Source organism: Podarcis raffonei, chromosome Z, assembly GCF_027172205.1.
Source record: "Podarcis raffonei isolate rPodRaf1 chromosome Z, rPodRaf1.pri, whole genome shotgun sequence".
Lineage (NCBI taxonomy): Eukaryota > Metazoa > Chordata > Lepidosauria > Squamata > Lacertidae > Podarcis > Podarcis raffonei.
The window spans coordinates 12,850,738-12,911,685 of record NC_070621.1 but is presented as its reverse complement, the minus strand read 5'-3'; the positions used below and the strand labels follow the sequence as shown (position 1 = coordinate 12,911,685).

The window sequence follows — 60,948 nt, the reverse complement described above, 5'->3', positions numbered from 1 at the left end:
GGGTTGCTGCTCTTGCTGCCCACAAAGGCACTCTCAGTACTCGGAAGTTCATTGCTAGAACAGAAGGATATAAAATGAAATAAACAAATTACTTTACTTTCCCTCAGAAACTTGTTTCATATTTTCCTCCTTTGCTTTTACATGCAGTTGAGCCAGGAACAGCTGAACAAACTTTACCTGAGACCTTTTCATTGCAGCAGCATAAACAGTTGTCCATTTAAAACTTAGGTGTGTGTGTGGGAAACAGAACATAACTTCACAACTAACCAGTATATTGAACATTCCCACCTTCAAACTAGCTTTACAAATATATCCTCAGTTATTAACCTAAAAATACAACACTAAACATGTTTACTTAGAACCAAGTCCCACTTGAGTTCAGTGGGATTCACCTCTAGGTAAGGGTACAGAATTGCAGCCTTAAAAATTTACATGGCCTGCCAGGCAGAACTATGAAAGCCATGTGTGACTAAAAGGGGAAAGGGAGCCTATTTTTGATGCTATCTCCATTATCACCTCAATATCACCAGACCCAGTCTGGAGCTCCTATCCTTGGAGCATGGTACCAACTCTCCCATCATTCATAAACCTCGTGGGTTCATGCTTCTTGCCGCAGCCACATTGTTAGTGGCCTCCCAAGGGAAGTTGCTAGTGAAAGTATGGGACATTGCACTGTCAGAACATCTAAGTGGAGAGTCCTTAACTGTTCATTAAAAAGATATTCTTTATTTGACATGGTTTTTCTCCTATGTTAATCAAACAGCCCACTAAACCCCCTGTTTTATGGATAAACATGTGGAGAGACTTTATTGTGAACTGAATTGACTCACCCCCTTTTAAAAATGTGCGATAGTTGAATACTGTATTGTATTCTCAGTTGCTTTCAGGTTTTCCTCCTCAGTGTACAGTGGTACCTTGGTACTCAAATGGCTTGGCTCCTGAACAAATTGGCTCCCGAACGCTGCAAACCTGGAAGTGAATGTTCTGGTTTGTGAACGTTTTTCGAAAGCCGAACGTCTGACACGGCTTCCGCTGCTTCTACTTGAGTGCAGGAAGCTCCTGCAGCCATTTGGAATCCACGCCTTGGTTTTCGAATGGTTTCAGGGGTCGAACACTCCTGGAACGGATTAAGTTCGAGAACCAAGGTACCACTGTATCTTTTTTTAAAAAAATTCTGTATGCATTTGTATTCTCTCTCTCTCTCTCTCTCTGTCCAGGAAGAGCTTAAATTATCCAGTCGAATTCAGTGGACTTTAATTTGACTGTATTCCACCCTATTATCGCATCCTGTTTTTAAGTGGTTTTTCTGCTTTCATTCTTACTCTAACCATACGGAAATGTACAGAATCCTGAGCTTGAAACTGCAGGCCTGGGAAAATATTTTCAGGTTCCTTTGCATGGTGTCAGAAGAAAATATTTAGACATCTTCTTTGCTGGAAGATGGATATCTGTTTTCTTGAGTTCTGCTAGCAAAGAATCTAGATGCCCAGGTTTTTCTTGGCCCTGCATAGTGGACACTAGCATCTTACTGTGATTATGCTGTCTATTGATGGTATGTTTTTGTTGCTGTTTTATGGGTTATTGTTTGGCAGTTGAAGTTGTATACAATTAAGTTCTACTCACAGTAGATGCATTGAAATTAATATACCTACATTAGTTTATCAGTATATTAATTTCAGTGGGTCTTCTCTAAGTAGATCCAACATCAGAATCGTAGAGTTGGAATGGACCATGAGGGTAATCTTATTCAGCTCTCCACAGTGCAGGAATCTTTGCCCATTGTGGGGCTAGAACCCACAGCCCTGAGATTTAGAGTCTCATGCTTTACCAACTGAGTGATTATTATTAGTATACTGGATGCAACCTGGTTTTTGTGTGTGTGTTCCATGCTTTGCTTTACAACTTGGTAAGTCACTTGGAGATACTTTATATGTCAATATACTACTAATACCAGAACATAAGAAGAATCTGCTGGAGCAGGCCAGTGGCCTATCCAGTGCAGCATCCTGTTTTCACAGTGGCTCAACAGATTCCTGTGGGAAACCTGCAAGTTGCACTTCAGTGCAGCATCCTTCTGCTCACCCAGTAACTGGTATTCAGAGTCATGATAGTGGAGGTAGAACATAGCCATCATGGCTAATCCTCTTTTAAAGGATTAATCATACTATCCCTGCTCAGGATTCTGACTGCATTAGCCAGACATCCTCTGCACTTTAGTACTGGACAATTACAAGTGGCTCTGTATAGAAATAGTAAACCTTGCCAATGGGCAGATTGCCAACAGGGCTAATGGAGGGGGAAATGGGGTTCATAGGAGCCAGCATCAAAGTTCAAGGTGAACTATTCAGATTGGGTGCCTGTGAGATTCTGTCCAGCCCTGACAACCACACTGCAAAAGCAAGCCCACTGACCTTCATCAATCTGGGGGTTTATAAATGTCAGTTCATCCATGTATCTTACCCTTGCAAATAAGTCTGCACAATTTAATAGTCAGCCTGCTACCATATACCTGTATTAGTCATTGGTACATGTTTACAGTATAAAAGCACCAACTCCATTCCTGTTTGCCAGTGTTTTCCTTACCTTGTTTTTCTCATGGCAGTTCCTTGATGCTGCAGGTAGCCAGATGGCCACCTGATTTTTAAGCCTAATATATTTAACAGGCTAGTATTTTGGTAGTGCTGGTTTAATAAGGAAGCTGTCTTTTACTCAGAGAGGTGACTGCTTTGGCTAGGACCCAATCCCAAATTAATCTTTTTAAAAAACATGTTTAAAGTGTTTTTAGTTACTATGGATATTAAGCTTATCCAACAAAGTTCTAATGAACCTAAATCAGTCCTGTCCATTGACTTCAGTGGATCAGTTCTGAGTAGAACTAACATGGAATAGCACCGTAAGAAGTAGAGGCTATTTTTCATTTCAGCTGTAACACAGGAGTAGGTGATTGTTTCAGGTTCATCTTTTTTATTATTATTTATAAAGATATTTATTAAAGTTTTCCGAATTAATACAATAAGAAAAAAATGATTCAAAAAGAAAAAAGAAAAGAAAAACAAAAATACCAAAAAATAGAAAAATACAAAAATGTTAAAAACACATAAAGTTCACAATAGTTATTTTTCATTGACATATTTCCCCGACCTCCTCATACCTCCCCTTTTTGTATTCCAGTTCGATTATTGGTTCAGCAAATCCTTATCAAAATTTCTTAGCCTAATTCCACACCCTTTTTTTATTTATTTTCCCTATCCCTCATAACATTACAGCTGCAAACCACTTAGATTCTATCTGACAGCAATCTAACACTCATTAATTTTACAATATTTCTGTAAATAGTCCTTGAATTTCTTCCAATCTTCTTCCGCCGACTCTTCTCCCTGGTCACGGATTCTGCCAGTCATTTCTGCCAATCCCATGTAGTCGATCATCTTCAACTGCCATTCTTCCAGAGTGGGTAAGTCCTGCGTCTTCCAATACTTTGCAATAAGTATTCTTGCTGCTGTTGTAGCATACATAAAGAAAGTTCTATCCTTCTTTAGCACCTGTTGGCCGACTATGCCCAGAAGAAAGGCCTCTGGTTTCTTCAGGAAGGTATATTTAAATACCTTTTTCAGTTCATTATAAATCATTTCCCAGAAAGCCTTAATCCTTGGGCACGTCCACCAAAGGTGAAAGAATGTACCTTCATTTTCTTTACATTTCCAGCATTTATTGTCGGGCAAATGATAAATTTTTGCCAGCTGTATATCATTTTCATAATATTCTCTCTTAAGGCATTACATGCCGTAAATTTCGTGCCTGTGGTCCACAACTGTTCCCAGCCAGCAAACATAATGTTATGTCCTACATCTTGTGCCCATTTAATCATAGCAGTTTTAACCGTCTCATCCTGAGTATTCCATTTCAGCAGCAAGTTAAACATTTTTGACAAAATCTTAGTTTTAGGTTCTAACAATTCTGTTTCCAATTTTGATTTTTCCACCTGGAAGCCGATTTTCTTATCCAAATTATATGCCTCCATTATCTGATAATAGTGAAGCCAATCTCGCACTTTGTTCTTTAATTTCTCAAAACTCTGCAATTTCAATCTATGTCCTTCTTGTTCCAGAATTTCCCAATATTTCGGCCATTTGGCCTCCATATTGAGTTTTTTCTGTGCTTTCGCTTCCATTGGTGACAACCACCTTGGGGTTTTATTTTCCAATCCAAAATCTTTGGGGTTTTATTTTCCAATCCAATTTATTTTCTAATCCAGACATTAAACAATGCTCTCCTGACCATATGGTTTTTAAATGCTTTATGTGCTTTAACCTTGTCATACCACAAATATGCATGCCACCCAAAGACGTTGTTAAAACCTTCTAAATCCAAAATGTCTGTATTCTCAAGAAGCAGCCAGTCTTTCAGCCAGCAAAATGCTGCTGATTCATAATAAAGTTTAAAGTCTGGCAGGGCAAATCCACCCCTTTCCTTTGCATCCGTTAATATCTTAAATTTTATTCTAGGCTTCTTGCCCTGCCAGACAAATCTAGAGATATCTTTCTGCCACTTCTTGAAACAGTCCATCTTGTCCACGATTTGCAATGTTTGAAACAAAAACAACATTCTAGGCAATACATTCATCTTTATAGCTGCAATTCAGCCCAGCAAGGAAAGCTTCAAATTTGACCAAATTTCCAAATCTTTTTTCACTTCCGTCCAACATTTTTCATAGTTATCTTTAAACAAGTTCCCATTTTTAGCTCTCATGTTAATCCCCAAGTATTTCACTTTCTTAACCACAGTCAAACCTGTTTCATTCTGGAACCTTTCTCTTTCAATCAATGTTAAATTTTTCTCTAACACCTTGGTTTTTGCCTTGTTCAATCTAAATCCTGCCACCTGACCGAACTCTTGAATTAGTTCCAAAACCCTTTGAGTACTAGATTCTGGCTCCTGTAATGTTAAAACTAAGTCATCTGCAAATGCTCTCAATTTGTACTGTTTGGCTCCGACCTGTATACCTTTAACCAACCGGTCCCTTCTAATCATATTCAGCAGGACCTCTAGGACAGATATAAAAAGCAATGGGGAAATTGGGCATCCCTGTCGTGTCCCTTTTTCAATCTTGAATTCTTCCATAACCACATTATTTACAATTAATTTGGCCTTTTGTTCAGAATATATTGCACCTATACCATTCTCAAAACCTTGACCCACCCCCATACCCTGTAGGTTCTTTTTCATAAAACTCCAAGAGATGTTGTCAAAAGCTTTCTTCACATCCACAAATATCAGAACTGCTTCAGTGTTTATATTCACTTCTAACTTTTCCAAAATGTCAATTATGTTCCTCAAATTGTCCGATAGATGTCTTCCCGGAAGAAAGCCCGCTTTCTTCCTCCATCAACACTTTTTTCAGTCTTCAGAAATCTCCTCCATCAACACTTTTTTCAGTCTCTTAGCCAAAATGTCAGCAAAAATTTTGTAATCCACATTTAATAAGGATATGGGACGGTAGTTCTTAAGTTGAGTCTTTTCAGTCTCTGTTTTCGGTATTAGTGTAATATAGGCCTCTTTCCACGACTCTGGTGCCCTTTTCCCTCCCAAAATTTCATTGCAGACTTCCTTCAGAGGTTGTAATAACCACTCTTTCAATACTAGTGTTTCAGGTTCGTCTTAAATATATTTTGATATAGACAGATTAGTATTGACACTGCTTTGTCTTGGTCTGCTTTGTATTTGATGTGACCATTTCTGCATTGGTAAGTAAATCTTATACAGTATTGACTGCTATGGCCATGTTAACACAAAGCAGAAGGCTTTCCAGGAGTTGGGGGAACATAGCTTTTGGAGGGTTTTCTTAAGGGTAAAGGGGTGGGAGGAAGAGTAATAATTATAACAGCCTGCTGGATCAGGCCAGTGACCTGTCTAGTCCAGCATCCTGTTCTCAAGTGGCAATGAGTTGCAAGCAGGACCCAATTATAAGAGCACTCTCCCTTCCTGTGGTTTCTAGAAAATGGGATTCGGAAGCATTTTTGTCTAAGCCTTTATCTGTCACAGTTCTGAAAATTCACTCCCTCTATGGAGGGACCAATAAATTAGAACCCTAGAATGGGGTGATAGAGAGAATCAAGTTTGATTGGGTGGGCATTACCAAGGGCAGAGCAGAGTTAGCCTCTCCTCTATAGTGTGCCTTATTGGACCCTTTAGTTTATCATATGTAAGGGAGTAGCTGCCATTCATTCCCTCAGTGAAGCACTGAGCTTTGAAGACACTTGCGCCTCCCCCCCCCCTCAGGATAGGAGGTTTAGCCCTCACTACCAGCTTTTTTTCTTCCAAGTCCTGCAGTATATACCTTTATTCCTCATCCCTGACTGTAGCCAAGTTTTAAATGCATTTGCCCATATCCTCCCTACCTATATTCTCCCACCCCACTCCTTCTTTCCCCATTGTCCCCTTATAAGATGGGACTGTATTTTTTTGCCTATGAAAGTTTGTAAGGTACCATATATGTAGGTGACACTGAATATATTATAAGTAATAAGCACCCTCTCTTTCCACATGCCCACCTGTCACAATAATGGCTGGATTTTTTTTGCTGAAATTTTTATATCAATTAGCACAGGCTTTTAAAAGCAGCTCCTCTTGGAGTGCAGGATCAACCAAGTCCTGTGTGGGCTGCTCCATTGTATGTCCAGCATGCCTCATACAGCCTAGGCTCTAGAGGCTGAGAAAGCCTGGCAGGCTTGAATTATCTCATTTAGCTCTCTTTTTTAGTGATATTTGATCTGTAAATGCAGAAAAGCCCTTTCCCTCCTCTTTTGATGTCATTTTGTACCAAGCTGTCAAAGTGGATAGATTTTGAGTGCTTTTGAGGTATCACCAGTGCTGTATTGTTCTCTGTTTTCAACATTTGCCAAGCTCCACATTTCTTTGGTTTTGTCATATTGCAAGGAGGGCATCTCCTGATTTTTTTTAAAAAATCCTTCGTCCATTGGTGTTTGGGGCCAGTTTGAGTTTGGTGAGATACTTGCAGTTCCAATACTCATGTGACCTTTCTGATGTGGTGAGGAAGGCTCATGTCTTTGACTATTTTAAATCCAGAATCTGTACTTGCGTGTTTAAGGTGATAACTGGAGTGGAATATCAGAACTGGTACTTGGGAGCTTATTGGAATCCATGTGCCTAAATGCCAGTGGCTGCTGACGTTCTATAGTTTCTTATGTCTGCATAGAATTTAAACTGTTGATTATAGTGAATCCAAAATAGTTCTGCTGGTTCATATCTTCTTGCATGAGCAGCTGTGATGCCCCTGCAAAACCAGCATTACAATGTGCAGTAAAATGTATAAATAAATGCTTGAAGTTATTCATAGCTGCTTCAGTGGTTTTCTACTGGAAGTGGGACATAAATCTTAATAAATCTGTGCCAAGAGTTCAGTCCCAGTGGAATGTTAGCTTAGCTGTTGCAGAGTGACTTTCTTAAAGTGACCCCACATGTGGAAAACACATCAGAATGGCAGGCTCAAATTATTACTATTTTTTTACCAGGATGATACTGCGAATGAGATCCTAGGTTCCTAATAGATGACAGCCTTAGGGCTTATCCCCAAGAGAAATACAATCTGTAATAATTTTTTGGTAACTTACTGTGAATCTGTGCCAAAGGTAGCCAAAGTGATACCTTCTAGATATTGTTGGACTACAACTCTTATCATCCTGGTCCATTGGCCAGTGCTTTTTTTGAGGCTGTACACACCGGTACGCCATACCACCACCTATTTTTTCCTTGCCTGCTGCCGCCGCTTTTTTCATGGCAGCAAGCACAACCTCCTGGAAGTGCTTTGGCGCAGTCCTTTAATGATTGCCCATAGCATCTTCCAAGCAGGTGCTTGCCGATCGTAAAAAGGTTGCGGCAGACCCCAAGGTTTGACGTGACCCTTTTACAATTGTCAAGCGCCTTCCTGGAAGATGCTTTGGTGATCATAAAAGGGCCACACCGGGAGGCTGTGCCTGCTGCTGTGGAAAATGGTGGCCACAACAGGCAAGGGTGCAATTGGGAGAGGTGGGGGTGGGTGCGAGCAGGCAAACAGCAGTGGTATGGGATAGAAATAAAGCACTGCCATTGGATATGCTTGGTTTGCAACAAGATCTATAGGGCAGGGGTCAGCAAACTTTTTCAGCAGGGGGCCGATCCACTGTCCCTCGCACCTTGTGGGGGGCCACACTATATTTTGGAGGAAAAAAATGAACAAATTCCTATGCCCCAGAAATAACCCAGAGATGCATTTTAAATAAAAGGGGACATTCTACTCGTGTAAAAACACGCTGATTCCGGACCATCTGCAGGCCGGATTTAGAAGGCGATTGGGCCGGATGTGCCCCCCGGGCCTTAGTTTGCCTTAGTTGGCAGGGGTGGACAACTCCCAAGACACTGCAGTCTACTCACAGAGTTAAAAACTGGCAGTGATCTAACCCCTTTTTTGGGGGGTTCAGGTCAAAGTTGTTTAGCTTTTTTTAGGAAGGAGGAAGGCCCATTTTGGGGGGGTCTGGGTCAAAGTTGAGTTTTTTCAGTGCGGAGGTAAAATGTTGAGCTTTTTTAAGGAGAGCCGCAGTTGTTCAGCTTCTTGGGGGGAGCCAATGATTCACCAGTGATCTACCACAGACGTCCAGTGATCTACTGGTAGATCACGATCTACCTGTTGGACATGCCTGCTATGGGCATCATATTGGCCATCCTTTTTATGCCTTTGGGATCATTTTAGAAAGTAATCTGTAGTGCTTAACATATTGTTAGAAGGTAGTCTCTGATTCTTACGTTTGGGACATGCATCAGGCACCTTATCTTAAGTACAGATTTATTTGCACAATGTAGTGGTTTTCAAACTGTTCTTCAGGAACATGGGGCGATTCTTTGAGCTTATTGAAGAGGAACCTCCTTGGAGGTTGAAGGCTTTGAATGTATTGTCCTAGTGCGTCACATAATTGTGCTTGAAATGTTAGTCTCCCATACTCTAGTCAAGAAGACTTCAGTGAGGCAATTCTGAAGAAAACTAGTTGAGAATCACAAGTGGTAGAAATCCATTACACTGTCAGTTGCGAAGAGCAAAAGCTCTTTATGCATGCGGCCTAATGTATTTACGGCCTTCTGGATCGTGTGCATTAAAAAAACTAATCTTGGGTTGTCTTTTTGGTGCTGAGGTCGTCTGATAGTGCTATAGTGCAAGGTGGTTGTTGTTTTCGGCTTTTGAATGCAAAATATGAACAATGCAAAAGCAAATTATTACAGATTTTCATGCAAAATTCCCAAATAGATATTTCCCCCTTTTTAGTTGAACTCCTTAACTGATACTGTGGTTGTACTATGTTCTTTTTTTTAAAAGAATCTGCCAACACATTTCATGCCACTCTCTGTTTAAAAACAAGTGTATAGTCAACTATTTTTCTAGCATAACACAAGTGCAGCATGTAAAACCATTTGTAATGTTTGTTTTGGAAACCTGATGACAGAAGGCACTGCCATGGACTGCCATATCTGGACTGTAGCGATTATTCTTACTTAGTGAGAGGATTTTCCAGAGCAGACTGTTCTCTCAATATCTACTTAGGCAACAGTGAAAGTGAGACCAAAGCACACAGTCATCTTGACAGTATTTTTTTTTTTTAATTCCCCTTGGGCTTCCCATTTCACTGAATTCAAGTATCACTTTTATTCATGCAGCCAACTTTTAAACACTTCCAAAGCAACACAGGATTGGTGTCTTGTGGTTCTGGACTGTAACGGGCAGACGTACAGGTGAACGTGGGAGATGGGGATTTTTTTTTTAAAGCTGGGGAGTGGGAGAATGCTTAGCTTATGGAGCCAGGGCTCAGTTTTTTTTGTCTTTCAAATGCTGAGGCCCCACCAGAAGTGGTCTTACAGTGAGGCAAGGCAGATGGTGAGTTTTGAGCACTTTGAAGGGTTTTGGAGTGAAAGACTCCAACCTCACCTGGGGTAGAAAAATAAATCCTTGCTCCCATAAGTTTCAGCGGGGCTTGAACAGGAAGACAGTATCCTTTGAAATGAATAGTGGCACAGTAGAGCTTTAGCACAGTTCCCACACCATTTCAGTGGAGAACCTGCTGTGGTCTTCCCAGTATATTATCCTGTATATTAATTGGTGGAGTGGGGCTAGGCAGATTTTGGATTTTCAGCTTCAAGCAGCCAGACATTTTGAGCTAGCTGGGGCCCCCAGGATCACACATGTTTGTACCCACTGTTAGTCCTACTCTCTACCTACCCATTGAAAAAAATGGACATTTGACTATCTTAGACCCATTAATTTTAGAGGGTCATCTCTTAGTACAACTTAGTTGGATAGAAAATCTGATGCGGTAAAAGATGTGGTAAAAATGTGGTAAAACATTTGACCTCCTGGTCAGCTTGAAATGTTTTATGTGGCTGGTTGATTTGTTGGATTTTTGGGGTGGGGTGGGTGGGGGGTCTTGGTTGAGACAGTGGAGAGTGCACAGTGTCTTACTTTTCTTAAAGGCTAACGCTTCCATGAGGATAATGTAATTACCTGAAAGCCAGGAAGCTATTGCAGCATTGAGCCCATTTTTCTTCTTTCTGCTCTCCCTTGAAGAAAATGCTGAACTGCTTAATTCATGTACAATTATTTTTGAGGTGTTCAGTTTTGCAGCTGGGTTCCCTGATGCAATTATACTTGCAAAAACTGCTGCTTCATTCCATATCTTTCACACCCAACTTGATACTTGGGCTGCTTCAGAATTACATTTTTATTCTCTTCACTTTTTAATTTCTGGAGAAGCCAGGTATTGAATCATTATGTTGCTGTTGCTGCCTAGATTTGATAAACTGAACCTGACAGGTTCCCTAGCTTCTAAGTTAAAGGGGTGAGAGGGTGCTTGAGGTTGGCATATCCCAGCTAATTCTGCCAAATCATGCTAGCCACTGTGGTGGCTCCAGGTTCATTCAATCAGTGTACCATGGATTGACTGAACACAGTGTAACACTTCCTTGTTCATGGATCTCATTCTGTTTCTCCTTCACAGCAAGTCACCCAACGTCTTGCTGCCCTCTTTCAAAGATGGTGAAGCTGGACATTCACACGTTGGCCCATCACCTCAAGCAGGAACGGCTCTATGTGAACTCCGAAAAGCAGCTGATTCAGAGATTGAATGCTGAGGTGCTGAAGACTGCTGAAAAGCTGTATCGCACGGCATGGATATCCAAGCAGCAGAGGATTAATTTGGACCGGCTAATCATAACAAGGTAACTGCTGGTACATACAGAAATAGAAATGCTAATATCTGAAATTGGACAGTGCTTTGTGCACTGAAACACTGCAGAAATCACACATTGCAAATGTAAGCTTTCAAGTTGCACAGAACTTTTGAGCAAGCCTAAAGAAAACATAGCTTTGAGCTGAGTCAAAGGGATGTAATTGGGCGTGTATTTTATAGCCCTCTTGCAACCACTGAGAAGACTTGTGTCTTGAGTTGGTGGCTGTCTCTTCATAGATGGGACTTTGAGATCTTAATATTTAGGAGATTCTCTCTAAATGTGTGTGTGTGTGTGGATATACTCAGCAAAATTAGGATGTTTCTCTTTCCATTGATTTTTTTTGTGACTTTGAGAAATTAAGATTTTGGGTGATCTAAATGGTTTCTATATATATATATTTATATTTTCCTAGCGCGGAAGCTTCACCTGCTGAATGCTGCCAGCATGCCAAGGTCTTGGAGGATACACTGTTTGTGGATGGGTACAAGCAGTTGGGCTTTCAGGAGACAGCCTATGGAGAATTCCTTAACAGGCTGCGTGAAAACCCTCGCCTTATTGCATCGTGCCTGGTTGCTGGAGAGAAGCTCAACCAGGAGAACACACAGAGTGTCATTCACACCGTCTTCACCTCCATCTATGGCAACTGCATTATGCCAGAAGACGAAAGCTACCTCCTCCAAGTCTTGCGCTACTTGATTGAATTTGAACTCAAGGAAAGTGATAATCCCAGACGGCTCCTAAGGAGAGGCACCTGCGCATTCAGCATTCTGTTCAAACTCTTTTCTGAGGGGCTCTTTTCAGCCAAGCTCTTCCTCACTGCCACTTTGCACGAGCCCATTATGCAGCTGTTGGTTGAAGATGAAGACCACCTGGAAACCGACCCCAGCAAATTGATTGACCGCTTCTCGCCCACCCAGCAGGAGAAGCTCTTTGGGGAAAAGGGCACAGAAAAGTTCAGGCAGAAAGTTCAGGAGATGGTAGAATCCAACGAGGCCAAGCTTGTGGCCCTGGTGAATAAGTTCATTGGCTACCTCAAGCAGAACACCTACTGCTTCCCACACAGCTTACGGTGGATTGTATCCCAGATGTACAAAACGCTCTCGTGTGTGGACAGGCTTGATGTCGGAGAAGTGAGAGCCATGTGCACGGACCTTCTCTTGACTTGCTTCATTTGTCCTGCCGTGGTCAACCCAGAGCAGTATGGGATTATTTCTGATGCCCCAATCAATGAAGTGGCAAGGTTCAACCTAATGCAGGTAGAAGCAGGTCTTCAAAAATATTTTTCTCTCTCTCTCATAGTGTTGCTGTATTAGTCTGTAGTACCAAGAAGAAAATAGAGAAAGGTGTTGTGTCTAAGAAACAAAGTGTACTTTAAATTTTTTTTGGGGGGGGGCAGGTTAGGCATTCTTGATCCTCTTTAGCTCAGAAAGCAGACTTGTGGATGAATGTTGTCAAGAGGAATAGTGCAGTAAAAATTCAAAGGTAATCCAGAAACTTTGCCCCCCCCCAAAAACCCCTGTACCAACCTGGTGCTTTTGCAGGTTTTTTGGACCATACCTTCCCTCAGCACAGTTGTGCTGATATAAATTGTAATTTAGAACACCTGTAGGGCACCGGGTTGGGGAAAGCTGCCCTGCATACCTTTTTAATCCATCTTTTTCCATTCTTGGTGCTGCGTCCCCCTTTTCTGCCTGCTAGTGGTGAGACCAGTTGTTTGCAGGCAGCCTCTTCAGCCTTCCTGTTAGCTGGTGGTTCATAGTTTTCTCTGGCCAAATGTTATTTTGTGAGCTGTTAGCTTTTCCTCTAGACAAAGTCCAGAACAGCTATGTCAGATGACTAGGAGCCAGAGAAGCAAATGCTACACAAACTTGAGGAAATAACTTTATTTTGCAGTGCAATTCCTTATTTAACAATCACATTCACATACAACATAAATACAACAATATAATACAGAAATAAAACATAAGGCCAAAATCTTGCAATATTTCCAATAAAGTAAAAAGTTTCTTGTACAGTACTTTACTATACAAGCAGATGGGTTTCTAACTTTTCATGCGAATGGCAAGGCTGGAGGGGAACTCCCACTGCTTAAAGCCACGCCAGAAGTGTGAAGAATGGCTGTCCTCATTTGTTGCAAGAATGAATGCTTACAAACCTTTACCCTAGGCCAGGGGTCAGCAAACTTTTTCAGCAGGGGGCCGGTCCACTGTCCCTCAGACCTTGTAGTGGGCCGGATTATATTTTAGAAAAAAAAATACGAACGAATTCCTATGCCCCCACAGATAACCCAGAGATGCATTTTAAATAAAAAGACACATTCTACTCGTGTAAAAACCCGCTGATTCCCAGACCTTCCGCAGGCTGGATTTAGAAGGTGATTGGGCTGGGTCCGGCCCTCGGTCTTAGTTTGCCTCCCCTAGGCTGTTTTCAGATTCCTACAGTTAGGTTGTTATTCATCAACCCTATATAGACTAGGACAAAAGTAAAATAAAATTTCTAGCTGCCATTATAATTTTTTTTTAGGGGCCCAGGTGCTTGAAGTGGCCTTTCCAGCCCTGCTTATATTGCAGATAGCTCAACTGTCATAGTGTGTGTCTTTCTTCTTTGCTTAAAAGAACTGGGACAGCATCCAAGTTGCTTTATTTTATTTCCAGTTGTGCTACCAGAGTATTTTTCATTTGTTGAGATAAGGTGATGTTGACTGTTATTTCTCCCAGTGCTACCTACCCCTGAGCAATTGAGCTCAAATAACCACTTTATTGTAAAAAGTTTGAATTTTTAGGAGGGATGTGGTTTTACAGTATCCATTACAAGGAAAGTGTGTGTATACAGTAGAAGGGATAGGTCTGTGTTTAAAAGATAATATACTTTACAAGGAGGATACTTTTAAATACACGACTGAAAAGCATTTGTTGTTTTGATGTTATTGTAAGCTAGGAGAGAACAACTTCATCGTACCCTTTGGGCAAAATCAAGAGATCCACCAATAGCCCTGCTACTTGGACTACCCTTTGCTACCTTCAGCGAAATTTACATTTTCTGGGTTGTTCCTTGCCTTCCAAGGACAGTTAGTGTGCCAGTCTAATTTGTGCCATGCTGACCATCTATAAAATGCTGGTGTTCATACAGCACCATCAATGTAGACAACACTTTGTGGAGAGTTCCTTGGACAGCATAGATCTCTGCTCCCAAGGAACAAGGTGGAAATGAGAGACGGAGCGGAGCTGTGAAGGGGAAAGTTACAAGTGCCTAAAGCTTTGTTACAGTTCTGAATGATGTTAAGAGGGAGAGGTGGTGTATGTTATACGTTTAGAGTGGTAGTTCTAGGCATGTGAAGACTGGGCACAATTGAAAGACACATAGACATTTCTCCTTTAGCTGGCAACTAGGTTAGTGATCTATTTGCTTATTTGTTTTGTGACCCTGGCCCTATTTGAGATAGTTTCTGGAGGTAAGAACTTTTTTGTTTTGTTATACCTAGCACACAACACCTTGTGCTGTTTAAGAAACTTCATGGATATTCAGGGTAGTCCTAGTTCTACAGAGCACACATCACACAACATATAAGCGTGTGTTACTTTTGCATTACCCATCCTGCTTTTGTGGGGGAGGGAATTAGCATGGGTGTTGCAGTGTAGAATGCATGAAGGCGTAAGATCAGATTTTGGTGGTCAGGTGTTGTCTAGTATTCAGAGAAGAGCAGGAATGGAAGAAGGAGGGACTTGTGTACAGAGCGAAGAGAAGAGCAGGAATGGAAGAAGGAGGGACTTGTGTACAGAGCGAAGAGAAGAGCAGGAATGGAAGAAGGAGGGACTTGTGTACAGAGCGATGCCAACCTGCTGTAGCTGGCCCACTAGTTTCTAAGCATTCACTAGATAAGCAGTCTGATCCCTGCAGCTGTCAGAGGCCTGTCCTTTATTTTTGGAATAGCTGGATGCCCACTGGTATAACTGTGTGTGTTTTCTTCTCCCCCCACCAAGAATTTCTTGCTTCTTTACTCATGAAAAGGGCTGCAGTTGAAAAATGAATTGTGGTACAATCTTTACACCTGTTTCAATTACAGCCTTCTGCTTTGTACTGTAGAATTCAATGCCTCCTGTAGGCACACAAATGGACACTTTTTGATATTGACCTGTTATCTTCCTGCTCCTGCAAGGTCCTTGTCATACTAGGTTTCCTGTCTGTGAATGCCCTCTGCAGGAGAAGCTGACACCCTGCAGTTCAGCAAGTTCAGCAAGACGCTAAAGACAAACTGGGATTTTGTGTGTTTATATAAACATGTTTATGGGTTCAGTGCAGGTTGATGGAAAGATGCTTGGTTGGTTTTGATGGACTTTTGGTTCATCCCAACTCTAGATGATAAAAGCTGAGATTTTCATGGATGTCATATTTATTGCCAGATGATTATTACGTGTTTATGTGAAAACCATCTTTTGGCACCTGTTAAGTATGGATGGAAATAGAATGAGCAAGTTTAATTCAGGCTGGGAACTGTGGCTTAGCAGATAAATTAGTTTGCAAACATTCCAGGTTCCCACAACTGTTCTTGCCCCTGAGGACTCAGCTATACAGCTGCAAATAAAACGTTTTAAGTGGAATATACAGTGTGACACCAGATGGTGATGGTGAGCTTTATGGGAAATTCAATGTATTTTTAAAAACACTTTTTAAAAAAGCATTTTCAGAACAGTTTTTATATGTGTGTATGTTCCACCTGAGATGAAGCAAAGCTACAAAGTTTTTGTAAGGGAAATTGAAGTTCTGTATAGGCATTTTGCTGTGGAACTTTTCCATGTAATTGTTTTTAATTTTTGGAAAGAAAATTGTTGTTGTAATGTCTCAGACTTTGTGCAAGCTGAGTATGAATAGTTATTTTTCATCCAGTTTCAACTTAGAGGGTGGAGGCGGCTTTCTTTCTTTGTGGTAGTATTGCAATCCTGTCTTTAACTTGTTTCTCATTGTTAGGTTGGGAGACTTTTGCAGCAGCTGGCCATGACCAGTTCTGAAGAAGGAGACCCCCGCACAAAGAGTTACCTGGGTAAATTCGATAAAGTAAGAGCCAAAGCTATTGAACTTGTATCTCTGTGCATGCCAGTGTTTTTCTCAATCTGTATAATTTTGGAAAAGGCACCTGCAAATAGACTTTTGTTATGACTGTGAAGAGATTCAAGTGAGCAAATTGCAACCTTAAGAGGAAGTAGCAAATGGCACTTCCCCTTAATAGAATCTGTAGTGTGCAAAAGCCACTATTAAATGTAAATGAGTTTCAAGGAACCTGTATGAAGTGTGCTTTGGCATATATTGGTGGCTTTTTTCCTTAACTATTAAAAATGTAGACCTGCTTCTATTCTTGCTGCATGTTTAAAATAATAATACTGTATAACAATTTCAATTTCTTACCTGCCTTTCACCATAAGTGGAGAACCAGTGTAGTGTAGGGATCAAGAGTGCTGGACTAGGACCCAGGAGACCTGGGTTTAAATTCCCACAGAGCCATGTAGCTGATTGGGTGTGATCTTGGGCCAGTCACTACCTCTCAGCCCAACCTACATCTCTGGCTTGCTTTGGGGATTAAATGTGGAGATGTAGAACTATGTATGCCACCTTAAGTTCCTTGGAGAAAAAGGTGGGATATAAATGAAATAAATAAAACAATAAAATAAAATAAAATAAAATAAACAAAGGTCCCAGTGTGGGTTACAGCAAGTTAAAATACAATATTAAAATCAGTTTAAAACAAATACAAACAAAAGGTCCTAAATTCTTTCTCTATCTGTGTGTGTATCTCTATATCATCTACTCACTTTGTAGGGGTGTACAGGTCTCTTGTTGAAGTGCTTGTATTGAAACAGCTCACTTATCCGTCCCTCCCCCCCCAATTATTTCCTTGCAGGGTTGTGTGGCTGCCTTCTTGGACGTTGTCATTGGCGGACGGGCAGTAGAGACTCCACCCATGTCCTCGGTGAACCTTTTGGAAGGGCTGAGTAGAACTGTGGTTTACATGACCCATAGCCAGCTCACTGGCCTGGTAAATATCCAACTCCTTTTGGGCTGCAGGAGAAGACAAGTCGAAGTGTCTGTGGTGGGGGTCTGCTTTGCTGCCTTTTAACATCACATACTTTTTTTAGGTCGGCTTTATGCGGAACGTCATGTCAGGCGACCAGCTGAAGGAGGACCGCATGGCTCTGGAAAACCTGCTGTTAAACTTGCCCCAGAACAAGCCAGGGAAAAGCAGCAGCCTGGAGATGACCCCATACAACACCCCACAGCTTTCCCCTGCCACCACACCAGCAAACAAGAAAAACCGGCTGCCTATAGGTGAGGAAGGTCAAGGGTCAGGCTTTTGCATGATATCTTTTCCCAGCTCTGTTTTCGGATGCTTTCCTCTGCCTCTTTTGCTTTAGGACAGTGGAGTCCCCTTGACTAGTGTCAGTCACTTGGGTTTTAAGGTACAGTGGTACCTCGGGTTACGAACTTAATTTGTTCTGGAGGTCTGTTCTTAACCTGAAACTGTTCTTAACTTGAGACGCACTTTCACTAATGGGGCCTCCTGCTGCTGCTGCGCCGCGATTTCTGTTCTCATCCTGGGGCAAGTTCTCAACCCAAGGTACTACTTCCGGGTTAGTGGAGTTTGTAACCCAAAATGTTTGTAAACTGAAGTGTTTGTAACCTGAGGTACCACTGTATACACCAACCTTTTCTAACCCAGAGCCCTCCTGATGTGTTGAACTATAACACCCTTCTTCCCTGACCAATAGGATTTATTTCTTAAAGTTTTTTTAAAAATTCATTTATCCAATCCTTTCTTAGTGTATCCAATCAAAATAGCTTTATTGTACTTGCCATTGGCCATGACAAATCTGAATCAGAAATAAATACAAGCAAAAGGGATGCTGCACCACAAATAAATCTCTATTTAATTGATCTCTATTTAGATCTCTTCATCTCTCTTACTGTTCACTGCTATATTGCCCATGGTCTTCTTTCTGATCTTTTTGGCCACCAAAGCAAAAAGGGCAAAATCCATTTATCAATTCCTTCACACAAAATATCTCAAAGTGATGTCAGCAATAAAAATAATTTTAAGAAAAAAATATGTATATAACACAAGACCCACATGTTGACAAAATTGAAATTATTGCTATTCATTTTATTTATTTTCAACTTTCTTCAAAAAACTGAGCTCAAAGCAACCTACAAAAGCAAATGGTAGAAGTAGATATAAAACATGAATAAAAGGCAACCTAAAATTCAATAATACGTATTCAGGAGCAAATCCCAGCACAGCCCCACTAAAAATATATATGCAGAGAATTAAACTCCAAAGACCTGGGTGAATAACAATGTTTTAACTGGGCACCAAAGAACTATTTCATATGTAAAATACCCATTTTCAAATCTAGTAGGGATACAGACTGGGGTAAAGATCCACTTAAAATACTTGTTGAAAAAGGGAGGCCTTCAATAAATGCCAACAAGACAAACAGGGTGATACCTTTCTTTAGTGTAAGAGAATTGCACTGTCGGGGGCTGATGGGAGTTGTAGTCTAAAACATCTGGAGGAAAGCAGGTTGTGGAAGGCTTGTATATGTACCTGTTTCGTTCCAAAGCCTAAGCAGCAAATGCACATTATCCCAACTTTCTATTCCTGTTGATTTGCTTACTTAAAAAATGCCTCTCTTCAGTTCATTGATGGCACAGCCTGTCATAGTAACTGACCCATTTTTAAATAGGAAATTAAGCATTTTTTGTGGTAGGCTGCTATTCTTCCTGCTATATGTTCAGGGCTGTGTACATTGTGCAGTTGACAGGAGGGTAGGGGTAAAGTTCAGAAATGCTTACTTGCACAACTTTTACATGATTTATTCCATTGCTGTAAGTTGTTTGAGTTACTTTTGTACAAAAAGCAACTTATAACTTTAAATAACAATAGTCAAGGAGAAGGGCAAATAACTAAAAGGGGAACTGGATTCAGCTTGTTATGTCTGCTAGACATTTAGCATCTCTTCTGGCTTCTGAGATCTCTACAGACATGTTTGCAAGTATGTCTTCACAATCAGGAATCATAGTAACTTTCCCTAAAAATATCTCTGTATATACTCAATACGACGATTTCTGCTCCCAGTATTGCATTCTTTGGATTTTCTGCATCCATGCCAAATTGCGGTTGACACACAGCCTTACACAAAGCTGCACTTGAATTGTTGTTAAGCCAGAACCTCACAGTCTCAAATAATTATTGACTCCTCCACCTCACTCCAAATGAGGCATTTGTATTATGTGCTTATTTTACAACTGAACCATGTTTTATCTTCTCCCAATGGCTTGACCTGTGTTTCTTTTTTAACGCTGTCCACTCAAGGACAACAGTTGGCAGCCATCACTGCCTGGGATACGTCTGCCACCAACCTGACAGCTCACATAAACCTTGTAACCCCATTTGGTGGGTAACTGAATCCTTCCTCTTTCTCAGTGTTTCTGCAAAGCCATGCTGTTGCCTTGCACGTCTGTGTCCACACCAGCTGCTTTTTTAAAAGAAAGGCATCTTCTTTTTGTTCTGTTCAGAAGCTTGCTTTCTGTTTTTAAAGCTTTTTATATCTAGAAAGTGTTGGAAAGTCTTTGTGCATGAATGAAACTCTGACTTAGGATCTTGACTTTTAAGATTTGTGCAAGGGGGCGCTGGAAAGGAGTCCGCTGGTTCTGAATATTGGGTCAGAATCCTGCATGGACCTTTTGTGGTGGTAATTATATTATATGCTTTGATAGTCCACATGTGAAGAGATGTAAAAATAATGTGTCAAAAATGTTTGTGCAGTGTTCAAATAGTTTGCTAGAGAATAGGCACCCTGTTCTTCTCGCTGAATTAGGCATCCACCTCTGATAATGGAGACATGCTTTCCCTCTGAGAACATGGCTTAATTTCTAGGCATTTAGGTCCCCCAGTGGCAGCTGATCAAGTGAAGCTGCCTCAAACATCACAATTGTGTGTATATTGAAGAAATCCACCACACCTTAAACCTTTGATCACAACCCAAAGAAGAGTTCAAACACTCCCTGGGCTGTTGAATTCTTATGGTCTATCATCCTCATAATTTTCCAAGACCAACATTCCTGGGGACAACCTTCTTGCATATAAACTTCATTTATGCCTAGCTGGTTTTGAATCATCATGTGCATTTTTTCCTTTTAAGTCTTTCTAAATAACAGCAACCTATTCTCTAGATGCCTTTCTTCTATTATTATTATTATTATTATTATTATTATTATTATTATTGAAAAATGTATTATCCTCAGCTTTCAAAAACATCCTCAAGGCAGAGCGTTGACAAAAATGGTTTAACTTCTCAGTTGTGATGACCAGCTACCCTTTGGGATAGTTTATGCAACTGGCAAATTCAAGTGTTAATGTTGCAGATGGAATGGGCTGGTGTTTTTTCTTCATATTTACCGGTACATGTCACCCTGTAAAAAAAAACCCCAAACGCCCTGTACCTTGAAAATTGGCATGTGAGGTGGAAGAGTTGAGTCTAACCTTGCAGATGTATTATCTTTCTACAGATAGACTTAAAAAAAACCTGGGGAATGTTCAAACATATAACTCTCTTGCTGCGTGAAATGGTTCCGTTCAAGCAAAAAGAATACCACTTACTTTTGCTGGTCTGTGTAAACTTGCCATCTTGCAAGAATTAGAGAGTCATCCTTGTCTGGAACGGAATTCCAGCAGGGATGTAGACTTGAAATTCCATCATGTATTTTGTTCTGTGTTGTGTATGTAGAAGTCTGTCTTAATGTAGTAAAAGTTTTGAAAGTTTCTGTGTTTCTGTTTGAAGCATTTCATGCTTTATTCCAATGTTATGCATTTTATTTTTTGAAAAGAGCTTGGTTTCTTTTTTTTTTGGACGGGGGCAGAGGAAATGTAAGATTTTTCTGCACCCCCCCCCCCCGGTTTATGCTTGGCTGTTTGGGACTCTTTCTGGTGCTATGTCTGCATTTAGATATTACCCAAGATACGGGGCCCTCATTCTTGGTAATACTGTGGTTTTTGGCATGGAGTTCTTCGAGCAGCTGTCTAAATAGCAGGATCTGAATGCTGCCAGTGTGACTTTTTCCCCTTGCTGTGAGAGGAAGGCTCTTTCCTTTCCCATACATTTGCTTCAAGTTGTAAAGAGACACTGGCTATTTCATTACTTGTATCTAGGAACTAATTATCTCTCATTGGGGTAACTCCATTAAAGATATTTAACCCTCCCATTTTTATGGGGGATCCTGACTATTTTCTCCCTACCAGCAGTCCAAACACTGGGGAGATATTTCTTCTTTAACCACTGCAAGGCAGCTATTTTTCCACCAACCTGGTGCCCTCCGGACATTTTACCAGAGATTGTGTTGCATTAGGGCAGAGGAGATGTAACGACAGACACTTTGTCTTTCCTGAGAATAAAGCATGAACAAAAACCAGGGAAGTAGGAGTAACTGAATTCCTACTTATGCCTCCCTAGTGATTTTACAAAAGGGAGTAGTAAACAATGCAAGAAGAGCTTTGTTCCCCCTTTGGATGGTTGGACAAGATGCCCCTGTGCCTTGAGTAATTACACAGAAGCAGGGATTTTGGCAGGGATTTTTCCTCTTGCTCCCTGCAGCACTCAGATGTGGCAAAACCCACCTGCCAGTAAAGCATCTTCTGCACAATTAATGTATAAAGCTTCTGTCCACAGGACTGTTGAAAGATCTATGAGACATATAAACTACTGTGGTTAATGCCTGATAGCCAGAGGGCAGGTGTACATGTAAGACTTTCCTTGACCCTTCTTCCTGAAGGCTCAGTGTGCTGGCTTGATGCTTGCAAGGCAACCCTCCCTTGCACATACTTTTCTTAACAGCTGGAGGGTGGCATCATATAGCACCACTTCATGCCAGTCTTTCAAAGCCATTTTTGCCTTTTGCTCAGCATGCTTGTATTAAGCATCACCCTATTGTATGGATCTTGCATTTTTGCCAGTCAAAAAATCCTTTATAAAACAACCCCCCTAAAATGTTCCAGCTACCCGAAGCCGGAGCCGATCGAATATTCAAGTGGACCAGCATGCAGACCATGATGGATTCTCTCAGGAGACGATACAAGAAGTTCAACCAGAAGAAGTATTGGTTATTTCTCTCGGGACTGGGCCCCAAATAACTCCAGGAATGATGTCAGAAAACGAGGTATTGACCCAGCGAGGCTTTGAGATCTGTGTAGGTGGAAGTAGGTGCTGTGCAGCACAGGATGCTACCTTAAATTCAGATAGTACTAGGTGCTGTGGAACTATGAAAACATTAACAGCTGTTTTCCAACAGCAAACAAGTATCTGCCCCTCCTTGATCCAGCTTTCAGCAAACATGAAGTAGTACTTCTTTCACATATGGGTTTGGTTAACTGCAGTTAGTATATATTGTCTGGACCCACAAACCATGGTCAGCATTAACAATGTTTAGTTTAAGCAAGCCAGTTTAAGAAATTGTACTTTGAAGATGACTTAAAAAAAAAAAAGTTCATAATAACTTGTTATTTGAACCCAAAATAAGTTTTGGGTTAAACACAACAAGCTGTGGGTAACCAGAAGCAAAAGCTTATGAGCTCCTTCCTTCAGCCATATGAGAGGGCTCATTCATGTCACAGTAAACCATGATTTCATGTGACATCTGAACAGTTGTTGGATGTGGGCTTTCTGGGTGAGGTGCCTATCACTTCTATATTCAGGACAATAAATGTTAAGACAAATGCATGGCAACTTGATAATTCACCTCCTCATCTCCCCACCACCGATGTGAAGGTGAAGATGTAAAGGATCCTGTGATGTAAATGTTAGATTTATTATGGGCTTCACAAGCACTTGGCAAAAACAGTGATAGCTCTGTATTTGCCATATTTAATGAATATATATCCATTATTTCTTAAATATAGTTTAATTTAGTATGTGATTTCTGCTACGTTCTAATGACTCCAAACAAATTGGAGAAGCAGTTCTGATACCAAATCGCTACACTCCAAAAGTTTGATGGCATTAGAAGCCAGAGAGACTCTAAGTTAAAAATTCTGGCTTAAAGGTATTTGACAAGCAATAATTCTTTCTTGACTGTCAATCCATGACCAAAATGCTGACCACCCCCACCCCCCTTTTCCTAGGTTTTAAACATGCAGCTTGCTGACGGAGGGCAAGGAGATGTCCCTGTTGATGAAACCAAACTCCACGGTAAACCTGATAAAACCTTGCGCTTTTCCCTCTGCAGTGATAATCTGGAAGGAATATCTGAAGGTGATGGCCTCTTGTCTGTCAGGCAATATTTAATAGGAGCTTCTGTTCATTGTAGCTGGTGTGTGCTTTGTATCTCAGCCACTGTTGTAAATGCTGTGATAGCTGCTCATTCCATTGGCCAATAATGTTTTGGTGTTTTTTTATATATATAACTTTTTGGTGCAGTTTTCTTTTTGATCACCTTGTCTAATGACTTCTGTTTGGTTCCTGGTTGCATTTAGTTGGGTGTATATTTCCTCTTACTGGGTGCGGGGAGATCAGGCTAAATAGCACCATCTCTTTCCAACAGGCCCTTCAAATCGCTCCAATTCTGTGTCATCGTTGGACTTGGAGGGGGAATCTGTGTCCGAACTTGGTGCAGGCGGCCCATCAGGGAGCAATGGGGTGGAAGCCCTGCAACTGCTGGAGCATGAGCAAGGTTAGTGCTGACAATGAACACAGCCCAAGGCGTAGCTCGCAGATGCTGAACTCACTGCCTTTTTTGGTTTATGCCTATTTAGTTAGTTTAAAAGATTTTTTAATCCCACTCTTCACACACAAATAAAGTCTTACAAATGCCAATGGCAAAAAAGTGACTTGCTAATACCAGTGATTGGTCCCTGCTCTCAAATTTATTTTAGTCGAACCTTAGTTTTCAAACGTCTCGGCTGCCAGACGCCGAAAACCCGGAAGTGAATGCTTCCATTTTCGAACGCGCCTTGGAAGTTGAATGACTTCCGAGGCACGTTTCTCAATTTTCCCCATTGAACTTGCTGACAGCCCTTTGATCCTCGGTTTTTTGAACATTTTGGAAGTCAAACGGAACGGATTACATTCAAAAACTGAGGTTCCACTGTCTAAAAAGACACAGTGCAAAATAAAAGCGGGTGGGAAAGCCCTAGGAAAATAAGCAAACTTGGAACCTGTTCCCGCTTTTACTCTATAAGAAGCCCAGGGCAGTGTACATTGTCTTCCTCCCCACCTCCCAAGTTTCAGGTCATGATTAAAGAGGAAAACTTGAAGCACAGTTTCAGTATTTGGACAACCTGCACTGACCTGAAAAGCCCAGGAAGTCAAGCAGGTGCAAGCTTGTCTTCAGGAGACTGCATGGTTGCAGTAAACCATATTCTGACATGCAGCCAGTCATGTGTGTGTGCTTACTTCATGTTTCTAAACATAGTGTGCTACTTGTGCCCTTCCTAATACCTTGGGAGCTAATGGTTTTGATGCATGCAATGGATGGAAGCCTAGAGTTGGCTGCTTCAACTGTGGTCTACTCAAGTATGGTGAAAGATGGTTTAGATGCTAAAATGGGTTGTCTCCAACCAAGTTCTACTTGAACCTAGACCCATTGAAATTGATGTTCCTAAGTGAACTGTGTACATTAATTTCAGTGTTTCTAACTTGGAGTAACAGCAGCACTGGGTACAACCCACTTTCTCTGGATTTCTTCTTTACCTATGCATTGTCCTTCTCTTTCCAGGGATGATCAAATACAAAGGAGGACACTGATCTTGTATCTGTAACAGTTGAGTAGAAGGGGGAATTCTGGCAGATGATTTCCCCCCTCATCCCTGTGTGATAAGCTATGCCTGCCAAAATTCCTGCTTCTGTTAAAGGTTCAATAAGCCTTCTGTCTTCTTCTTATGTGGTCATCCTGCCTCATGTTTACCTCAGTTCCCCACCTTTAAAAACACAAGCTATGAAATAATTGTGTAGGGATGCAAAGTGTTTTAACCAAACTCTGATCTTTTTACAATAGCAACCACTCAGGATAACCTTGATGATAAGCTCCGTAAATTTGAGATCCGTGACATGATGGGGTTAACAGATGACAGGGACATCTCTGAGACTGTGAGCGAGACCTGGAGCACTGATGTTCTAGGGAGCGACTTCGATCCAAATATTGACGAGGACCGCTTGCAGGAAATTGCAGGTAACCGGTCTGCTGTTTGATGCAAGAAAAACACTGGTCCTTCTGCAAAGCAGTGAGGTGCCTGCACTCTGTATTTGGATGTGTGTTTTGAAGCAGGTACCCAAAAAGAGCGCACTGCACAATTGTTACCATGCTTTAAGGTTGAAACTATACATTTACTTAAGTCAGGAAATATCTTGCAACTGTTCAAAGTTAGGAAACAGCTTTTAACAAATTATGATCAGCAGGTTGAGAACAAATCTTGGCTATAGATCATGGCTTCTGGGGAGCAAAGCAAAACTGTTATCTTGTCCAGATATAACATCAGTTTATGGGTTGCACTTTCTTTCCTCCCAGCGCTAGCAGGGAGGAGCAGAGGAGCCCATTTAAAGCATATTCATGCGATTTACAGACTGGGTTAAAGGATTCTCTGCATGGAGTGTTTTACTACAGTTCCCCAGAAGGTTGTTTTGCCTCGCAGTACTAAATGTATGATGCATGGTTTTGACAGCACCTGATAATAGTAACATGGTTACAGCTACTCAGGTTTAGTCAGGATTTGCTTAGATGGAAGAACCAATAGAGAGCTGCATAGACATTTCCCTTAGCATTCTATAGGAAGAGCAGGGTGTAAGTGTAATAAGCAGGAGCTCATTGTGTGGTCACTTCCATTGCCAGTGGCCCACTTCAACCCTACAGATGATGATGTGGGAAGGAACCATGCAATTTGAGTAATACATGAAATCTGGGTAACTCATGTGGACATCCAGTAAAGGTGAATGTTGAAGAATCAGGATGGATAAAAGAAAGTATTTCCTTATGCACTGCAGAGTTAAACTTTGGAACTAATTCTCACAGAAGCAGTGGAGGCCACCAACTTGGATGACGTTAAAGAGGATTAGACAAATCCATGGAGGAGAGGGCTGTAAATGGCTACTAGCCATGATAGCTATATTCTGCCTCCACAGTTGGAGGCAGTAATCCTTCTGAATTCCAGTTAGCTGGAAACATCAGGAGGGGAGAGTGCTCTTGTGCTTGGATCCTCCTTGCAAATTTCCGACAGGCATCTGGCTTGCCACTGTGAGACCGGAATGCTGTGCTAGATGGGCCATTTGCCTGATCCAGCAGGGCACTTCTTACATTCTTAAAAGATTGCAAGCTTCTCATGGGTGGTGGTCCATATTGTTTAGTGAGAATAAAGGTAAAGGGACCCCTGACCATTAGGCCCAGTCGTGACCGACTCTGGGGTTGCAGCGCTCATCTCGCTTTATTGGCCAAGGGAGCCAGCGTACAGCTTCCGGGTCATGTGGCCAGCATGACTAAGCTGCTTCTGGTGAACCAAAGCAGCACACAGAAATGCCGTTCACCTTCCTGCCGGAGCGGTACCTATTTATCTGCTTGCACTTTGACATGTTTCGAACTGCTAGGTTGGCAGGAGCAGGGACCGAGCAATGGGAGCTCACCCCGTCGCGGGGATTCGAACCGCCGACCTTCTGATCAGCAAGTGGTTTAACCCACAGCGCCACCCGCATTCCCTTAGTGAGAATAGGAGCAACTTAATGTTTTCCAGGTGGATAAGGTTTTCGCTTCTTGCACATTCGCCACTGGACAGCCAGAAAATGGATCCTTTCAGAGCTAACATGAGGGATAAAGGGTAGATGTAATTGCCTTTGGGTACCTCCCTGCCGTTAACAATTTGTGGGTTGCTTCCTCAGGTGCCGCAGCTGAGAATATGCTGGGAAGCTTGCTGTGTTTGCCTGGTTCAGGATCGGTGCTTTTTGACCCCTGCACAGGCTCAACCATCTCGGAAACCACCAGTGAAGCTTGGAGCGTTGAAGTGCTACCAAGTGATTCAGGTTAGACTCCTCGGCTTTAAAGATAACTGATTTGTCTGTATGTCCCACACAAGTAGGGCTGTAATTATGAAGGAATGCTACCTTCTGGTTTCTTTGGTTAAGGAAACTTGAACTTCACTTCCATATTGAACTTCCCCTCTCTGTTGAACTTCTTACTGGAGACTTTTTAAAAATTCAGCAGTCTTTTAAATTGATTTTATAGTTTTAACGCATTTTTACTCTTATTGTGGGTCTCCTGTACACTGCTTGGGGACAACTGTGCCAAAACAGTATACAAAATAAAATAAATAATCCTTCCCTACCTTCCAATCCCTTTCATATCTGGCAGAATCTCTGGATTCTGTCCAGCTAAGTTCTACTTAGAGCAGACCCATAGAGATTAACAAAGCTAAGATGGTCACACCCAGCTGTTTCAATGGGTCTACTCTGAGCAGGAATAATGTTGGACATGGTCCCTTGTCATTAACTTTTAATTCTCTCTGTGACGTTTCTCCATCTCTTCTTGGCCCTTGTTTCCAATTATATTCTTGCCCAAGGCCTCTGTTCCTTCGACTCTTACCACCCTTAGCTGCTGGAGGTCTTTTGCTTCCTTAAACATTTCTGTGCTCTCTCCTTTGTGCTTGGAACTCTTTCCCAGAGGTGGACACAGAACCGTTTCTCTTTGTCTTCATTCCTTTAAATCTACTTTAATTAATTTAAAGCTTAAGCTTCAAGGGTGGCGGCACCTGTGCTTTGGAATTCCCTCCCATGCACGTTAGGCAGGCATACCTTCATTGTACTGTTTTCGGTGCCTGCTAAAACCTTTTTTGTTCCAGCAATCCTGCCCAGGCACGTGATTTTAGTAGGTATGCTTCAAAATTACTGACTTTTTATTGTATTTTTTATTTATTTATGTAGCCTGTTGATATGTGCTTTTATTGAAATTTTAAATTAACACTTGAGACTGTCATGTACTCTGCTTAGAGGTCTATTGTTCTAGTAAGCAGGATTATAAAATTTGTTAAATAAAATAAGCACATGGAGCTGCAGGTGCCTCTATCCATCTCTCCCCCCCCCCCCTCTCCACCCCTGTTAGATCTGTAAGCTCTTTCCAGGCCAGGGACCTGTCTGCTGCCTATGAAATTCTGTAATGTGCGTTTTGCTGAGGGTGCTATATTAATAAATAGTTGTATATTTATTAATCTCCTACTAAAACACTGTCCAAATGATGTGTGATTTACACACATCATAAAAAACACAAATACATTTAAAACAAGGCTAAAACCATGACAAGTGGACACTCATAGTAAACGATCATTTATTCACCTGGGGAAGCCCATCAGAACAAAAATAACTTCCATTATTTCCAGAAAGGGCAGCATGTGGGTGCTTTTTATTCCACGGAATGGGGAAGCCACACTAAAAGCCCTGCTCTGCATTACTGTGGAGTGAGCTTTTGAGATTTTTGTAACTTGCAGGAGAGATTCTCCTGCGGACTGCAGTGGTCTGTGGGTGTATAAGGGATAAGGCAGTGTTTTAAGTAACCTGGTCTCAAGCTGTATAGGGATGGATGTGTTAGTACCAACGTCTGAACTTGGCCTAGTAGCAAATAGACAGCCAGTACGAATCTCACAAGCAAGGTATTATATACTGCTGATAGTTTGCCCCCACAAACACACTAGCTTCCTTGTTCTGCATTGGCTGTAGCTTTCAGATCAACCCCAAGGGGTAGCCACAAAGAGAGTACATTGCAGTGCTTCAACCGTGAGGTTACCAATGTATGGACAACTGTAGTCAACTAGTACAAGTAGTGCCTTTTCTCAACAGTTAACTCACCCATGCACACACTTTCTTTTCCTTTATGGTGGAGGAAGATATCCTTTGTTGGGTTGCTACTCTCATTCCAGACAGTGGAGCCATTCAAATGAGGCAACCTAGAAGCCTCCCAAGGGAGAGTAGCCTCCCCTGGTCTTCCATTCTGCCTACTCACCCATGCAAATGTTTCCTTAATTCTCTACGCAAACCTTGTATTCTGGGGCCATGGATCGATCCCAGACTATTTTCCTCATGGAGCACTTGAAAACTGCTGAGAGTCTTAGTGATTTTTCTTGTTGATTTTTATTCCTGTTGTAGCGATAGTAATGCACCGTGGTACATGCCATGTGATTTTTAAGTGCATTTGTATTGTTTCTTTTGTTCTTACGTATTTTGAATTCCCTAGAATCAAATTGTCATACAGTAAAAGACCAATACAGAAGAAATAAAAGTAGCAATAAACACACTGTTAAAATCAGTATGAATATTTAATGCAGACATGCTCTGGACCACCTGAATGAAGCTTGTGGACCACTGGCGATGCACATACCAAAATTTGGGAATCCTTGCTCCAGGGAATTCTGAGGTTCTTTAGTTAGGAGATTTTCCACAATGGGGAGATTATTAACATCAGGGGAGCTTCTCTGAAAGGCAGCTTGCCTGCTACTTAGATCTCCAACATGCATCTGCAAGGAAGGGTGATGAGTACATTTTGGGGCAGCCCTTCCCCAAGCTGAAGCTCACCATATGTTGTTGGATACCCTGGACTCTTGACTATGCTGTTTGGAGCTGATGCCCCAAAGCACCTGGAGGGCGACAGATTCACCTTCCCTGGTCTAGGGGATTCATGTGGGGGTGATAATAAGGCCAAGAGATCCAGGTCAATGTACCATGTGAATTGAACATGACTCTGTGGCATCTGCACTGGGGTTCCAGTGTTTGGGAAGTGTTCATGGAAGGTAGGAAATTTGTGAAAACTGGATGTAAAATTACAAGACTACTGTATCTAGAAGGTGACCTGTGTGTTGTATTTCTCCCCACCCACAATTTAGAGGCACCAGATCTAAAGCAAGAGGAGAGGCTGCAGGAGCTTGAGAGCTGCTCTGGGGTGGGGAGCACATCTGATGACACAGATGTGAGGGAGGTCAGTTCCCGCCCCAGCACACCAGGCCTCAGTGTCGTATCAGGTGAGACCTCAGAAAACAACACATTATGTGTTGAACATTATGTGAACAGTTGAAGCTGTGCTATGTCTAAAAAGACTACTTGTCCATCTAACCTGGTATTGTCTATCCTGAATGGCAGCAGCAGTCCAAGATCTCAGGTAGGCGACTTCCGTAGCCCTGCTGTTGGAGATGCCAGGGATTTGAGAACTGGGAAAGTGACCTTAGCTCATATGGGCAGAGCATGCATTTTGCATGTGAAAAGATCCCAGGTTCAATCAATAGTATCTCTAGACAAAAGGGTCAGGGAGCAGGTGAAAAGGAGGGAAGCATTCTTGGCCTGTGAGACAGGAGAGCCACTGCCAGCCAGAGATAGATCAATCTGATCTGGCATGAAAAGCACTTTCCTGTGTTCCTAATTGTGTGTCTCTTATGTGTTTGTGGCCTCTTTGTAAAACTTGTATATGGGATTGTCATCCATAAGAAGGCCAAGTCCTTTTTCAGTGGATGGTTTAGCTTCTCAAAATTGCTTCTCTCCTCTTGGCTCCATGCTAAGATGGCTCTTGTGAGAGTTGTTTTGCTGACTCCACACAAATGGCAGCCTTTCAAAGCCAGACATATACTCACCACCCTCAGAAGAATTTTAGCTGGCCTAAGATTCCTGACAGAGTTAGTGCCTGGGTAAAGGAAAAGTCAGTAAGCACTGCAGGAGGGTGGTCTTTGTGTGTGTTTCTTGCTGAAAAGAGGAGGAGAGTTCCTGCTCTAAGTTGTGAGAGTTGGCAGAGAGGGGTGTGGAGGTTGATAACGTGGCATGAAGGCAAGGAAATGCAATTATATATTCCTCCTCAAAGTTTTAATTGGGGATGAGAATTAAAGAGTTAAGCCCAAAGCATTCATTGTCTTCATAATTCTTTCTGGACTAGTCAGATTCCCATAGAATAACTGAAGCAGGAGGAGCTCATAATCCAGCTGTAAAATAAAGGAGGGGAAATTGCATGGCTTGGATTGCTTCCTCAAGGTTACAGAGTTTGGTCTTGCTGGTCAGGGTTCTAGATGTGGAGAGCAGGAGGAGGCTGTTGGCCTATAAATCCCATGCATTCATTGCTGGAACGGATATCCACTGTAATGGTCTAGTAAGTTACTGTTGTGCTGAATGTCTTCAGACTTGGTGGCTTCCCTTTCAGCGAGGTCTCTTGTTCTCTCCTAAGGCATTAGCGCAACCTCTGAAGACATCCCAAACAAGATTGAGGACCTCCGATCCGAGTGTAGCTCTGACTTTGGTGGGAAGGATTCAGTAACCAGCCCTGACATGGATGAAACAGCTCATGGTAAGGGGAAGCATGGGCCACCCCGTGGTGATTTTCCTGGCAGCTTAAACATCAGTCCTGAAAGCATTTGAATTTACCAGATGGAGGGTGATGACATTCCTGCTAGGGATGATCCCCCTGCTGGAGGTAGTCAAGGTCTTCAGATTATTGTGTCTTATCCAGGGGAGAGGAGTCATCCTGTCTCTCCAGACTGACCCTTCATGTTGCTAAGCATGGTTGGGTCTTCACGTCTCTCCCTGTGTATGGAGAGAAACACTTGTCTGAGTACTTGTTTTTTGTGGATTTTTCTTTCTGTGTACAATCTCAGTCCTCTCTTTACTTTCTGCTTTTCCTTGGTTGTTTCTGAATGAGTCTTGCATGTTTCCCCCTGCCTGCCTCCCCCACCCTCCAGCACCATCACACCTTCCATTTTGTTTTCCATTATACGCACTATCTGGTTTTCAACATTGCGGTATATCACCAGCTAAACATTGCAGTTTAGTGATATATCACAATGTCTGAAACATGGAACTATGTAGGGTGGAGCGGGGGAGATTGGACAGAGCAGCAGTCATGGAGATTAATAGGTGTGTGCTATGTGCACTGCGAATTCCTCCTCCCAAAGGCAGGCGAGCCCTCGTGTTTGGAGGGTGAACTCCTTCCACTCCTCCCTAGACAGAGGGAGAAGGAAGAATCAGAGAATCATAGAATTGTAGAGTTGGAAGGGATCCTGAGGATCATCTAGTCCAACCCCCTGCAATGCAGCAATATGCAGCTATGCAGGAATTTGCAGCTGCCCCATATGGGGATTGAACCTGCAGCCTTGGTGTTATCAGCATCACGCTTTAACCAACAGAACTATCCAGCCCACCTGTGATTTCTGCATCGGGTAGAGACACCATGGTTATAGGGGGGCACCGAGGCTGGGAGTGAGAGTGTTCTGCCATTGGAGGGGAAAGGGAGCCAAAAGGGCAGGCAGCCAGCCAGCCACCAGAGGACTCACAGTTATTCCGCCCTTTTAGTTTTGAAGGCTGTGCTTCGCAATACATTGCCAGTTCAATTATTCTGTAATGGTTCTCATGATGTGATCCACAAACCAGTGCTGGACGATGTATCAATACATCGCCCAGCCCTAACATACACCTTTAGTTTTTCATTGTGTGTCTCCCCCCTCCCCCGTTCTGGTGGGAGTGTGTAGTAGGGGATTTGACCCAGTTTTTTCAGGCACCTCACAATTCTTAAATTGCAACCTTCCTCTTCCTTTCAGAACAGATGAGGTAGACACCTTCTGTTGTTAATGAAACAGAAAGGAAACTAATTGTTAAAGTGTCTAAAGCAAAGTGGAAAGGCTTGATTTATGGTGGACAAGAAAGATTAAAATGGACGATAGGAACTCGTATTTGAAAAACATTTAATGCTTCTTTTGTTTCTTGCCATTAAAGAACTGGTGAAAGTCAAATGGCCATAATTAGCTGTGAGAAAGGAATTTGCTTTGAGATGACATAGTCACAACTGTGATTTTAAAGGGAAAACATTAAGGTGGATTGAGTGGCTGATAATATCCATAACATTAGAAGCTTCCAGTATGGAAAAACTAATTTTGTTTCAAACAGTGACCGTTGGTATTGTTAAACAGTTGATGACTGAACTATTAAAAATGATCAGATCAATGTTTTATGAAGATGAAGAAAATGAGCCAGAGGATTATGAGGTGGAAAATGGAAAGAGGGAATACCCAGAGGTTACAATCGGTTGCAGTTCTGTATGGGAAGGAGTTTGGCGGGGGTTACCTTTGAGTTTCTACCTAACGTCTTGCGGTTTGTATGAGTATTTTCATTCCTAGTGCTGAGTACCTGTGGATTCCTTAACTTCTTGGGGGTTGAGGTGTTCTTCCATTCTGACACTCAGTCTGGAGAGACAGGATGACTCCACCTGAAGTGGACACGAGACCCAGCAGGGGGAGTTATCCCTATCAGGAATGTTGTCCTCCTGCACCCAAATCTGTAAACTGAAATTCACCCTAAGGGGAAAAAAATTCTCCCTTGTGCCATGTGCTGAAGTAGAAACCCAAAATTCTCTGATGAGGGTGGGTGATATCCACTCAGGTTGTGGGCATGGGAGGAGAAGCCAAAGGAGGGGTATGTCACTCTTACCCAGAGGTCTGAGCAAATTACTTGTAGGGAGGACTTCTTGAAGCCCGGCCAAGGGCTGCTGATAGCCCATCCTTGCATTAGGGCTTTCAGAGCAGGAGCCAATGAAAGTGATTATTGAATCTGGCAAGATTATCCCCACCAGGAATGAGGAAAAGATTGCAACTTGTCCCAAGTACTTGAGAGATGAATAATGTCTGGTAACATTGATTTAAAGTATGCGTAAAGGTAAAGGACCCCGACAGTTAAGTCCAGTCGCAAACAACTCCGGGGTTGTGGCACTCATCTCGCTTTACTGGCCGAGCAAGCTGGCATACAGCTTCCGGGTCATGTGGCCAGCATGACTAGCCGCTTCTGGTGAAACCAGAGCAGTGCACAGAAATACCATTCACCTTCCCGCTAGAGTGGTACCTATTTATCTACTTGCACTTTGACATGTTTCGAACTGCTAGGTTGGCAGGAGCTGGGACCGAGCAACGGGAGCTCACCCTATCGCGGGGATTTGAACTGCCGACCTTCTGATCAGCAAGCCCTAGGCTTAGTGGTTTAGACCACAGCGCCACCCGCTTCCCTTAAAGCAGGGGTGTCAAACTTAAATTCATCGGGGGCCGCATCAGCAGTTTGGTCACCCTCAAAGGGCTGGTTGTATCTGTAGGACTATGTGTCCACTCAATATAAAAACAAGTGGAGGTTTCCTGAATGCATGTAAAGTGAAGTTTTCCTGTGTAGAACGGCCGGCGCCGCTAGAGGGCAGATGTTCTCTGGCTTGTAGGCTGCCGCGCATGCACTGAAGAGGCAGCTTTCTTGTGTCAAAAAAAAAAAAGCGATAATAAGAGGTGGCGGCTGGCGGCGGCTACACGGGCCACATGACGAGGTCTGGAGGGCCGGATTCGGCCTGCGGGCCTTGTGTTTGACACCCGTGCCTTAAAGTATCCATAGTGAAAGGCAAATCCTTTTGCATGTCAGAGTGGTGTAGCATGCTGGAGTAGGTGACCTCAGGTGATATCTCTGGCTTCTTAGGGTCTATGCAGCCTGTTAGTGAAGATCCTCCTGGTACTTTCTTAAACCCACTTCTCCATCTTTTAGGAACCAGCCAGGGGGCCTCTACCATGTCTCATGCAGAATCCTTGCTTGCCATGTTCGATCCCTTGTCTTCCAGTGAAGGTAATCCTGCAGCGTGTGGGCCACATGCATGTTAACAGTAGTGTTACTGCATTTGGTCCTCTTTCCATAGCTGCAAAACTTCCATGTGTTACTTGTAACTGTAAAGGGATGTGAAAGAACAGCGTTGGTGTAATGCTTTGCTTGGTCTGACGCTGGTGTTTTTTCCAGCAGTGGTGAGGCCCAAAGTGCACTATGCAAGACCTTCACACCCCCCGCCAGACCCCCCGATCCTGGAAGGGACCCTAGGAGGCAACGAGGCAAGGCTGCCCAATTTCAGCTCCCACACTGCTATAATCATTGACTCCGAAGTGTTCAGGCAGCGGTATTCCTATCCTGAGAGGCTCGTGCGGAGCAGGAGCTCTGATATAGTGTCATCTGCCCGGAGGCCAATGAGTGACCCTGGTTGGAACAGGCGAGCCGGCAACGAGGAGAGGGAGCTTTCTGTGCTTGGCTGTGTAGGGGGAACTCCTTTGCTGACAGCCTCTCAGTCTTCTTCCTCATCTCCTAGCAGAGATTCCTGCAGAGGAGAGGTAAGAGAAGACAAACTAAGCCTCTCAATGGCTTTCTTGAATCAAGGCTTTATAGCTAAGTAATGCATTAAGTTTTACCTCTATCTAAAAGCATTTTGTGTGTATTATGTGTTAGCTTGGTTGCTACCTCAATTTTTTCTTAAGCTAGAACTCCCTTGAACTGGAGCATAGTTAAACTATGAAACTTGCTTCCACAGGAAGCAGTGATGGCCCCAATTTGGATGGCTTTAAAAGAGGATTAGCTTAATTCACGGAGGGCAAGGATATCAGTAGTTACTAGCCATGATGGCTATGTTTTGCCTCCACTGTCAGAGGCATGGTTTCTCTGAATATCAGTTTCTGGGAATCCCAGGTGGGCAAAGTGCTGTGGCACTCCTATCCAGCATGCTTCCCACAGGCATCTGCTCAGCCACTGTGAGAACAAGATGCTGATCTAGATGGGCCTTGGCCTGATCCCGCAGACTTAATTTTAAAGTCCTTTGTTCTTAACTCCATACACATTACAGTTTGGTGGGAGTACTGAAAAGCCACAAAATGTGGTGTTGGCTGCAGAATTCCTAAGAATCCCAAGGGTTTCTTTCCCCTTTGAAGCAAGTTGAAGCAAGACCACTGTATTTTAATACTTTGTTGGAAGCCACCCAAGTGGCTGGGGAAACCCAGCCAGATGGGTGGGGTATAAATAATAAATTATTATTATTATTATTATTATTATTATTATTATTATTATTATTATTAAGCTTTTAGTCCTTTCAGAGGTTTAAGAAGCAAGCTTCTAGCCCTTATGAATATATGTTTGAAAGTGTGTGACTAATATGGGATTTCAGTCTCTTGTATAGATCCTTTCTACTTTTCATAAGTAGCTCAAGGCAGAATGCACCAGGCAGAAACTGGTTGGCAATTTTTACACAAGTCACAGAATTCAGTGTTTTTGATTTTGTAGCATAGAGGCCACACTGCCCTGTCTTTTAATCTGCCAGTTTTCTCCTGTGGAAAGCTGATGAGGCTGTGAGAGGCTAAACAGTCAGTCACCCTTGACCTCAGAGGAGTGTCCCCCACACACCCATTAGCTTTTGTGGTTGAGCAAGTGGGGGGAAAGTCACCAACATCACTTTTAGTCCTGCATAAAGGGGTAGAAGAGTCCACTATGCCCCCTCCCTCTCCTGCACACGGAGCAAAGAACTGAACGCTCTAGTGCTTTCGGTTGATCAAAGGAGACAGGTTATTCTTATCAGATATAGGTCCATGTGTCAACAGCCTCTTTGTATGATTCAAAAGGGATGGACTGTGATTCATGCACAGGGCAGAGTTTCAGTGGTGGCTGCTACTGCTACATGACCCTCCATGGTTGGATTACAGTTCCCATTTTCTCTGGCCACTGGCCGTGCTGGCTGCTGGGGCTGGTGGAAGTCCAGCAACATCTAGAGGGTCCCAGGTCCCCCCTGATTTCAAGTATTGAATTTAAATATGCTAATAATCAATTCATGTTTGAATTGATTACTTGGTTTTAAAACCCTATGGTTTTTTTAAAAAAAATCCTGCTTCTTACAAGCCTCCAACCAGAGTTTAACATTTATTAACATTCAACAGAATCGGATAAGGCAGAATGAAAACAGCAGGTTGGATCTAGTAGTTATTTCAACTTTTCTGCTGAAAAATCAACAGGAAAAGATACTCATGACTCAGGTTCCATTGATTTCAACTAACTAAAGTCTAGACCTGACTCAACACATCTCTCCCCAAACAGGTTGAGGATCGCAAAGACAGCGACGATGAGAAATCTGACCGGAACAAACCATGGTGGAGGAAACGTTTTGTTTCAGCTATGCCCAGAGGTGTGGTTTTATATCTCACTTCTTAGATAAGTTATGTGTATAATGCCTAATTTCTTCTACTGTGCATTTGTCTAGTGGCAGTGCAGTTCCTGTGGCCACAACTCAGCTGTGGGTTGAAGACCAGTGTCCTAACATATCACCCTAAATAGGTAGCAAAAAATCAGTTTTGGTTATTTGTTCAAAAGCTGGACTTGGGCAAGTTTTCTTTTTAAAAAAATTAAAAAATGATTTTCAGCAGTAATACCATAAGCATATCATAAAAACAAGAACAACAAATGGAGTACATATTATTGACTTGTCGGTTACAAAAAGTAACAGGTACATGCATAGTAAGTTCACTGATTAGTTAGTTGGGTGAGGTAGTCCTCTCCATCGACATACATGTGTTGTAGGGGGTTGCAATAACTGTGCTGACTTATTGATGTGAGCAATGTTTTTACTGCCTGGTTGACAGAAGCAAATAAGCAATTCCAAAAACCCAATGATATATCCAACTAAAGGAAGGGCATGCAAAACCTGAATATATTAAATGGCAATCATATTTTTCCAAATGGCACAGGGAAAGATACTTGTATATCTTAAACTGAACTAAATGAAATAAAATCCCACCATACTCAGTCTTCCTGCCCCTTAGATACCTGTAAATTATGTGTTATTTCTTATGCACCTACTAAATTCTGAAGGTTTTTTATAACATAATGGATATAGTCATTTTTTAAAGCAATTTCTGTTGTGCTGTAGAGATACTGGCAGTTGGCTTTTGTTGAAAGTTCCTTTTAGTTAAAAAACAAAACAAAACAACAAAACAAAACAAAAAAACCTGATTGTCTTGCCCCGAAAACAGCTTGTTCGCTTCTTTGCCTGCTGATGCCTTGTTTCAGCTTCAAGTGTTGTTGCAGGAAGACTGGTGGGTTACTTTATATATATATATATATATGTACCTGTTTACCTATCACCTGGACTTGTGGCAATATCACTCAAAACATGCCTAGAAGAAGCTCTCTCTCATGGGATTTTTGCACCTGTGGTATTTTTATTTTTATTTTATTTATTGAATTTATATACTGTCCTATACCTGGTGGTCTCTGGGCAGTTCACAGAATTTCTCTCCCTCTCACTCTTCAGATCCTTTCTCTCATTACCATGGGGTGAAATGTTTTTTGGAATCTTGTGCAAACTGAGCTGTCATAGAAGTTCCTATTTCAAATTAAAATTCTTCTGCTTTCCGCCTTCCCCACATCCCCAGCTCCCATCCCATTTAGAAAAAAAGAGAAGCAGGACAAGGACAAAGAGGACTTTGTGCCTGATAGATACAACGCTCTTCAAGGTTAGTAGTTGCTGCTGAATTTTATAACATGGTTGACTTTAAATAAAGAAGATCTCAAGGACTCTTAATCCTTGTCTAGGGATTCAGATAGGATTTACCTATACTTACTACATGAGAACACTCATCTTGGGGCAAATCTGTAGAACTGCATCACTTCAGGCTGTATATGTGTGTGTTTTTGTGTTTCACTGCACGCAGATGGCTTGTATTAAACCAGGGGTGTGGAGCCTGTGGCTGTCCAGATAATGTTGAACTGCAACTTGCATCTATCTATTTAGTGTTTATGTACCCCACTTTTCAACCAAAAAGGCTCCCAAAGCAGCCAACATACAATCTGCACAAGACAGTCCCTACCTGCAGGCTTATAATCTAAAAATAAACACAAGGGGAAACTAATAAACAGGACACCAGATAATATGAAGAGTTTTTGTGTGTGTTTGAACCAGAAAATGCTGTACTTAGTTATTTCATTGCTATAACCACAATGAATGTCTGTAGTGGGAGTCTAAACCTTCTGAACCAGTTAAAAAAAAGTTCTTTCCTCAAATCTGTGTTTTGGCATGTAAGTTTCACCATCCCACCTCTCTCTTCTTCCTCAAACTTATACTGTATACAACACTAATGTCTCATATCAAATGTAACTGGTCTGTAGAAAAGACTTTACAACCTGAAAAAAGAGACAATGCACGTACTTTTGTAAACCAAGAAATTATTTTTTTGAAAAACAAAAACCTGTGTTTCTGCAGCCATCTTTCCCACACATTTGATTTAATGGGGAAAGCAAAATGGCTGGGAGAAACCCCCAATGACACATTTCTGTATTCTCACATTCAATCATGTCTGTAGTGGCTGCATGACTTCATCCACCGCATGATGCCTTTGGTATTTAGACTGCCTACTCGAGACCAACGCCCACCCCCACGTTAATTCCTTGCTGCTTCTCACCCCCCCCCCTCTTTTTGACATTTTAGATGACTCTGGCCCTAGACTGAGCGCTCAGGCCCAGGCAGCGGAGGACATCCTGGACAAGTACAGGAATGCGATTAAGCGAACCAGCCCCAATGAGGGGGCTGTAGTGACCTATGACAATGCAGGTGAGAGTCTGTTCTTGCCCCCAGCCATCATAGTTTTCAAGTAATGAGGGGAAGAGGATGGCTGCTACCTGCGGCTAATGGGAGACCGCTAACTTTTCTATGCTCATTTGGTGGGCTGGGTTTAGATGCCATTGGAGATGGCGAGAGCATCCATGACTCTGTGCGGGACGACAACTTGCAGAACATATCCGCAGATGACCTTCCGGATTCTGCCAGCCAAGCAGCCCAGCCACAGGATTCGGCTTTCTCTTACAGGTAGCTTGATTCTGTGTGTGTGTGTGTGTGTGTGTGTGTGTGAGAGAGAGAGAGAGAGAGAGAGAGAGAGAGAGAGAGAGAGAGAGATGTTCACTGCAGTAGACAAAGGGACTTTGGGAAGAAGGCTAGATCCAAACACTGTCTAGGATTCTGTGTTTGGTGGAAATCCTCTGCCTCTAGTGTGGCGGTTAGAGTGTTGGACCAGGACTCAGAGAGACACCAGTTTGAATCCTCCAACTCTGCCATGGCCGAGCCTTGGGGAACAGCAGCACACTCTCACCCTAACATATCCCACAGAGTGGTTGTGAGGATAAAATGGGAGGGTGAACCACGTACTCTAATCAAAGCAAAGGTGAGGTATAAATGTAGGAATATTAATAAATGAGCCCAAACACTAAGGCTGTTCGATGTATAGGGGCAGACACGGCGGGCATTTAGCTCTATGCTGAATAACATTCCCTGCTTCTGGAAGCTCTGCTTAGAAATTCTCCAGTGTGTAACTTGAGAGTGGAAACTGCCTACTGGTTTTCTAGGCTCTTCCATCACCATGAAGGCAAGTGACTTGAATTGCTCTTTTGGGGGATGGGAAGGGCCCTGTGGCATCTATCCTCCTCTCCTGGTGTATTCTTCCAGGGGATTTGGGGTTAGACCTTACAAAAATGGATTCCAACAAATGGCTCACAAAACAGTGGTACCTCTGGTTATGAACTTAATTCGTTCCAGAGGTCCGTTCTTAACCTGAAACCGTTCTTAACTTGTGGTACCACTTTAGCTAATGGGGCCTCCCGCTGCTGCCATGTGATTTCTGTTCTCATCCTGAGGTAAAGTTCTTAACCCAGGGTACTACTTCCGGGTTTGTGGAGTCTGTAACCCCTGAGGTACTACTACCGGGTTAGCGGAGTCTGTAACCCAAAGTGTTTGTAACCCGAGGTACCACTGTATAAACTTCCTTCCTGTTGGAAAAGGGAGGAGAGCAGATTTGTATTAGACAATAAGCATTTTCACATGAGGTGCTGGAGTCCACCACCACCTCTCTCTCTTTTTTTGGGAGCCACTGAAATAAAATATATTGATTTTGGTGTTTATATGAAAATTCAAGGCAGAAATGAATATTTTCTCTCTCCCCCTCTGCCCCTTCCTCCCAGAGATGCAAAGAAGAAACTGCGGCTTGCCCTCTGTTCAGCAGATTCTGTGGCCTTCCCTATGTTGTCCCACTCAACGAGGAACGGCCTTCCAGATCATACGGACCCTGAAGGTAAAAGACCTCTTTTGACTTTTAGACTTCTAGTATAGCTACAACCACACTTAAAGCAAGAGGCACACTTGACACATGACACCACTTAGAAATGTGTAAAATTGCTGGAAATTTTGAAGCAGGGACAGGGTGGTGGTGTCCCCGTCCCCCCTGGAGGAAAAGTGGAAAATTTGAGAAAATTTATTCAGTTTATTGGATATCTTACCCACCCTTCATCATAAAGCCTCAGGGTATAAGTTATACAATGCTTAGAGCTATATTTTAGTGTTAATCTCTTTACTGTGGTCAATGAACCAGTGTTCTCTAATGCTAGTCCTACTCCGAGTAGACTCATTGAAACAAAAGGACATAACTTTTTTAAAAACAAAATTTTAATGGTTCTTAAATGAATCCAGATACAATAACTATTAAACACTTACCCAGCAGTAAGGACATAACTAACATAAATCCTTTGACTTCAGCGTGTCTGCTCTGAGTAGGACTAACATTGGATATATAACTCATATCAAAGTCAAACTTATTTTACTTCTTTGACACACAGTTTGTCACTTAGAACAGGGGTTGGTAACATGAGTTTTCCATAGTGGGCCTTTAGGTATTACTGAACCAGATGTCCCATCAGCAACCATGACCAAGTCACCTGCTGGTAACTAGGCAGACCATTCTTCTCCAACCTGGTGCCCCTCAGAAATTTTGGACTACAACTGCCATCAGCCCCAGCAAGCATAATCAGTTGGGGATAATGGGAGTTTTAATCCAGCAACAGGTTGGGGAAGGCTGGTATAGCGTGTGTATGTGTGTGTGTTGAGGGGGCAACTCCCATCTCTTGCGGGGGTGCAGTTAGTGCCAGCACCGTCCGTTAAGAGTTTGGGTGTAATCTTCGATACCTCCCTCTCTATGGAGGCGCAGATTACAGCTATAACAAAGGCGGCATTTTTTCATCTCCGCCAAGCTAAGCAGTTGGCCCCTTATCTCTCTCGCCCTGACCTAGCCACTGTGATCCATGCGACGGTCACCTCCAGACTGGATTATTGTAACTCGCTCTACGTGGGGCTGCCCTTGAGACTGACCCAGAAACTCCAGCGGGTGCAGAATGCCGCGGCGAGACTCCTTATGGGGTCTTCGCTGCGAGACCACATTCATCCGGTGCTATATCAGCTGCACTGGCTCCCGGTGGAGTACAGGATCAGGTTTAAGGTGCTGGTTTTAACCTTTAAAGCCCTATACGGCCTAGGACCCTCGTACCTACGGGACCGCCTCTCCTGGTATGCCCCACAAAGAAACCTACGGTCTGCAAATAAAAACATCCTGAAGGTCCCAGGCCTCAGAGAGGTTAGGCTGGCCTCAACTAGAGCCAGGGCCTTCTCGGCTGCGGCTCCAATCTGGTGGAACGCTCTGTCAGAAGAGACTAGGGCCCTGCGGGACTTGACATCTTTCCGCAGGGCCTGCAAGACAGAGTTGTTCCACCAGGCCTTTGGTCAGGGCGCAGCCTGACTCCCTCCTCTGGCAACCTGCACAGAGTTTTGCTTAATGGTTGCCATTAACTTGATTTTAATTAATTTTTATAATGAAATATTTTTAGAATGTTGGTTTATTTGATTGTTTGATTATTTGATTGTTGTTAGCCGCCCTGAGCCCGGCTTCGGCTGGGGAGGGCGGGATATAAATAAAATTTATTATTATTATTATTATTATTGTGTTAGTGTGAAACGTAGACTAGGAAGAGTATGAGAGAAAGCAAAGTGTTGCCAAATATAGTCTATCTCTTGTGCCCCGGAAGATGGCAGGGAGGACAGCAGGGGGCGATCCCACAGGGCCACAACTCGGGGGGGGGGGTATTACCACAATTCTCCTTTACTCACTCGGTTTCCGCTCCCCCTTTCCACCATCTTGAACAGACAATGAAATTGTATGCTTCCTAAAAGTCCAGCTAGCCGAAGCCATCAACCTTCAGGACAAGAACCTGATGGCTCAGATCCAGGAGACCATGCGTTGTGTTGGCCGCTTTGACAACAGGACCTGCCGCAAGCTGCTGGCCTCAATTGCTGAGGATTACAGGTAAATCCCTTACCTTCCATAAGAACACAAGAAGAACCCTACTGGATCAGGCCCATCTAATACAGCAGTGGCCAGTCAGATGCCCCCAGGAAGTCAACAAGGGCAGCATTTTGTCTGCATCTCGCTCATATAAATTTGGGAGTAGAATTATGCTGTCACTTCTCATGGGGCAGGTGCTTTGAAGCCACCCTAAACAGCTTGGAGCACCTCCCCCAAACTTGCACTTTCCAGATGTCATTGAGTTGTACAACCCCTTTCTTCCTACCCCCAAATCCCAGGAAAAGGGCTCCCTATATTGCCTACCTGACGCAGTGCCGCCAGGGTCTACAGACCACCCAGGCCCATCTGGAAAGGCTGTTGCAGAGAGTCCTGCGAGACAAAGAAGTGGCAAACCGATACTTCACCACGGTGTGTGTGCGGCTTTTGCTGGAGAGCAAAGAGTCAAAGATAAGGGCGTTCATTCAAGGTAAGCCACTCCTGGCATTGTGCACAGAGATGAAATGGGATGTATGCAGTGTAGGGCCAGGCACACTTTGGTTCAAAGATTTACTGGGTGACGTTGGGCCATTGGCTGTACCCTAGTGAATGGTCCAAGACGTATTAAGATAAAAGGGGTGAGGGGAAGACTCCTAATTGGAGGAAGAGTGGGGCAGAAATAAAATTTATTTTAGTCTGCCATTGGGGAAACCTTTGCTGCAGTTGGTTGAGCTGCTACGATGTTACAGAAGGGGCTTCTAGTCCCACTCTGTGACATCAAGTTGCTTGATGTTCTAAGGTAGGCAGAGAAGGCAGGAACCAGTCATGGAATAGGAAGCAGCGGGCCCATGTGGTATGTATTGCTGGTCTTGGTTCTTGTGCAGATCCAGTTAAACATTTCTCCCTTGGAAGTGCTCTTGGCCAGCTCTCGTTTGCAATGTGTGCAGGTTCTTTGCATAGGGAATAGTGGTGCACATGAACTGCCAAGTTCAAATGTCATGGCTTTCCTGGAGAAGACATGGGGATTGTAATTTTGGAGCGGCTTCTAATTCCTATGTTGTGTGTGAGGAGAGAGGGTGTGCTTCTCCCTCCCCAGCCCTGTGATTTACTCCCTTTTGCTTTGTTGCCAAAGATTTCCAGAAGCTGACGGCAGCGGATGACAAAACTGCCCAAGTTGAGGACTTCCTCCAGTTTCTCTACGGTGTAATGGCCCAGGATGTCATCTGGCAGAACGCCAGCGAGGAGCAGCTCCAGGATGCCCAGCTGGCAATTGAGCGCAGCGTCATGAACCGCATCTTCAAACTGGCCTTCTACCCTAACCAGGATGGAGACATCCTGCGTGACCAGTGAGTAGGACGCAGCTGGTTTTCTTCAGGCTTGAGCAATAATGGCAGCAGAGGGCAAGCCACAGCCACCTTTCCTTGTGTGCTTCCTCTACTTCTGTGCAGGCCCAAGTTTGCTTCTGGTTGTAGCTTTTTCAAATACCCTAATTCTGCTTCCTTCTGTTGCATTGCTTCCTTTGCAAGAAATGAGTGTTCAGTTTGCACACTTGTTCTGAACTTGGGGGTTTTGTTAGGGCTTTCATTTGCCAGCCTGAGGGCCACATTTAGTCTGGGAAACCTTTCCGAGGCTGCATGCAAGTGGTGGGTGGAGCAAGTGGGCAGAACAATAGGTGTAAATCCTACCTTTGTACAATAGACTCTTTTTTACTTACCCATTTTAGAGGCATTATCAGAGTTCAAGGACACATTTCAGTCAGGCAAAACCACACAGGGGGTGAGTGGAGGGTGTGGCTTGGGAAGAAGGGGTGTGGCTTGGGAAGAGTTCCAGGGGGCAGATTGAGAGGCCTGAAGGGTTGCACTGGGCCCTCAAGCCTGAGGTTCCCCACCCCTTCTGTATTGGGCCCAATCTACCTCTCCCTCCCCCCCCCACCCCTGTATATATACCCTGTCCTTAGAGGCAACAAGAGAGAAAATGAGGGCTTGAGATTCTGGAAAAGTGGCAGCCTTGCCAATGCTTGGTCTCTTCTGTGCCAAAATAAGACAGGATAAACATGGATATTCTGATCTGTCTCTGAAGCTAGCTGATTGGTTTTTTTAATTGCAAGTTCTTGCGTCCTTCTTCAGTAACCTCAAAATGTTACTTTCACTGAGGCATTATATTTAAATACAATTAGGCGCTTAAGCCATACAAGTTATTGGGCTGACAGCCCAGACTCTTTTGTAGGACAGATTTTTGTAAGGGGTGCTGCTGCAAGGAACTGAAGTTTGCATAAGGAAGCCCCCTGCTACCTAACGGTGCTTGCTATGCAGATCCCAGATTGTGCCATCTATATTACTTAAATTGTTTGGTTCTCCCCCCTCCCCCCTTTGTTTCTAGGCTTCTTTACGATCACATACAGAGGTTATCTAAAGTGGTGACTGCGAACCATAAAGCACTCCAGATTCCTGAGGTAAGTCCTTGGTGGTGCATGGCACCTTAGAGTAAGACTTTGGCTGAACTGTACCACTTGTGACTGAAGATGACAGTTAATGGTGTGGACTGTCACTGTAGTATGGGGGCGGGGGATTGAATTTTGTGCGTGCGTGCGTGCGCGCGCACACACACACACACACACACACACAGCCAGTTTGGATATGCTGGAGTTGGGAGAAGGAAGAACTCTTCTCCCTAAACATTCAGATTGATTGTGTGGAAGTGATTGTCCTGTATGGTTGAAAGTTTGGCCATGTGGCTGTAGCTCAATGACAGAGCATCTGCTTTGCATTCAGAAGGTCCCAGGTTCAATCCTTAGCATCTCCAGGAAGGGCGGAGAGAGACTTCTTGTCTGAAGCACTGGAGAGCCACTGCTGCCAGTCAGTGTAGACAGTACTAAGCTAGAGGCCGTGCTGTGTGCCTGTGAGCTTTAATGCCATTCCCTTTCTGGGCTTGGGGATCAGATTAGGCTGAAAAGCACCCAATAACTCAGTCTTAGTTCTGACTGAATTGGTAAGTACATGAAAGGGTTTGCATCACTTAATATTTGCTGGTACAAGTTTTTCTTTTTTCTTTTTTAAGAATATTTATTAAGGTTTTTAATACAATAACAGTAAAAAGGAAAAGGCAGAGTAAAAAATAATAACAAAAATACAGAAAAAATAATAATTAAAAAGAAAAGAAAAAAAAAATAAGACATGCAGATTTTCCATTTCTCATTTTCCTTTAACATGTTTCCCGGACCTCCTCATACCTCTCTTTTTTGTATTCCAATTCAAATTGTTAGTTCAGCAAATCCTTACCATTAAGTTTTAACCTGTTTCTAAACCTGTTTCTCATGTTCCCTTAAAACATTACAGCTGGAAACCACTTAATTTCTATCCAACATCATTCTAACATTCATTAATTTTACAATATTTCTGTAAGTAATCTTTAAATTTCTTCCAATCTTCTTCCACCGACTCTTCTCCCTGGTCTCGGATTCTGCCCGTCATTTCTGCCATTCCCATATGGTCCATCACTTTCATCTGCCATTCTTCCAGAGTGGGTAAATCTTGTGTCTGCTGGTACAAGTTTTTCTCCGCACCACAGTGAAGTCTGGAAGTAGTAGTAACCGTCTTGTGGCTCTAACTTTTCTAAGTGCATCCAGTCCTTTTAGGCTCAATGGATAAGTAGTCCCAGCAAGTCCATATGTCCCATTCTTATCTGGCAGCATGTGGAAGCTTCTTTGCCTTTTGTGTGGTGGCTCCTTACAAATCTTCATTGTTTTGTACCAAAAAACCCAAAAGATCAGTGGTTAGAATCAGTGCAGTTTTGAAAGTTTCAGTCTGCCTTCTTGATTCAAAACAGGCCTCTGGTTGTTTCCAACCATGGGTGAACACTTGCTCCTGGATCTCAGGAATGATCATGCAGAATTTGTTTACGATCCAAATACAAAGCAAACAGGAAAGTTTTCAAAATACGTAGTAGGTGTTAGTTATAATATCGCATAACATTTGCGTAGAGGTCTCAAGCATTCGGAGCACATCACACGCAGGTTCTAGTTCTAATATTTCCAGCAACCCAGTAAGATAAGTCAGTGTTAGTATTTTCCAAATTGCAGACTGAGGCTCCAAGGGAGAGCGAGTGTGCCTTGTTTGAAGCCTCCTAGTGAGTTCACAGCCAAGGTGAGATTTGAACTGGGGACCTTCTGATTCATAGCTTGGCCTTTTAACTGTTATGCTACACCAATCACAGGTATTTTAATAAGCTTGCATATTTACATCTTCTCCTTTCCTTTCAGGTCTACCTCCGCGAAGCACCATGGCCATCAGCACAGTCTGAGATCCGCACCATCAGCGCCTACAAGACCCCCCGGGACAAGCTGCAGTGTGTCTTGCGGATGTGCTCCACAATCATGAACCTGCTGAGCCTGGCAAACGAAGATTCTGTTCCTGGGGCAGACGACTTTGTCCCTGTTCTCGTCTTTGTTCTCATAAAGGTAAGGCTGATGTCCCCACACAAGAGCCTTGCGCCTCTCTCGCTCATGAAACAACTCAGACTGCAGACCGCTTTTTAGTATTTCCCTACATGAAACATTCTCTGCAGGTGTCGTAATTTTTTTAAAGTGAACCAGCCTGGTTCCTGCCTGCTCTGCTCTTTGTTTGCACTGGGGGAGTATTCAAGAGACATGGCTGAGAGTAACACAGTCCATCCTCCTGCCCCTGTCTCCCATCTGCCATTTTGCAGCACCTGTGGGCTAGGCTTCAAGCCTGTGACAAAAAGGGACATTTGCTCTCCCAACTGCAAGGTTCGGGTCTGTGCCCAATAGAGATGGCTTTCCACACCCAAGAACCATGCAAAGGTCATGGGGGCTATTGGGCGCTCCTTAGAAGAAAAAATCCAGTAGGTATGGAGCAGGATATACTGTTTTAGGCTAGTCTCCAGTCCAGTCCAGATGGCTATAATAATAGAATTGTATTTTTTGAAGGGAGACTCAAGGGTCATCTAGTCCAACCCTCTGCAATGCAGGAATATCAACTTTTAAAGATACCTCCCCAAAAACTTACAATTCCCAGCATAAACTCCTGTTCCTATTATTCTTGGTTGTGGGGGGATGCTTTACATCGGGCACCCCCAAACTCGGCCTTCCAGCTGTTTCTGGGACTACAACTCCCATCATCCCTAGCTAACAGGACCAGTGGTCAGGGATAATGGGAATTGTAGTCCCAAAACAGCTGGAGGGCTGAGTTTGGGGAGCCTGCTTTACATGTATGCTGTGCCTTACCTGCTTCTGTCTGGTTCAACTGCTGTGGCAGCTATTATCCAGTGGCTGGATCAGGCCTTGGGAGGGGGGGGGGTGTCATTGGTGAAAAGAGTCTCCAACAAGCACAGTGCCTCCACCTGCTGCTTCACTTAATCCTGCCTTGGCAGGGGCCACAAGGTGGCATGTATGGCTTAAGGTCCTTTGACTTCTTCCAGGCCAGAGGCGTGACTCCTCTGTACCCTTTTCTCATGAGAGGGTTCAATTAGGGGGTGTTCAGTGTCTTTCTCTGGAAGGCCCTGCCCCTCCTGCGCTGCATGGTGTGTGGTCCGTCTCTGAGCTAAACCTCGACAAACCATCTCTCTTTCTCTTTCTAAGAGGGAGAGAGAAGGGGCGCAGGGGGGCGGTGATCAGCCCTTTCAGTGCCCCTTCTTTCTCCCTTGGCCAACATTATCTTCTGGGAGAGAGGGACACAGTTCCTCCCTCCCTCCCAGCATATCCTACCCTACATATTATTTTTTTGAGTGGTGGGGAAGAAATGAGATTATAATCTAGGTTGCAAGCAGAATAAAATTGGAGGTGGAAGAGGGAGAGAATTGAGGTGGAGAGCCTGCATTTTTGGGGGGAGGGTGTACCCTAGCTACTGCCTCCCCCCCTGTAGTAAAGTGGTTGGAAGGGGGCTAAATGCCTCAGCCCCTTAAGGTATCCTTGTTCATGGGGACCTCACCCCAATCCTTCTGGCCACCTGCACTTTGCTGCTGCTGCCGCCAAGGAACCAAGCGCCCCCATCTTCTGCCTCAGAAGGCAGGTACCTTACCCATTACTACTTCAGGTGGCAGAATTCAGGGGGTGGGTAGTGTGGTGCCCTCAATATGTTGTTGGACTTGAGCTCCCATCATATATGACAATAGGCTTCTAAGCAGCTTACAAGTATAAAAACCCATTGCACGAACATTAAAATACAAATACTCTTACTTAAAATATGCAACAAAACAATACCATTAGAACAACACAGTAATTAAAACAGGACTCTCAGTTTGAGACAGCAAAGGAATTGCCTGTGTAAACAGGTGTGCCTTCAAAAGCAGGCGGGATGCCCATGCAGATGGAGGCCTCTCATATTTCAGCAGGGTGGGCATTCCATAACATAAGCACCATGGTGGGGAAAAAATTATGCTGGCTAGGGCTGATAGGAGTTCGAGTCCAATGGCCTCTGGGGACAACAGGCCTGCCAACCGTGACATACATCTCCTCCTCTCTGCAGGCCAATCCGCCCTGCTTGTTGTCCACTGTCCAGTACATCAGCAGTTTCTACGCCAACTGTTTAACTGGAGAAGAATCCTACTGGTGGATGCAGTTCACAGCGGCAGTTGAGTTCATTAAAACGATAGACGAGCGCAAGTAAACCCCAACCCAGCCAGCATCTCTGCTGAGAACCAAATGGCTCACAGAGGAGGACCTTTATGAATGTATGACGCCTGGTCTCTGCCCATCAGGCTACAGGAAAACAAAGAGAGAAGACCTCCATGTGTAAATACTGTAAAGGAGTTCCAAGCATTTTCAAACAAACCTTTACTAATTGGACTAATTCCAGCAGGGTGGTTTGAGGTATTATTTGGGTTGTGTGTGCTTCCTTTTCTTTTTGAATCCTCTTTCCCATAGAAACTAGCACTGTGTCAAATCATAATAAAAATAAAAGGGACCACTTGTTAAAGTATCCTGGAATCTCCAGGCATTTTTTCTGCTGCCACAACCTCCATGTCAAAAATTTTTTTTCCTTAACAGTTTAGTTAGAACTTTTTAAAAACTTGGTGAGTGGAGAGAATAAAGGTAAGCACTTTCTAATGATCTTTATTTACGAGAATTCATTTGTCTTGTTGAGATGGAATGCACCAGTCACAGAGGAGAGTTTGCAGCAAGTGAAGGGGTCAAACTTGAATCATGAAAGAGCAATGTATTTATTAAAATGTAAATGCTCACCAAATGATATACTAAAACTGGAAGATATTCATATGGCCTTTATCATAATTAGCACATTCTTTCTAATTTTGGACAGGGCATTAGAGTTATTCATCTGTTGCACAAAAGAGGTGATGTTTAAGGGTTTATAGGGGGAAGCGGGATTGCTTGAAGAGAATTTAAAATATAAGCGAAAGAAACATCAATAACCTTACGTTTGTTTTGTTTTTGTTTTCCTTCGGAAATACTGTGTATACTGTACAAACCCGAAATGGAACTTTCCCCCTATGAAACCAGAATCTGTAATATATATTTTGATTATTCGTATTAAAAGCATACACCAAGGATTTGGGTGAAAATCTTTTTGTGTCTTTTGGCTTGTCATTCTCTTTGCTGTTTGTAGTTTTAAACTGGTTGTATCTAGGATAACACTCCTCTTTCTTTTTTCAGTAAGAAAAACAAATATATAGGGGGGTTATTATACAAATTATGGGGCTGCTTTTGTGTGTTTAAAAGCAGTTGGTTGAGGACTAGGCATAATCTCTGGCTATCTTGGAGATGTGGGGTGGGGGGAAGCAGAGAAGAAAATGGGGAATTGGGGTTGGGGGGAGGTGGAATGAAGTATCCAGGATGAAGAAGGCCAGGCTGGCTGGCTGGCTTCCTGTACAGCAGGACTCCACAGATCATTTCTTACTTATATAGTGCTATCTTTCTACAATGACAGGGCATGTCCCCGTCCCAAGGAGCTTACAACCCCAAGGAGCTTATAATATCTATGTTTATAGATACAAAGGGATATAAGAGAGGAAGTGTTCTTAATTAGAGAGAAAAATAAGTAACTCTGTGTGCGTTTTGCTTGTACATTACATAATTATAAATGGACTATGATAACCCCCCCTTCCCCAGTGTAACCTTAACCTGGGGAGCTTGTGATTTTCCAGATGTTAGGACTCCCAACTCCCATCGGCACCAGGCAAGGATGGCCAAGGATGGATCAACCAAGGATGATGGGAGTCAAGAGTCTAGCAACAGCTGGAGGGTCACAAGTGAACATGCAAACAGGCCCCAGAGTTTACAGCTGTGTTTTCTTTGACATAGCAAGCTCAGCTCGGACCCTGCCTTTGGCACTCTCACCACGACACTTCTGCCTGTGGGTTTGATCAAACTTGTTGCTGCACATATTGGGGGAAAGAGCTAAAGTGTTGTTTTCCTCTTGAGTTTTACAAGTTAAAATATGATGGATTGTACAATCAAGGCGTTGTCTCTCAGTGGTAGAGCATCTGTTTTGCACGCAGGAGCTCCCAGGTTCAAAGCCCAATGGCATCCAGGTAGGGTTGGAGAGACTCCTGTCTCCAAAACAGTATGGTTGCTTCCAGTCAGTGTAGGCAATACTGAGCTAGATGGACTGAAGGGGTTCTCAGTTTCATGTATACTGAGTAGCAGCACCTCTCCAGGCTTTCAAGCAGAGGTCTTTGTCATTATCTGATTCCCCCTTTCTCTTTTTGGACAGTATAGGAGAGGGTTGACGAACCTGCTGCTCTTCCAATGCTGTTTGACTCCAGCTCCCATCACCCCTGATCCTTAGCCATACCAACTGGGACTGATGGGAGTTGGCATCTAACAATAGGAGGACCAGGAGTTCCCCACTTCACTGCACCCAGAGGCAGAGAGCAGGGTTCCTTTGTGTGTGATGGCCCAATTGCCACCCATACCTTGTTTTCTGGGAATAAAATTCTTAACAGGTCCTTCAATTCTTGTGGATAAATGTATGTTGGGTTAGTTTCTGGTGAGCCACTGTTTCGTTTCCGCTTTAAAAACAGAAGCATGAACGATGAAGGCTTAAAAGACAGAAGCATTGATGTCTTTTTCAATCGGCACATTTCACTTCTGTTTCCGAGACTGTCGCCCATTTAGCCAGCTGCTCTATTTCATGTTCCTGAATGGGATATTCAACATCCTCATACATAGCTTGAAAATAGGAGACCCAGTGGTCAGGTGGAATTTGTGTGGATAGAAGGGAAACAGCCTTGGGGGAGCCGGAGGGTAACCAATTTCCAAAATAGTGACTGATTTTTCCCCCTTTGCCGTGCTAATTACTGGTAGGTTCGACCAGCATTTTCTGCTGTAGGCATATTTTTGGTGGGTTATTAGGGCTTTGTATTCTTTTATTAGCGAGCGGACAGAAAGATAGGCACATTTGAATTTGATCCAACCTAGTTTTTGGAATGGTGACTGCAACAGTTGCTCAGAATGCAAAACGTTTGCTGTGTTCCACAAGAGCCCTCAAGGAGGCTGTGCAGTTAAATCACTGGTGTCTGGCACAGAATTGAACATATCAAAAACCTTTAAAAATAAAAAAATCAAGTTTCTAGCCCTTACAATGGAAAAATAAAGAGAGCTTGCTCTCACCAAATATTTGAAGATGAGTTTGTATGCTTCTGTCGTCCTCCTTGTCAGCTGCCTGCTTTGAGGGGTACCATGCAGAGGAGAATCCTACAGTAGAGTCAGAATCTGTGTGTTTGTCTGCCATGGTACTGGTAAGAAAATGTTGCAGCGTATCCTCAATATCTGTTTCTGTTCAGCCAGGCACCTCTCTTTCCGGCATGCCATTCTGTTACCTAGGCTCTTGTTTACTACTTTTCTTTTCCAGCTGTCACTCAACATTCTATTGCTACTGAGAATGCTCGGTTCTTATTGGGCTGCTTTGTTTGGGGGGTGTCCTTTTTATTTTAAGGAACTATTTGTCTTCTACAGACCTTGCAGATACCTCTTCTTTTCCTCAGTGGATCGGTTTGGTTATTAGAATATTAAAACTGTAGAAAATGTCACATTTCTGTCCCTAAGGCATTGGAAGGGGAGGGGGCAATACTTAACTTCTTTGCACAAGAGCCAGATTCACCCTTGGCCAGAAGTAGGTGGGTGTAGTCACACACCCACACGCTTGCAATGCATACAGTTTCCCCTCCTCAATTCCTGCAGATCAGCTTAGGAAAGCAGCTGCCTCTTGGGGGATTTCCCCCTTCTCCAGTCACTTGCAGACTCGATATTTCCAGCTGAGATTCAATTGCATACTGGCACTGCAAACTCCAGATTGTGAAAGAAGTCTTGCACGACCCACTTCACTTTCTCGGCAAAGATTTGACTTTCTGCAATAAGGCAGAAGTGATTGCAAAATATGTAATATAATAATAAAATTGTCCAGTAGCACCTTAAAAAGGTAAAGGTACCCCTGCCCGTACGGGCCAGTCTTGCCAGACTCTAGGGTTGTGCGCTCATCTCACTCTATAGGCCGGGAGCCAGCGCTGTCCGCAGACACTTCCGGGTCACGTGGCCAGCGTGACAAGCTGCATCTGGCGAGCCAGCGCAGCACACCGAACGCCGTTTACCTTCCTGCTGGTAAGCGGTCCCTATTTATCTACTTGCACCCGGGGGTGCTTTCGAACTGCTAGGTGGGCAGGCGCTGGGACCGAGCGACGGGAGCGCACCCCGCTACGGGGATTCGAACCACCGACCATGCGATCGGCAAGTCCTAGGCGCTGAGGTTTTACCCACAGCGCCAGCCGCTTAGAGACCAACTATGTCTCTAAGGTGCTACTAGACAATTTATATATATATATATTTCAACTGCGTCAAACCAACATGGCTACCTACCTGATTGGAAAATGCATAGTAAAATGTGGGACCCTTGCTTTGATTCCACATCATCTAACCTCCCCACAGACAAATCGGACTAAATGCTCATTTAAATGGCTAATGTTATTTAATTTACCTGCAAACACTTGATAAGCATATAGTCTGGAGGCACCCCCCCTCTCTCTTGGGGTTGTATCAGTGGTGTTCCCTGAACACTCTCAAACACCTCTTCCTCCCCTCTCTACAACACACATACCTCAGCTGCTGACACTGCTGTGGGACTCTTTCCATGATCTCAGGGCTCCAGCATTATCAAAACTTATGCTGGACTACAAGAGAAAAGGGAGGTGTTTTTCTGAAAGCCCTATCCTTGGCAAAGACTTGGGCATATTACCTGTGCATGCCTTGAGTGACATCTAGTGGCCAAGTTTCTGTACTACCCTAGGGCTCCCCATTTAGTATGATGGCTTGACCTCTGTGACCTTAGGCGCTGTTAAGAGCATAATAGAATCTGCTGGATTAGGCCAATGGCCCATCTGGTCCAGCATCCTGTTCTCACAGGGGCCAGCCAGAGTCCCTGATAGGAAGTCCACAAGCTGAAACCAAGCAAATGAGCATCTCACTTCCTGCAAATAGTATTCAGAAGCATAGAGCCTCCAACAGTGGAGGCAGAGGATAGCCATTGTGGCTAGTAGCCATTTAAAGTGTTATCCTCCATTAATTTGTCCAACCTGCTTTTAAGGCATTACAAATTGGTGGCTGTTCCTGCTGATGTCAGTTACTTATACATCACTGCCTCCTGCGGGTCTGAGTTTCAGAATTTAATTGTGCCCTGCTTGAATAAGTCTGAATCTTTCAACATTGGATGTTCCTGAGTTCTAGCATTATGAGAAGGAGGATTAAAATTTTCTCCTATTCACTTTCTCCATGTTATGCATCATTGTATAAACTTCTGTCGTATCCAGTGTGGAGGCCAGTGTGGTGTAGTGGTTAAGAGCGGTAGTCTCATAATCTGGTGAACCGGGTTCGATTCCCTGCTCCTCCACATGCAGCTGCTGGGTGACCTTGGGCCAGTCACACTTCTCTGAAGTCTCTCAGCCCCATTCACCTCACAGAGTGTTTGTTGTGGGGGAGGAAGGGAAAGGAGAATGTGAGCCGCTTTGAGATTCCTGAAGGGGAGTGAAAGGCGGGATATCAAATCCAAACTCCTCTTCTTCTTCTATCCCCTCTTTCTCACTTTTTTCTTTTCTTTGCTAAACTAAAAAGTCCCCAGTGCTGCAACTTTTCTTCCTAGGAGAGCCACTCTCCGCCCCCAATTATTTTGGTTTTCCTTTTCTGAGCCTTTCCCAACTCTGTGAATTGGGCAGGCAGAATACACAGTATTCCAAATGCAGTTTTGCAGCCTATACAGTGCTACCTTGGGTTAAGAACTTAATTCGTTCTGGAGGTCCGTTCTTAACCTGAAACTGTTCTTAACCTGAAGCACCACTTTAGCTAATGGGGCCTCCAGCTGCCACCGATTTCTCTCATCCTGAAGCAAAGTTCTTAACCCGAGGTACTATTTCTGGGTTAGCGGAGTCTGTAACCTGAAGTGTCTGTAACCCGAGGTACCACTGTATATCAACATCATGATATTGGCAGCTATATCTTCAAGTCCTCTTCTAACGGTGCCTAGCATGGAGTTTGCCTTTTTCACAGTTGCTGCACACGGGGTCAGCAGTTACATCAAGCTATTGACTACAAACCTAAGGTCTTGTTCCTGATCAGTTTGCCAGTTCAGCCTCCAATGTTTCTACATTCACTGGTGATCTGTGAAAGAGCTCCATACTGGGTATTTTCCTTATTTTTGGTTGTTCAAAACTGCTGGGGTTGTGTGTGTATGTTTTTGTGTGTGGTGTACGATTTGTCATTTCAGCCAATCCCGGGCAGCTGACCTTACTGCACCTGGCAAAGCATTTTGCAAAATGCTGGGCCTGAGTTGTGCCAATCTCCTCCGCCATGGCAGCTCTCCCCACTGCCTCCACTCCTGCCGTAAAGTCCCTGCCGTGTGATTGACCTTGAATCTCATTCGCTCGCTGCCGGCATTTTTCATCCCCTGGAAGATGGCGTTTGGGGACCTTTCCATCATTAAGTGGATTTACAGCAATTTCCTTATGTGTTTTCTCCAAGGGATTGTGTTATGAGAGGCACATTAAATCTCCATTAATACCTCATTATCCCACAGATAAGATTACCATGATAATGAGGCAGAAATTCTAATTGTTTCACTTCTTATTGTGCCTTTCATTAAATCATATACCTGGAAGCGTGAACAGGAGGAGGGGTGTTCTTGAGCCAACAGGCCCCTGGGAAGGCCTACAAACACACATATGTACACACCGCTCCAGGTGTTTTGGGTGGATGGGGGTCTGCACAGAGGGGCATTCCCACAGAGCACTAGTGGATTCTCTGGGATCCATTCCTTAACAGTTTAAGAACCGTTACATACGTAAATCACCTCTGTTTACGTATTCGAGGGCCAGGGCCAGCAAGACCATTGGGCATAGGGAGGCAACTGCCTCAGGTGGCAGAAGTTGAGGGGGTAGCAGCAGCAGCAGCTCCTTGACTGTTCCCTCTGTAGGAGGGCAGGAGCTGGAGTGCCCTGTGTCAGCAGCCCTTGTGTGGGCTGGGGGATTCTGCTATTGCTATCCTGATGCCAGCAATGAAGTTTGAGTCAGCTCTCAGTAGAGTCACCATCTGAAAATGGGAGAGGGAGAGGGTGGGCACCATATTGTCCTTTGCCTCAGGCCGCACAATGTCTGGGACCAGCCAACATTCAAGTGTAATAAAAGTCATAAGAGCCCTTCCAGACATCCTTTTCATTGTGCATTTGTGATGATTTGTGCTCGTAGAACGATCCCACTTTTGAAATTGCTCTTGGACTTGCTGGTCTGAAGGTTGGCAGTTTGAATCCTCGTGATGGAGTGAGCTCCCATTGCTCTGTCCCAGTTCCTGTCAGCCTAGCAGTTTGAAAGCACCCCAGTGCATGTAGATAAATAGGTACTGCTCCGACGGGAAGGTAAACGGTGTTTCCATGTGCTCTGGATTCCGTCACGGTGTTCCGTTGTGTCAGAAGCAGTTTAGTCATGCTGGTCACATGACCCGGAAAGCTGTCTGTGAACAAACGCCGGCTCCTTTGGCCTGAAAGCGAGATGAGCACCGCAACCCCATAGTCGCCTTTGACTGGACTTAACCGCCCAGGGGTCCTTTACCTTTTACCTTACAGTAACATTGGCAGAGCACTGCAGAACTACTGATAAAGTGGAATGATGCATAGATGGTCCAACATGAATCCACCATAAATGCACTATGTAGCAAAAACACCCCCAGTCTAAAGTGTCCATAAGTCTGTTGTGAAGTTTGGTTCCACGACACTTGAGATTTTGCCATGCTCCCTCCCCACAAGACCTGCTAGTTTTAGTCAGCCTCTGCCGACAAGCTTCCAGATTTATCTGTGTTGTGCCCACCCCAGCTTTCTCTCATCTGCTTCGCTCCACCTACCAGGTTTGTATCCACCTAACTTGTACTCAGACCCATTGAAATCAATGGACCTGCATTAGTCATCTTTATTCATTCCATGGGTCTAGTCTAGTCGGACTAATGTTGGATGCAGCTCATAGTATTTCTTTCAGGCTGGACATTCCTCTCGTTGTCATTGATCCTAAGAAGAGAGAGCAGTGGGGGTTCAGGCTTCAAGTTGCTTTGCCATTAGGACCCTGGGCCACAGGGTTGACAACCTGTTTTTTAAAAACAGGTCCTGCTCCTGTGCCTTGAAGTTTTCTACCAAGGTCTTAGGCTGATTATGTTACTTTCTAGTTTGGAAATGGTGCTGCGTGGCAGGGAAACTTGGCTGCTTACTTTAAAAAGTATTCTTTCTTTCTGATCATGGCAGAGGTGCTCCCCACCCCATCCCAAAAAGGTGTTATCGACTAAGCACAGAAACGGAGCACAGAAAAGATGGTAGGCTTGAAGACAGGTAGAGTCCAAGCTCTTTGGAAATCTGCTGGCTGCGATAAAGCAAATGTGTTGCATGCAGGAGGTTCTGGGTTCAATCCAGGGCATCTCCAGGTAGGGCTAGGAAGGCTCCCTGCCTGAACCCCTAGAAAGCTGCTACCATGCAGTGCTAAGCTAAAGAGACTGATGGTCTGGCTATGTATGAGGCAGTTTTCTATATTCTTACACACCCCACATGCCCCCTCTGGTAAAAAAAGAATTTTAAGAGTCCTTTGACAAGAGTCATTTTCTGCCCAAAGCACCTCTGCCAGTCAGAGAATGCATTGCTGGGCTAGATGGGCTAATGGTCTGAAATCAACACAAAGAAAATTTGTTAAATATTCAACAAGAATCTCTATTCCCTGAAGTTTGCTTTGCTTGCTTGTCCCCCTCCCCCAAGATGGGGGAGTATGGGGATAATTCCAGCTTCTCAAAGACAAAGTAAAATATAGGCGGCTTTATATGGCACTACTGTGTCTTCAAAAGCAGCAAACCAGGCTGGTATTCAACGGGTGCAGCCACTGCTTGCATTGAAGTGACATGATTGCAAGTTACTGCTTGATGTGCTTTTGACATTTGGTTATTTGTAAATTATTGTACGTATGTGTGTGTGTGTGTGAACATATCATATCTTATCATAATATCATAACATACTTTATTATAGATTTTGTTTCCGTTACGTTGCAAGCGACCAGTAAGGTAAAGGTAAAGGTACCCCTGCCCGTACGGGCCAGTCTTGACAGACTCTAGGGTGTGCGCTCATCTCACTCTAGAGGCTGGGAGCCAGCGCTGTCCGCAGACACTTCCGGGTCACGTGGCCAGCGTGACGAAGCTACCTTGGCGAGGCAGAGCCGCACACGGAAACGCCGTTTACCTTCCCGCTAGTAAGCGGTCCCTATTTATCTACTTGCACCCGGGGGTGCTTTCGAACTGCTAGGTTGGCAGGCGCTGGGACCGAGCAACGGGAGCGCACCCCGCCGCGGGGATTCGAACCGCCGACCATGCGATCGGCAAGTCCTAGGAGCTGAGGTTTTACCCACAGCGCCACCCGCGTCCCAAGCGACCAGTATGGCAGCCTAATTTTTTTCCTTTAAAAATACTCCCCCCCCCCCATCATTCGTTCATTTCATCTAATTCCATTTATGGATCACTTCCTACAAAACATCTCGGAGCAATCTAACATTAAAAACACCAGCAATTATAGATATAGATTACATATTTAAAAACAAATCAATTTTGTCATTAAAAACCATTTAAAATCCAGTACAGATGCAGCCTGGGATTTATTATTAAAAATAAATTAAAATCCTGAACCTTGTTTATTAAATATTGTGACAAAGCTTCACTTGTTGAATTCCTGTCTGTTCCACCACCATGAACGGCCCGGGAGAGCTCCCTGGGAAGAAGGGTTGATTGTTAACCACTCTGGGAATTATAGCTTTGTGAGGAGAACAGGGGTCTCCTAACAACTCGCATCATCCTTAACAAACCCCATTTCCCCTAATTCTTTGTGGGAAGCCATGACTGTTTAAAGTGGCATCATAGTGCTTTGAATGCATGGTGCGAATGTGGCCACAACATGCCAAATGGCCTTGGTGGATGATCAGCCTGACCGTTCCCCGTTCCTTGACAAAAGCTGTGCCGCCCCTGCCCTGCAGCCTTTGGCAGGTGCTCTGATTGACAGAGATAGCTCCAGAGCCGGCGGGAGGGAGCAACGGTGTCGAGGTCGGCCATTATTCACCGCCACCCTGCCGAAAGCTCCCCATTGGCTTAATAATGAGACCTGCCATTAACGGCTCGTCCCCCCATGGCTGAGGCAGCTACAATGGCGGAGCCCTTGCTGGGCCAATGACTAAACTCAGGGCAGGACAGCTTGACCCCAGGACAGCTTCCAGAGCCCTGGGGTTCAACAGGCTGCTAGGAATGTGGGCCCAGAGCCAAAACCCGGAGGGTGGAAATGGCTTTGAGGAAACAGACACGTTCAAAGTCCTCATCCCAAACCAGCCTATGTGCAAAATGTTTAGCGTGGCCCAACTTGTCAAAAGTCTTGGCATCCCAGGCTGAATGGCTCTGGTCTTGTTCAGACCAGGGCTTTGTTTCTTTGGAAGGGCAGAAAGTTTTCATTTTGAAATGCTTAAGAACACTGAGGGCTGGAGCTCAGGTCTAAATCCCATTTTATTTTAATTGCAAAAGCAAAAAAATAAAAACTCCAGTTTATTTTAGATGTTGATATATAAACCTTTGTATGTAATGAATCTCTTGCCCACCTAGCAGTTAGAAAGCACGTTTGTGGACAAACGTCGGCTCCCTTGGCCTATAGAGTGAGATGAGCGTGCAACCCCAGAGTTGTCCGCAACTGGACTTAACTGTCAGGGGTCCTTTACCTTTTTATGTTTCACTTTGCACATTGTTGCAAAAAGTACAGTTTATTTATTTATTGCAGTTATAGCTCACATTTTTTCCTTCAAGGAGCTCAAGGTGGCAAACATAGAATGGCTGTCCCTCTCCTCAATTAACCCCAACAACAACAAACCTGTGAAGTAGATTAGCTTCAGCGGCAGTGACTGGCCCAAGTTCACACACAGTGAGCTTCATGGCTGAGTAGGGATTTGAACCCTGGTCTCCTCACCACTATACCACACTGGCTCTCTCAGGGAGTTTGGTGTTAAAAATGAGGACCACGACTCCCATCATCCCTGGCCATTGGCCATGCTGGCTGAGGTTGATGGGAGCTGGAGTCCAGTGTCAACAGACGGGAGGGCCAGGAAGCTTGACTTAAAAAGCTCTGAAGGTGCAGCAAAATGAGAAACTGCACATATTTCTGCCCCATTGTTTCATCAACCAGCCTTTTGACTAAAAAACTCCATGAAAATAAATGTTACCTTACTTT

The 60,948-nt window shown here is 43.6% G+C and overlaps 1 protein-coding gene across 11 annotated transcripts; it reads left to right on the top strand.

Moving 5' to 3' along the window:
• The first annotated feature begins 904 nt into the window (after positions 1-904).
• On the top strand, positions 905-50,742 carry GAPVD1 (GTPase activating protein and VPS9 domains 1). Of its 11 annotated transcripts, none has more exons than XM_053374341.1 (28): positions 913-1,145; positions 11,037-11,256; positions 11,681-12,524; positions 16,234-16,320; positions 17,162-17,296; positions 17,397-17,586; positions 19,631-19,711; positions 22,310-22,470; positions 23,432-23,561; positions 23,851-23,979; positions 25,303-25,476; positions 27,171-27,311; positions 28,127-28,156; positions 30,158-30,292; positions 31,477-31,596; positions 34,812-34,889; positions 35,058-35,419; positions 37,164-37,251; positions 38,498-38,578; positions 39,550-39,672; positions 39,798-39,927; positions 41,073-41,182; positions 43,081-43,240; positions 43,519-43,706; positions 44,349-44,562; positions 45,596-45,668; positions 47,475-47,672; positions 49,699-50,742. In XM_053374341.1, the coding sequence occupies exons 2-28, from the start codon at positions 11,072-11,074 to the stop codon at positions 49,837-49,839; spliced, it is 4,488 nt and encodes a 1,495-aa protein (XP_053230316.1). In that variant the 5' UTR covers positions 913-1,145; positions 11,037-11,071; the 3' UTR covers positions 49,840-50,742. The 11 variants fall into 11 exon arrangements, with proteins under 11 accessions (XP_053230327.1, XP_053230324.1, XP_053230316.1 ...); XM_053374345.1 differs by having other exon boundaries at positions 914-1,145; positions 23,432-23,498; XM_053374342.1 differs by having other exon boundaries at positions 914-1,145; positions 35,061-35,419.
• The last annotated feature ends 10,206 nt before the right edge of the window (positions 50,743-60,948 follow it).

What these genes read in the sequence shown, in the direction of transcription:
- GAPVD1 (XM_053374341.1), top strand. Translation starts at nt 11,072, where the DNA reads ATGGTGAAGCTGGACATTCACACGTTGGCCCATCACCTCAAGCAGGAA. An exon ending in CCGCTTGCAGGAAATTGCAG is followed by an intron (nt 25,477 to 27,170) that starts GTAACCGGTCTG and finishes TTGCTTCCTCAG; the next exon opens with GTGCCGCAGCTGAGAATATG. An exon ending in GAGATTCCTGCAGAGGAGAG is followed by an intron (nt 35,420 to 37,163) that starts GTAAGAGAAGAC and finishes CTCCCCAAACAG; the next exon opens with GTTGAGGATCGCAAAGACAG.